The 66,749-nt window shown below is 36.6% G+C and overlaps 3 protein-coding genes across 4 annotated transcripts; 1 reads left to right on the top strand and 2 right to left on the bottom strand.

The window, feature by feature from the left end:
- Positions 1-17,275: 17,275 nt before the first annotated feature.
- LOC149828894 (proteasome subunit beta type-7-B-like) lies at positions 17,276-28,057 on the bottom strand. Of its 2 annotated transcripts, XM_090017787.1 has the most exons (11): positions 27,933-28,057; positions 26,155-26,187; positions 24,669-24,698; positions 23,732-23,890; positions 22,930-23,071; positions 22,651-22,747; positions 22,487-22,556; positions 22,278-22,382; positions 18,973-19,071; positions 18,355-18,445; positions 17,276-17,620 (listed from the first exon to the last, which is right to left on the bottom strand). In XM_090017787.1, exons 4-11 carry the CDS (start codon positions 23,873-23,875, stop codon positions 17,547-17,549), a joined length of 822 nt encoding a protein of 273 aa, XP_089873913.1. In that variant the 5' UTR covers positions 23,876-23,890; positions 24,669-24,698; positions 26,155-26,187; positions 27,933-28,057; the 3' UTR covers positions 17,276-17,546. The 2 variants fall into 2 exon arrangements, with proteins under 2 accessions (XP_089873913.1, XP_089873912.1); XM_090017786.1 differs by lacking the exon at positions 24,669-24,698.
- A 14,136-nt stretch (positions 28,058-42,193) lies between these two features.
- Positions 42,194-48,624, bottom strand: LOC149828893 (proteasome subunit beta type-7-B-like). The gene is made up of 9 exons (XM_090016995.1): positions 48,494-48,624; positions 47,555-47,713; positions 45,666-45,807; positions 45,397-45,493; positions 45,232-45,301; positions 45,024-45,128; positions 43,993-44,091; positions 43,396-43,486; positions 42,194-42,439 (listed from the first exon to the last, which is right to left on the bottom strand). Exons 2-9 carry the CDS (start codon positions 47,696-47,698, stop codon positions 42,366-42,368), a joined length of 822 nt encoding a protein of 273 aa, XP_089873121.1. The 5' UTR covers positions 47,699-47,713; positions 48,494-48,624; the 3' UTR covers positions 42,194-42,365.
- Positions 48,625-60,168: 11,544 nt separating this feature from the next.
- LOC149828892 (uncharacterized) lies at positions 60,169-60,552 on the top strand. Its single transcript, XM_090017165.1, has one exon. It carries the CDS (start codon positions 60,169-60,171, stop codon positions 60,550-60,552), a length of 384 nt encoding a protein of 127 aa, XP_089873291.1.
- Positions 60,553-66,749: the final 6,197 nt, after the last annotated feature.

Genomic DNA, 66,749 nt, shown 5'->3' with positions numbered 1-66,749 from the left:
ATTCATTATGTCATTTAATCCAAAATAAACCTACAAATATATTTACTCATGCAAGAGAGTATTATAGTATACATAAATTCAAAATGTTAGCAATGAAGCAAAATAACAATAATATGTGATAGTATCATAGTATGTCAACTACCCACCTAAGCCCTCAAAAGTGTACATCACCCCCAACACAAAAATACATCAAAATACTATAAAAAAGTAAAAAACTAAGAAGAGTAACATGACAAAAAAATGCAACATCTCCCTCGAACATCGTGTAATCTCTCCTTAGTGCACCTTCTGTTGCACCCACCTTGTCTTTACCATATACTCCTACAACCAGATATTAGCTTATTCAAAGCTGATGAATGATCCGTATACTGCTTCACTATATTTGAGAACTTGTGGTTGACATGTCTCCCAAGAGACGTAGATGCCTCTAGCCTTCGCCTTGAATAAAATATAATCTTTATGGTGAGACATCATCATTTCGACTCTTTACAAAATAATATAAGTTAAATATATATTGTTATCAATCAAGCATGCATAAAATACTTTTGCTAATCATTCAATTGTAATTATAAAACTTATGTAACAAGTAGTAAAGTTATTAAATATATTTCATGTGTGGTCGATCATTCTACATTTGAGTTGTTGTTGCATCTCTCAGATCCTTATTGCTACCACGATTAACTAGTGTGAAATTTTCTTCTTCGGATTCAGGTTCAAGTATGATATCCTTAGCATTGTCAACTATGAATTATTCAGCATTTGAGTCATTTTATAATATAAAATTATGTATTATACATATTGCATAAACAATTTTAACTTGAGTGAGAATTGGATATTTTACTTGGCACTTTAAAATTGAAAATTACGCTTTTAGCAAACCAAAAATACATTCTACTATTGTTCGCAATGAAGAGTGTTTATGGTTGTATAACCCTTATAGTTTCTTGATTAGTTTTGTACCAGGTCTTAAAGAATATAAACAATGTCCTAAGTGTTAAAAATTATAACGTATTTTTTAAGACCTACATCACGAGCATCTTGCAATAATTTACTTCTACAAAGGGCCTCACATAATGCTATGTATGTCTTTTTTCATGTGTAAAAGGTCAAAACAATTTCGTTGGTGACCCAACACACAATTATGCACTAAATCATTACCCCTATATATAGAATCATGAACTATTTTTTTATGTGGCCTTCTCAAACTACGTATGAAAATTATCAACACCACCATAGTGAGTAAGTAAACAAGTTCTTCTTGAGGAGTCATTATACTTTTGCATATACAAATATAATTATGCAATAAACATAAATAATATGCATAAAATTTAAAAATATATATAAGTAACATGCAATACTGTGATAACATGAATGCAAACACAATTATTGTAAAGTATATACTTTTGCATATACATATATAATCATGCAATAAACATGAATAACATTCACACAATCAAATAAGAATAACATAAATACAATAAACATGTATATTGAATATTTAATATTATGGTAACATACAACATTTAAACATTTAACACTGTTATAACATGCAATATTTCAATTGAGAAACATTTAATATGCACAAAAACAATATTGAACATTTAACACAATAATAACATTAAATAATCAACACAAGTGATTACTTGTATAAATGCATACCTAAACATTGAGAGATAATTTATAGTCTAACCATTCGACCTTATAATTTAGATCTATGCTCAGGAACATAGATATGTTATTAGTAAGTCTAATGCTTTCACACGCGTGAGAGTAGTAATTTGATTATTATCCATCATTTTTAAAATACAATATTATATTGTGTTGCCAATTTGTAGGGAGTTCATCGCTGATGATTTTCATATATGCAAAAATGTTGCCTAGCATATCCACGATTTGATCATCACTGTAAATGTTGCGCTTTTCTTGAATTGAATGCATGTTGAAAGATGAGAGCATGGTAGGTGGTGGGCTACTCATGGGTGTCTTACCACTTAGAGCTTGTGATGATGAGTTCAGTTCCTCTATGATGTATACGACAGGAAATGGTGGTGGTAATTCTGGATAGATGATCCTATAACTGCCTATAATAATTGATTCCCTACAAATCTCCACAATATCTTCATTTTTCTAGTTTCGAATATTTTTTTCTTGTGGAGTTTTTTTTTCACACATTTAACCCATATTTCAGTATCTACCAAAACATCTTTAGTTATAAGTCTCATACAAACCCCAAAGTATTCACAATTCAGTTTATTGTTGTTAATATGGCACACTTCAACTTGTTCTTGCTTTTTTCTAAGGTGAATTCAGCCCCAAACTTCTCCTTTATTAGAGTCTGCACCACCCTCATGACCTTGTCTTTCAAACCCACTGAACATTTCATTCCAAGCATTCTAGATAACTCTAACATGCAGTCAAATAACTAGTCTACCTATTATACTTTATTGCATTTTTTCAATCTGGCTAGGTTGTACTTCTTGTACTTCACTCATTATAACATTTGTCATTCTAATCAATTTGCATTCATAAGTATATTTTCGTCATAACACTAACAAAGATAATAGAATCATGATTACAAACTGTTATAGAGAATAACAAAAGAGTTGGTCTTAATCTAATTACAACTTGACTTAACAAACATACATATTCTTTCATTCAATTAATAGATCGCAAAGATTTCATTATGCAACCCTCATTCGATGTTTGATGCTTCATGTCCATATCATTAACCACATAGTATAAAAATTATAATGATTTTGAGTCTCTAAGGGTTTCCACTTTATATTTAAAATACAAAATCCTTAATATCTAAGCATATTAAAGATAATAATTTAGCATGCAATCACTAAAAAAATTACAAAAAATAATGATTAAAATACAATCCCACTAACATCTAAGTGTATCAGAAATAAAATAAATAGATTTGACATTCATTAAAAAAACATGCAAATCGCATATTTAAGATACATGCATAGAATGAATGCATGACCCTTAAGGATTTTGTTTCTTAAACCTTGTTTTTGTAAAAAATTTTAGTGACCGAATGTTAAATCTATTTATTTTGTTTTAGATATGCTTAGATGTTAGAGGTTTTGTATTCTAATCATTGTTTTTGCATTTTTTTTGTGAATGCATGCTAAATTAGTTTTTTTCTTTAATATGCTTAGATATTATCACATTATAATTTTATAACAAAAATTTACAACATAGTATTTAAAAGATGTTCACAAGTGATGGCACAATCATACTGCCTCAATAGGCTCACATATTGTACATCGATATGTCATGTATATATCTGGTTCACTTCTGAAACTCTCTCATATTCATCTGGTTTACTTTTGAAATCATGACATGCATTCAAATATAATTCTCTAATTTGGGACTGCTATATATTACCCAAACCTAAAATTTCAACTGAGCTTTGATGTTACCCGAGCCAGTGGTATTGTCATTGATATACATTTAACATTTAGCCTCCCAAGTCAGATGACATACAACTCGCTTTTAAAAAGAATGAGCACGAAAGAAAGTTGGTTAAATATCAAGATGAACATACTCAACCAAGTTAGTGATCATAAAAAAAACCCTAAAATAGATTATATATCAAGATGAACTTGCTCAACTAAGATGCACAAAAATATGATTTAAGATACAAAATCCAAAATCCCTAAAGATGAACATACCCAACCAAAATACATAAAAACAAGGTTTAAGATATAAAATCTAAAATATCTAAAACACGCTAGATATTAAGATGAACATACTCAACCAAGATACATAAAAACAAGGTTTAAGATATAAAATCCCTAAAATCTAAGCATACTAAAAATTGCGCTATTGAATTTACCATGCATTCATTCAATAGATTACAAAAATAGGGTTTAAAATGCAAAAAGCCCTAAGCATACTCAATAAAAACTTTGTCCCCAACAAACCCTAACCCTTAGGGTTAACCCTATCCATGAGAGAGAGAAAGAAAGGAAAAGCACCCTACAACAACATAGAGAAAGAGAGACATGCAGAGGAAGACCCGATTAGAGAGGATAGAGGACCTTTGAAGGTGGAGTTCGCAGTGAGAGGAATGGTGGTCATTGCTCGTCGAAGGAACAATGATAACAGTGCTGGAGAGTGGCTCACCAGAGGGATGATGATCATCACTCATCGAAGGGACGATAGCCGTCGCTCACCGGAGGTAGAGTTCCAAGCTCGAGGGAGAGAGGTAACAAAAGAAAAAAGCATTAGGGGGTAAATTCTTGACTTTTTTTTAAAATTTTGGTTCCCCCCATTCCTGTTCTTTTCGTAATAAGGGCAAAATGAAGAAATCTTGTTCCTAAGATGTAACTGATGCATGTTCAATACATCAGTCACATCCAATGTTTGTTTTTTGTTGGAATGATTTGAGATCATGCCGTCCTAAATCACGCCCATCATGACTAATCAAACATGCCCTTAACGAACATGACAAACAAGTCCCAACATGAACATCTCACTCATGTATTTACTATTTAGTTGTTCCTGATCTGACCCATTTGCATCCTTGCCTCTATGGTGCTTTCAAGATCATTTAGAGCTTAATCCCTAGAATATCAATTATGAGAAGAGACCAACAAAAAGAGAGAAAAATAAAACTTGGGGGAGACTTTTGTAATTTCATACATGATCATCTGACACTGAAAACTGAGGAGATGTGCCCCCACCTTGCCGACTTTTAGTGGGGCCCGTACCCACCACCCCACACCTTATTCCTTGTTGGCTTTTTTGGATCTTTTTATGAACAGGCCTCATATATTTATATATTTTCTACTTTTAAATTTTATATAATTTTTTCTCTTTTTCTCTTTTCTTTTTTTTTTGTTTCTTGCACAGGTATTCAAGATCAGACTTTCCACGCCGAAAGTGGGAACCCCCAAACGGGCCATCTTAATAGATGTCCAGGCCAGTTCTCATTTGATTACTCACAGCGAGTCAACACCGTCTATCTTTTTAAATTGATGGACGGTGGGTGGCCTGGAAAGGTGGGCCCCATCACTGTTCCAGTGTCTTAGTTGGAACTACTTAGATCCTTTTAAGCAGAACCAGAGGCCATAAACAACGTTCACCTACCCTACTTACCGACAAGGTCACTCCTTGTATGGTAGGAGCAGTTAGTGCACGTCACCTAGAGTTGTCAATTGGTCGGGTTTGATTCAGATCCAACCCGTACCAAAACTTATAAGGTTAAGGTTTGGTGACAAAGGAGTTTGATTAGAATCTAGGTCGCACTCAAAAGATCCTATTAATATATGGAGCCGGGTATGGTTTGTTAAATTTCACACCAAGAGACCCAAGTTCAGATTAACATGTACAAATTTTCAATGTTAAAAAAATATTATTTTATCGAGTATGGTATGGGTCTGGTTCATTCAATCCTTATAGGAGTCGGGTATTGTTTCTCTTATGGTGGGTATGACTAGATCTGGATCTAGACCTAGTACCAACACTTCAAATCAGATTCGGATTTGGTCTCACCTGGGTCCAAACCAGATCTGACCCGTTGACATCGTCACCATGTGATGGGATGTTGCAAGTTCAAATCCCACTGCTACGTAGGTGGTTGATTAACTGTTGTCAAAAGAGAGGGTCTTAATTCCCCTAGCTTTGTTATGAAAAAAGAAAAATCATCTACCCCATTTCTAACCATTGAAGGTGCAATATGTTATGCTAAATACCATCCGTGCATTTGTATCCGGTTTGAATTTGCTTAGTCCACTTACCTTAGATTTGAATTAGTGTTTTCAATTGAATCTATATTCATATTCAAATCAAATCCAAATCAATTTGCATTTTTTAATCTAACCAATTTGTTTTAGGGTTTTACCACAATCTAGTATTACCATGTATATTTTGAAAAATTGGATCCCAGCCACAACTTGTATTTAGTTCATGCATTTTAGATTTTTGTTTTAGAACTATCATGATCTGACTCATATCTAAGACACTGTTTGCACCTCCACAAACCATATAGGGTTTGATTCGAATCTAGGTCCAAGATAAAGGCTAAGTGATTCCCTTATGGTCCCAATTTAGGTGTTGTGGAAATTGAGGGTTAGTTTGGCTATGTAAAACATGACCAAGTTTATGATCCCAAAGTTGATGGGAAATCCATAGTTGCCAAAAACAAGTGAAGGCATTGGTATGGGTACAAGGTATTGTACTAGCACATGATGCTTTAAAAGTTTTCAAGTATTTTTTTATTTGAAACACATTGATTTGACCATAAAAGATTTTGATACACGTTTTTAATAATTACCCATACAGTTTCTAAACGAATTGGTACGAGTTTCTATAAATTTGATATGAAGTATACATTTTTTTAAAGATGTATATTAGTTAAAATAGTTGAACATGCATATTTAAAAGTCCCAACTAAAACAATGTCTTTGCAAGGAGGGTGTTGTTATTTGTATGCAAAAATGTTGACATAATCAAGCTTAATACACATTTATATAAGGCAATAAAAACATGTTTATGATAAAGTTGTTACAAGTTTTCAAGTAACTAGGAAGAGTTTTCTTTAAAAAAAAAGGTAACTAAGATATTTGTGCTCTCTCAAACGAGTTCTTTTGCTAGTATATGCTGCTGCTAGTGATTGAAGTCCAATGCAACTATAAGACACACTACATATGCTTATGTTATGGCCTGAAATTTATAAGATAATCCAAATCTAGTGTTCGAGATTCATATGCCACCTCCAGAGCTCCAGAAGGGTCGACCAGAAGTTTGTGAGTTCTAGGGTGATGTAACAACTAACATAGCTTTTCTAATTAAGGAATAAACTAATTGTTCAAAGTTTCAGTTAGAAAGAGGAGAAGTCGGGCATGTAACATCACTAGAAAGTAAGTTAATTTGACGAGTCGAGTGACATCTATGCATTGCAGATTGTATGTCTAAATTTCACGTGTGAAACCTCATACCATCATGCTACATACTTCTCGGGTATCTCTACCAACCTTCCTTAGCATTAGATTATCTTTCTTTGCATTCTTATAACTCGAAACTGCATCAGATCAAGTACTCGAAATGCTTGATTTTTCTAAACTAATAACCTATGTCTGTCAATAACCTTTTCCTGCATTTAGATCATATACTAGACCCTCATACATGACCCTAGGTGTCACTAGAACTCCTATACCAGAGCCTTTCAGTTTTGAATTGAAACTATACTCGAAATGCTTATTAGACCAAACTGCTTGTACCCGATTTATCTATTTTGTCATGTTTTTACTGTACCTCCCAAATCATTGAGATATATCACAATATAGATTATGAGGTTGCAGATAACAACTGTAACAAGTGGTATCAAAGTAAGATGTCGCTAAAGCGCATCATAACCCCGAATACAACAATTAACGTATTGTTAAAACTGTGCATGAACCTAATTACAATTATGGACCGAACACACATGACACGATTTGAGCCAAATTTAAAGATGTGTTTGGAGTTGAAAGTACTTGTCGTACGATTCTTGCGATGTGCTAAAGACTATGATGTAGTAAGAGCCAACATTGCATCGTATGTGACATACGTCAGTTCTTAGAATGCTTACAATAAAAATTGTGAGAAGAAATCCCTTGGATGAGTTTTGAATCACAATGATGTGTGTTTGAATAGTACATATCCGAATGGAGGCAAGTGATTGCAAATCTCCACACTCCTTATGGTGCAGTACCCTTGTAGGAATCAACCAATGCAACGACTGGGTATATACACATGAGTAACGCATACTCAACACAATTTCTACACACATAGCTCCATTGCAGACCACTTGCGATAATGGCCTTTAGAGAATCTTGTTTCTATATCATTATGTTCGAGAGTCGACTATCCCACCATCATAATACCTACTAGAGGTGATTCCTTTCTTGGTGTCGCTATCTCCAATGCCCCAACAACGCATCATAAACCAAGTGCATGTCCAACTAGGCTGGCAACTCAACCAACTTGTATCACATGACTACCACCCATGAGCATAAAGTGATGCAGAGTGAAGCTTATGTTATGTCCCAAAATTTAGAAGATGATTTAGATTCAGTATCCAGGATCCATACACCACCTCGAGAGTCCCAAGAGAGTCGACCAATAGTATGCAGGTCCCAGGGTGATGATGTGACATCTAATGTGGCTTTTTTAATTAAAAAAATAATTGTCCATAATCCCAATTGTAACACACGGATTTCTAAAACAAAGTTAAGTTAAATTTTCATGAATTTCCTTTTTTTTTCTTTGCAGCGGAACTTAGAAAAACTTTTAGCAGCGGAATCAGACGATAATGCGTCATCAGTTTTAGAAAACTCTGGGTAATTTATCAAAACACTTGTTTGTTACAAACATCATTGCTTGAAAAAGCAATATTGGTTCAATAAAAGAAAGCATTACAACATTGTCTAAAGAAACCCTAGAACTTGATGCCGCCTTGCTTCGCATATCGCAACGCAGGTCCAACACCTGAAATCCCTATTAAACAGGGTTAGAACCACTGATGGTCTGGTAAACAAGTAATCATGCATCCATTCAACTCAAGTAAATGCGTTGACCACTAAGGGTCATAATTTGCAATAACGACGCTCAAGTCTCCATGACTTGGTGTATATCGCAAGCGCCTCCTTAGGGCTATGAGTTGAACATTTGCTCAAGTCTTCATGACTTAGTGCAAACCTCTTCAGGGTTGTGATTTAAATCTCTCGCTCAAGTCTCCATGACTTAGCATTGACCTCTTCCGGGTCTCAAATGGGATGTCAAAGCTCAAGTCTTCATAATTGACACATTTGTATCTTACGAACCTAAGTCGCAAGCTCCTCGAGCTTCTCTTAGTTGTGCAGATACAATACGGGTCTTTGCCCTATCGGTCTATTAGTATACCGATCATGACACCTTCACTAAGGTTATGCACGACTTGACACAACAACATCCATTCACTCATATATTCAATATATCATTGAACCCAGATCTAATGCATTGTTTCAATATTATTTTTTTCTCCCTTGGTATACAAAAGAAGCTTTGTTCAAGTATCAATGCGATATTTTGAGGGGTTGATTATTTCATATATTTTAGATACCTCAGAGGCCTGTTGACCCTATCCATAGTAGTGCGACAGTCTCATACTGGGTGAACCCTACTAGACTCAATTCAGATGCATCATCTACTTGCAATAGTTGAGTTCAATCCTTAGATCTTAAGGATAACCAAGACCTTAAACCCCTTGAGTGTCTGAGGTCCCATTGAACTCTGTCAGGTTCATAATCAATTATGTCACTCAGGCTGTACCATCACTATCTGTCATAGTGAACGATAGTCATGAAGGGGTCTGACGGTCTTACCATTACTTATCGGATATGTGCATGTTGCTTGAGTAACCAGTGCCTCCTGCACTGAGGACATATGTATCCGACCCCATTTATTGTAATCCTCCCTAACATGATTCTTTCACCATAGGGTTCATCAGACTTTAAGTCTTATTCACATTCATGCTTAGCTGAGCTCTCAGCACTACGATCATCATGAGCACCTCACCTCCTTTGGGTGAACAATGTACTCTGGCACAACGACCCTTACGAGTCTAGTTGTATAACAATATCCATGAGCATGCATATGACTCGATCTCAACGGATCGGATGCTCGATATGAATCACCACAATGAGTAGTTGGCCTATTAAAGACGCAACAACTACTCTAGCTCTACGACCCTTACAAGCAATGGCCTAGTCAAGGCGCAACAACTACTCTGGCTCTGCGGCCCTTATAAGTAAAGTGCCCTTACAGGCGAAACATAGAAACAGGCCATTCTGGCAGCGTTCCAACAACAGGGCATCCTCATGTCATTCAACTGGTTCCGACAACTCTTTTGCCAACCATTTCGACAACACTTCTCTTGCTTCGACGACAGGAGTGAGTCAAACCTTTCTACATTATAGAAAGTACTTGACAGAATATGAACAGCACCTCCTCTGTATGATGGAGTAACATGTTATGCTCTTTCTGAGCTTTGTTGAGTTTCTTCAAAAATTTCTACAACACTCTCTCTCTTTATCTAAGGAAGCATGCGTTTCTTTTAAGCTCGGTGAGCATCTTTTCAGAATTTTCAGCAGCACTTACCCTATTTGATAAGGAAATTACTACGCTTTAACTTAGGAATGGATGTGCACCGTTGTGCGTACTTTGCATCCATCAAGGTTTATTAGAACCTTGGGCCATAGCCAGGTCATATGCAAATGATTTAGTCTTTACTAAAAAATGATTTTGCGCAAAAGTGAAGCCTTTCTAATAGGGGCTTCATTCGTCAAGCAAAATCTTGATCAAGGAGTGGTAATGAAATCGCATTGGCGATTTGGAGTTGATCTCCATTTGAACGCTCACTTACGCGTCATATATGTAATATAAGCAGAAGTGTGTGCTTTATATGGCAGCGGCGTAAAGGAGTGCATATACTTATTGTTCGGGGAGTGAAACAGAATGAAATATTCTACATATATAATTACAGAAAGCAGGGAAGCCTTAGCATCGTCCGACGTGCCGACAAAACAAAATGCATAATTTAAGTGCATAATCGAAAATTGCAGAAAGCAGAGAGCCTTGAAATCATACGATGCGATGACAAATCTTAAATTACATTTAAGTAAGAGCCTTGATGATATATAACGCGACGACAATCTCAAGACAATATATACAAAAATCGACATCCAACGATAGTTACAAGGTGAGCGCGTAAACACCGAAGTGTTCTAGAGGGTTCAACCAAGAACTAGGGTGAGGTACCATTTTTAAGAATGCATATACTGCGCATTTAAACATATATATATATATATATATATATATATATATATATATATATATATATATATATATCCGACGATAGTCACATGGCAAGCGCGTGAACACCAAAGTGTCCTAGAGGGCTCAACCAAGGACTAGGATCGGATACTACTTCAAAAAGTATATATCGTATACAAACAAGCAAATACTTGAGAGAGATGGATCAACGAAGCAAACTTACCCGTTGATTTGCAAAGAATGACTCAGAAATGTTTCTTCTGCTTCGAACGGAGTTTGAACCTTTGTTTGAGAAGTCAGATGAGGTCGACCTAGTTGAGAAAGAAGAAGAGCAGGTCATGCTGATGAACCCTAGTAGTTTGAACCAAACTGGGTTCGGTCCAAGTCAACTAGGTTCAGCAGGTTCAGACTTAGCCCAAGCTGACTGGGTATGGGTTCAGAAAATCAAACCAAGGTTTAGGACAAAAAATGACTTGGAATATGATTTCAAACCCAACTAGGTTCAAGTCAACTGGGTTTGGACCAGGTCAGGCAGGCTAAGACCCACTCAGGCAGGCTAGGCTAGGTAGGGGAGGTTTAGGAGAGAGAGAGAAGGTAAAAGTGGAAGGGGGCAATTTTTTTCTAAAGGGGGAACTTCTATTTATAACCAAGATTACTTGGCTTCTAAGTAATCCAAACTTGGGCTCCAAGTTTTCCTTTTACCCTTTTGCCCTTAACTTTTCAAAAATTCTAAGAGGTTTCTTTTCAAATGGAATATTTCATGGAATATCCTATGGGTCCCATTAGATATTTCCATGGGATATTTGTGGGTCCCATAAGATATTTTTTGAAGAATATTTTTTTAGGTCCCACCAACATTTTTATGGGTCCTGCAAAAATGTTGGTTTTCGACAATTTTTTTTCTGAAAAATTCTGAGTACGTCATTCCTTTCGTATTGACATAACTAAGAAAGTTGACTCGTACAAATCTCTTAATTTTATTCAAGGAGAAAATTATGACTCTCTGATGATTTGAGCATATATTTGTGATCATACACATATCCTAAATATATCTGGCTCACAGGAATCGATTTGATTCGCATTTTGGGTTCGGATGCTATTTTTACATGAAAATACCTCATGAATTTTATTCAGAAGTTGTCTGAAAAATTATGGGTCTTAAGCCAATGATGAAGAGGAGAAATCATACATGTGGCATCACCATAAAGCAAGTCAATTAGCATAAGGGCCCCCCACATGTGGGAGACGTGAATGTCTCCCCTTCTAAAAGATGATTTAGATAGATTTTAATTAAGAGTCTTGAATTAGTTCAGTTAATTAGTGTGGAGTTTTAATAGAGTAGGAGTCCTAACAAAGATGGGTTATTGACTTTTCTGAAATTGATTTTGAAGTCTCACATCTCTCTCTCTCTAGCCGTCAATCATCCCTCTCTATCTTTCCCTAACGTCCATCTCTCTTCTTTATTTAATCTCTTCTCACTACTCTTTCTCCTCTCTCATGACCCTGTAGTCTTCCCTGGACTCCTCTACATATCAGATCCCTTCTTTAATGTCCATGCTCCCCTAAACGCCTGAATCATGTATTTTGCTTTTTTAGTTATCTGAGTAACATCTACGCATTGCAAATTGTGTATCCAAGTTTTAGAACATATGGGACCTCATTGCAAATCATTTATCGAGCCTTCTACAGACCTCCCATGTAACACTACCAACCTTCCTTAGCCTTAGATTAGCTTTCTTTGTATTCCTATGACTTGAAACCTGAAAACGTAACTTGTTAAGTGCTCAAAATGCTTGATTTTCCTAAAATGATAACCTCTATTCGTCAACAATTTTTTCCTATGTTTAGACCACATACCATACCCTCACACACATCCCTAGGTGTTTTTAGAACCCTTGGACCAGAGCCTTTCAGTTCTAGACCGACACTACACATGAAATGCTTATCAGGCCCAAACTGCTCGTATTCAATTTAGTCATTTTATCATATTTTTTTTGTACCTCCCAAATTGTTGAGATGTACCGCATAGATCCTGGGGTTACAGGTAGTGATCACAAAAACTTATAAAGTTGGTAGATACTTTCATCAGAAAATAATTATATTGTATCAAACAAATTATGTGTTTTAAAAAATGCCCCACAACTTACCAAATTCGTCGAATGGACAATTCCATAGGTTCTCAATTTTTTCCTGAATGCATTTACCCCTCGTAGATGCAATTTTTTTATTTTCGCATGCCATGACACTAAAATAATATACCAATGAAACTCATCAACAAAATCAATATAAGGTTACGATATTTAAAAAAAGATTGCTAAATTTTAAAAGAATTGCAAAATTGCGGACAAGTATCGTGCGACCTCCTGCAAAAATCATAAAACTTATAGAAGTCCGATAATTTACGAAATTGTGAGTGAGTATCTCAAGGCACATTGCAAAAATTTGTTTTGTACGTACCTTACGAAATTATGAACTAGTATCACTTGAAGTATTGAAAAATTCTAAAATATTTGTGAAAGCTTGATATTGTAAAATTGTGATGAGTATCACACATCGTATTGTGAAGGTAAATACCTTCAAGTGTTGCAAAAGTCCATACTTTGTGAAATTTTGAAAGAGAAATGACAGTGTATTGCGAAATTATGAAAAATTTGTGAAAGTCTGATATTGCAAAAGTTTTATATTTGCAGAAGTCTGATATTTGCAATAGTAATGGCGTGTTTTATGATTTTTGCATGTGGTCGCGCGATACTCGTTCACAATTTCATAATTTTTTTTTGTAAATTTGCTATCTTTTTTGGAATATCACAACTTCAAATGTGATTTTATTGATGAGTTTTGTGGGTGGATTGCAAAAACCAAAAATTTGCATATGCAAAGGATAAAAACATTTAGAAAAAGTTGAGAACATGCAAAATTGTCCATTCAACGAATTTGGTAAATTACGAAGCATTTTTCAAAACTCATCATTTTTATTGTACATCACGGTCATTTTCGGTAGCGTGGATGCCAAACATATCAAAACTCATGTCTTTCACCTAAATTTCATTTTCTTATAATGTTGACTACATGAGCTTATACACTTGGTATATGGTTTCATCATTTGGCCAACAATTTAGGTGAATGATCTATATCGATTCTTAAGTAAATTGTTTTGAATCAACTAAAAAGTAATTTAAAAATATTTCATGTTAATCAAAATGTGACACATGTTAAAACTATTAAAATATTAATTTTAAATATTTTTATATTTATTAAAAAATAACCGTTAGTATCCTATCAATTTTCTGCCTATACGATACGGCCCATACTGGCAACATCTCATGGATGACAAACTGGGTGCACAACTATAAGTCTAGATCCCAGCAAAGGTCCTAGGGGCGAGTGTCCTAGCCACCAAGTTTTATCAATCTAAGATCTACGAGTTATTTATCAGGTTCGAGTTTATCCGTGTAACGAAAACGAAAAAGAAAAAGAAAAAGAAAAAAACTAAAAGTTTAGATCAGATTGCACATGGAAGTGGAATAAGGCCGAGACAGGATGAAGTCATGCAAGGACATATGCACACCTACCCAGGCTTGAGGCTTGTCCATGTAGGCATGCAGTCACGTGGACGCTCATTCCCATGTGAGAATGTGTCTCTCATGCAAGCCCTTGACAGGCAACATAAGCAATAGACGCCATCGTGTTCTGTTTTGCACAAGAGGACCTTTGCCTGAACTGTGTGATCTTAGGTGTTACAGTCCGAGATAAGATAGTATTGGGAAAACAAACAAACCTGACTGGAAGTCCTCATGTGTCTCTTACCAAACTGTACTGAACATAAATCTCTTAAAGGATTCTCTTGGGGCAGAACTAGTAATCTTGGGGAATGAACTGAACAGAGGGTATTCAAGTAGGGATGGCAGTGGATATGGGAAAAATGGGGGCCCGTCCTGCCTCGTCCTGTTTGGACCGGAGATGGAGGATATGAAACGAGAATGGAGGCGGGGATGGAGGATATGAAACGGAAATGGAGGCGGGGATGGAGGTTAAAATCAAAATCTGTGCGGGGATGGACTTATGCTTTCTCCTGCCCTGCCCCCTCCCCGATTCCTATTGTAAAATAACTAAAATACCTTTAGGGATGACAATGGATCGGGGAGAAATGAGGCCCCGCCTACCTCACTCCGTTTAGACCATAAATAGAGGATATGAAACTGGGATGAAAACCGGAATGAAGGTTAAAATCAAAACTCGTGCAGGGATGAAGGCGGGGATGGAGGGCAGAATTTTGAGACGGGGCGGGAGTGAAGACTTTGTCCCCTGCCTCTGCCCCGTTCCACTGCCGTCCCTTTATTCAAGCTCGATTGTTCATGGGCTGACCCAACATCGAGCTTATAGCGAGCCTCAATTAAATGAACTGAACTGAGATCAAACTGACTCATTTGTAAAAAAAAAGTCCTTTTTTTAAACTGAAAATAATATAATTTGGACTCAACTTGTTGTGCCAAGCTCAAACGCCCCATTTACAATGTTTCAAAATTGTAAGCAACAAATTTTAACCTCTTCTAGATTATGGCTTGCGAGCCAAAATCTCCAACATCAACACTCTATGATATATATATATCGTTAGATAAAGTGCTTGAATGAGCTAGTCGGAACCCAATACCCCATTGTTCATGTTTGGCTTGCTGAGCCTCTTTCATGAGTTTGAACCAGTTCTTTATGACACGTCTTTCTATGGTGGGACATTCAGGTTGTATCCAGAATAATAACTGGTGGGGTCTGCCAAAAAGAAATTACATTTAACATGTGTCCCTTGAATAGGCATGTGTTTTCAAATTATTGCTGATGTGACCGTCTGTATCACTTTTCTTGATAAAGTTACTGATTTAACCTTAACTGTACTACAATCACAACACATTCAATCACTTAGAAAAAGAAAGGATTAAAGTGTCATTTTAAAGAGTCATCGAAAGTTACTTATTTAGCTTTAACTATAACTATAGTGACATGGCCGGGCTCTAGAATATTTATGTCAAAATTCATATTATGAAAACAAAGAAAACCAATAACTAAAAAAAATAAAATAAATGGTTCTTTTATAGTCTGAAGCTAAAATATGCCCAACCAAACACCCATTTTATGCTTGAACCCATTTTTTTCAATCCCCTTTATATTCACACTCACAGTAACCTGAACTGATGCATACATGAACCACAGGGCTGTCAATGGTTCAGTTATGATTTGATTCTAAGAGGATTGGACATGATAGGATTTGGGTTCATACTTAATCATATAGGTCTAATTAGCTAATCGGGTCAGATTCATGGAAACCAAATGATATATAGATTTGGATCTGGTGTTTTGGTTTGTACTTATCTACAATGAACTAGCATCCAATTAGTTTTCAGGTTTGGATTCGGTTTTATATATAAAATTCTTTAGTCTCAAACCGGGAGTTTTGGTGCTTGTGTGATTATGGTTATCCATGAAATGACCAAGTGAGATGGCCATTATACAAATGATAAAACCATCTTGTTCTCCTTGAACATAAATACTTCTGAAAGCAGTTTCATATATTATAAAACCATCTTGTTCTCATTGTAGGAGGAAGCCTGTTCAGAACCTGCTGATGACTGTTTGCCGTTGGAGAAGTACAGATGTTCTCTTGCTGAAGATTGAGAAGCATGGTCTGTGTGAAGTTCATTCCCTAAATTCTTTATTCGACTTGTTCTTTTTGTTTCTCCAGAATCACCAAGTACAGTGGAGACATTGTGCAGAATTCTTTCGGGTCTCCTGATGATGAATTGGATCAGCAGTCTGCAGGCATGTCGGCGCGGTGGTCTGCTGTGAGCTGCGCTATCGTTCATCTGTTCTTTCGACTGTTGAAATAGAATCGACTTGATAAAGATTGTCGACGATCCTTTGTTGTTACCATAGGGGGTTGTATTGGGCTGAGCGGCCCATGGTGCAATCCAAACTATGATACAACACTACTTACAATACGTTCACCAGCACTCCCCTCAAACTGGACACCGCACTAAAACACCTTGCTCATGTTTGCCTTCGTTCAGAGATGAACCCCTTATCAAATTAGAAATGAAAGATGAGGCAAAGATACCTCAGAAACCAAAGGAGACCAAATTTGGCCCTACAATGAACGACTTAACAAATTCAAACCCTTCAATTACGCTGTTAGATCGATCGTTGACAACTGAAATTACACAGCAACTTTGCAAGAAAATAACCCATGGTGGGGTATATACCCTATGAGTGTCACACCCAGGCATCCCATGGGCTAGGCTCTCCCATGTCAGAAACATATGTAAAGGCTTTTATAAGCTCAATCCACAAGCATGAAGTGGGTTGTGCTGAAACTAGCACAGCATCAGCGATGGCACCTACAGGTGGTACCACTGACGGAAATCAGTGAAAATTAGCCCCAGCACCTCTTTTTTAGATAGAAGGAAATCAGTGCAAATTACCCCAACAAACTATACTCCACAATACATTATAAAAGTCTTGAAAAGTTGAAGGGTATAATTGGAAAAAGTGCACCAGGTCCTCCAACGTGAGAAGTATTAATTCAGCACAAATGAAAATATCATTAAAAGAGTAAGATCTATCAATCTAAATCTAATCACTAACAGCACAAAATCATAGAAAAACAAGGCTGGCCAAAGAATGGCAAAATATTGATATACTTGTAATCCAAACGTTTTGAATATCTCGAGGGCTGAATGATTATCATCTCATTCTTCCATTGCATCTCCTTCAATAACTTCCACCAACTCTTTCAATGGAGTCGTCTTTGCTGATAATACCACTGTAAACACAGCAAACAGACACGAACCAACTCAATCATAGTTTTATCAACAATACTTCCACATTCAAATAGCAACAAAAGTTAATAGTAAAGAAACATGAACAGGAACCTGTGGTGTCTCTCCATATATGCATGCAGGTGGGTAAATGCTGACATAAGCAGGCACATGCAGGACATTTATTCACACATGTATGCCCATGCATGTATGAGAGAGAGAGAGAGAGAGAGAGAGTACCGGCGCTTCCTCATGCTTATTGATAAAGAAACCATATCTTTTTATTGAAAAGAGAAAACTCAGTATGTAAACAAATGGGTTCAAATTTGAAGGTCATGTCAACATCCAAAACCAACATTGTCGTCTACATCTTTTAAAGCTCAAGTAGGGTCTCCTAAAACTCTTTCTCTGATAACCAAAAGAGCGCTCTCTCGCTCTCTCTTAACTAGAATTTTGAGAACGTTTTGAGAAACCAACAAGATTACCTTAAACAAAATTCGACTTGAACAAAATGTGAACCTTTCTAAATTTACTAGCAAATTGTTTTATGAATCCTACACTGAAACTATGTTGAAGAAAAACCCCTTTTTATTTTGATTCAGGACATCCATTTAGAGGGGGTGATTTTGCTAGTAGCAAGTAATATGCAACATGATTGCACACAAGCAGATGGGCAAAGATGTCAGTGTAGCAGATTTTGATAAGCAAATTTGCAGAAATTAGAAGAAAAATCACTGACCAGTGCGACCCTTCTCAAAAGAATAGCCTCTTGAACTGATATATGTACGGGGATTTGGCAATTGGTGATTCCTCAAGTACTCTTTATGGCCCTGCTCATCAATGAAAAAAGATAAACATTGCTTGAGTTATCAGCTTAGTTGATCTGCCTGTGTCCTGATTCCCGAGTCACCAATATAGTGACAGAACCAAATAGAGTAACTGTATCGACTACCTTAAGTACTAGCAATTTTAGGTTCAAGACAGGCCTGAGACCAAGTCAGGTCACTAAAGGTCTGACTGTTTTATGCAAATTTTCATGGAAAATTGCTGAGCTCAGCTAGTATCCCTTTCCCTTCCTTTCCCATCATGAGTGAAACAAACATCAAATCATCATGGTGGGAAAGGTACCATGCTGGCAGAAGTAGGACCCAGTTTTCCCTACCACTTACCACTTTTCATTTGCCCTTTCATACCTCCCCCCTATGAAGCATTCTCATGGGAAGGCTGAGCTGGCATTTTTTTTAGAAATTTGTTCTCATTTCCATGAATGGTGCTTCCCTTCCATGGGAATGAAACAAACGTTCCCTAATACTTCAAAAAATGAAAAACTGGATAGACAAAGGCAAAACTTTCAGACCTTAGTTATTACACAGACATCCACATTACTTCCACTTCCCAAGTCATTGAAGATACCAGAGCAGATTGCCTCACATACAAGTTTTATGCCTTCATCCCTCTGAAATGAAAGAAAAAGGGAAGCTTAGAATTGCAGTACAAATTGAACACCCAGTATTCAAAGCAAGAAAAGCTGGAAATTATACAGATGCTTGAACAAAAACAAATCCAACAGCTATTACCATGTTCAATTATATGTGGCAAATGACCACACACCTATGTCACAGGGATTCGGCCAGACAGGTACCGCACCCGCGTCGACACGACGCAATGCGGGTGCGGCACCCGGTGCGGTCAACCCGACCCTGGGTGCGGTCAACGCACCCAGGGTCATTTTGATCCATTTTTTTTTTTTTGAAATTTTGCCCTATGAAATGGTATAAGGGTGATTCTTTGGACAAAACAGAGGTGCCGGAAAAGAAGTACAAAGGGTGTTTTGGAAGGGGTGTTGTTTTAGAGTTGATACCTGGGGATTTGAAGGCAATAGGAAAAGGTTGCAGAGTCCTTGTTGCAGCAGCTCCTGCTGCAACTGCACCACCGGGGACATCGTATAAATCGCTCGACCTGCCCTCACTGTTATAAAAGGTGGGGCTGTTGTCCCAACGGGAGAAGGGAGGCATCCTAAAGGGGAATGCGTCGGTGCGAGACAGCTTTTGAGGCGCCGGACTAATACCTTCCCTCTCTTCACCACCAACTCCTCTCTCCCCGTCCTCAAAACCACCACCATCAACACCAACACGAACATTTCTTCTGTCTACCATCTCAAGAACACTACCACCCACCTCCATTAAAACCACCCAAAAAAGAAGAAAAATACTACTTTTTTCTTAAGGAAAATACACAAAAAAAACCTTGCTTTTCTTTTTATCAAAAGTCAGCAAACCAGACCACAAACGGAAAACAGCTCCTCTCTGAAGCCACCAACCTAAAGGGAATCATTCACAGCCATGGCTGCTGCTGCTGCGCCTGCAAAGCTCCCTGCTGTGCCTGCACTACTACTGCCCCGGTCTCTGAGGCGCAACCAATCTCCCCCTTTCATCCTTCGCTGCTTCCCATGCTTCCAACATTCGGCCTTTGGGACAAATTAGTAAAGCTAACACTGCTGTCCCTTACTACTTCAAATCACATCACACCCTACACGTTAAATTTCTATTGCAATAATAAAAAATTCAAAGCAAAAACCTCTCTCTCTCTCTAACCCTAAACACCAGTACATCTTTCACTCTCTCTCTGTATGGTTTGAGTCTTGACCTGTCTACATCCATCCGTGGCAGTCGCTTTCCCTCCACCGTCGTTATCCCTAACCCTTTACATGTCTCGAGTGTTGCACCCAACCAGAGTTGGGGACTCTAACCAAAGTTCCTTCACGTGTTGCACTAACTAATTGCCCCCAACTAGTCCCCCTCCACTTCCAGAAGGAAAAAGAGCAAAACACAAAATCTCCCAATATCTTATTATATGTCATAAAGAAATCTAAAAATGTAAAGGAAGAAAAGATGGCTGGAGGAGGTACGGTCACGGAAACAGAGGTCAAAACTAATAAGATATTGACTGGTGATTTTAAAGCCCAAGTAATTACATCCTGACCAAGGAGATACAATGATATTCTACTTAAATTAAACTAATGGGTCTTGGTTTGATCTTCTTTATAATCATTACAATAAAAAAAATGAGGTGAGCACTTGACCATTGATGGTGTGGTGAAATGAGGTTTGTGGGTTAGAGGGGAAAGGGCGGGCAGCTAAGGCCTTGTCCCGGCTAGTTAATTATTTTGCTAGAAAGTGCCGTGAGCGTAGTTGGTGGTGGTATTGATTAGGCCTTGCCCAGGACCCGCGTCGGGGGAACCTGGACCCCTTATATATATATATATATATATATATATATATATATATATATATATATATATATATATATATATATATATATTGCCGCACCCCCGCACCCAAGGTTTTTGAAAGTGATAAACCCCCGCACCCACACCCATGTGACTTAGCCACACACTCATATCTAGGTAAAGGAGCAACCATGCATGGCTTGGAGACCTCATGTTTTAGAGAATTTGGCAGACAAGAAACAACTTTATCTATCAGTCAGTTTAAAAGGATATCCATTGTTATTTGTAGGTAGCAAATAGGCAAAAGATGAGGCACGTAATAGGCTGCTAATCCGCCTTTTAGCCCACCTAACTAGATGCTTGAGATCAGCTGAAGCCTGCTCAAGAGCGACTAGAAACAAAATTTACAAAAAAATAATGATAAGGAGCATTTGGGAGGTTTTAGCTTGCAAAGACTAGGCCTGAACCTCCAGACCAACAGCCAATCCCTTGAGAAAGTATTAAACATTATGCATGGTAAAGTGTGTACGTCTCTTGAGCCAAAGGCTAAACAAATAAAAGCCCAGAACCTAAGTCACATGGACTCGGCTATAAGGTTGACACACCCGCGTCGACACGACACGACACGGGTGCAGACATGGGGCGGACACGGTCAACCAAGTGTCGGACTCGGTCAATGCACCGGGGCCAAGTCCGTCCACATTTTGGACTCGGTCAACTTTGACCGAGTCTATTTTTGTCCATTTTTAGGATAAAAAACATATAAAAACTAAAAAAAATCGATCTTTTTATATATTTTTTTAATATATATATATATAGCCGTGTCCCCTAATGAGCACTACTTTGACCGAGTCTTATTATTGTTATATATATATTTTAAAAAATGTATATATACATATATATAGCTCCGTGTCCAAAAATTTTGAAATTGCTCCGCACCCGTGTCGCACCTGTACCTGTACCCGCACCCATGTGACATAGCCCAGAACTAAGCTTCAGTACTACCACTCCCAAGTCTACTCCGAGCTTGAAAAAAGATGGCAAAGAAATACAAGCAGTACTGTTTATTTACAAAGTCCCCACCATATGGAAAGCAAAAACCTCAGTAGCCAGTTAAGACTGCTAAAACCCCAAGACGAAAAATTCCTTGGGTAATAACATAAGTCATGAAAATGGCAACTGAAGAACAACAGGTAAGATGGGCATTTCAAAGATTGTAATCTCTAGTTAGACATGCACACCGATCCCATTCCACCTACCAGAGATGCAACTATAGCGGATGTTAGAACATTATCTTTGTGTTCTATTTCTGATATTATTTTGTGTTTGAAAATAAAGAAGGTAATTTCAGGATTACAAAACCTATAGCTGCCACTTGCGCAAAATGAGTTAAGAAAATGCAGGGTACAACAAAAAATAAGCAATCAACTCACAGTCAGGCCCTCTCTGTATCTTGACTCAAACATTGCCATCGCTGCAAGTGACCCAGAACCCATTGTTGCATACGGAAGAGTGTCAGTTGAACCATGAGGGTATATCTGCAAGTTATTTCCAGTTCAGGTACGCTTCAACAAGTATCCACTTGATTGAAAAAATGAAAAAAGGAGATACACACAGCACCAAATTTTAGTAGTCAACTTACAGTGTGCAAATGTGGTCCCGTGACATCAACCCCACCAAGTACCAAAGCAGCACTAACATAACCTTGATAACTGGTGAAGTTTAAAAAATAGTCCTATCAATATACACTTAGATTGGATAGAAGCATTAAGAAAATGATTCTCAAGCATTATATCATAAATGTACCTGAACAAGTGAGATTTCAGAAGAGTAAGGGCAGTGACAACCCTGGATTCTCGACCAGTTGCATAACGATGCAAAGCTAGCTGGGAACTGACCATTTCTAAAAAATTTAAGAAAAAAATCAGTGACATATATCCTTCGAAATCAACAAAAATATAATCATGCATATTATAGCCGAAGCAAAAAGCCTCATATCACCAAATAGTGCAGTCAATTAAGACAACCATCTGAGAGAAAACAGCTAACCACACGCACACATGCACACACAAACAAGGATGGTACCTGTTACTGCCTCTGTATCAGCAGCAGTTCCCGCACCACAACAGTATATGTTGGGTGCCATATAATGGATTTTTTCACAATTCTTGTCACATACAATTGGCCCTTCTGTAGCCCTTGTATCTGCTCCAAGAATAACACCATCCTAGAGATATATGAAACAATAAAATAGTTACACAAGGATTGAATGCTGAATCGAACAAGATCCCTAACTTCAATCATGGACAAGAGATTCAACAATTAGGATAGTGCCAGCAGGCTGTTTGACAGGATGTGGACTGGTCAAACCTTACATCCAAGGGACAAAGTTCAAGCATGGGACTAAATCCTAGACATGGCCCACTGGTGAGGCACATGGGCTAGTAGGTCGATCTGGCCAAGTAACCATGTTTTGGACCAAATCATACACCTATCTAATGAAGGGAGTTGGTTTGTGACACTTTCTCCAAATGAGGAGCAATACAATACAAGCCTCCATAAGTACCATATTTGTGCAATTGAACCACTCTCAAATGTATACTCAAGAAGACTTTCCAGTGTACTAAACTTATTTGAAGACTAAAAACAATTTTAGTGCATAAACATGTACTCAGATATACCATTCTTATAAAACACATAACTTTTAAAGATGTAGGCATGAAAAGATAAAGTGGGGGGCTGAATGATGAACTTACATTGCAACACATATAGAAACGATAAATTAAAACAACAAAAAATATCATTCATAGCGTTGCAGCATTTTGGCAAAAATGGAAACAAAACTCATCACTGAAGTATGGAAATCCAACAAGCTCAGTCAAAATACCTGAAAAACTAAGCCAACAATTGTTGTTCCGGTTTTCCTAAAAGACGGTGGTTGAACACCTTTCTTCAATAGCATCTCGTTTCTTCGGCACAGGTCGAAGCTGAACCCACCCTTTGGGGGGAGATCTACTTCCGACTTAGCCATAATGCGATATTGTTCCTGCAGATAAGAATACATGTAAGCTGCCCCAATCAACAAATCATATTGGAACAAAAAGATGTGTGCATCTACCCGAACTTGATAGCTGGAAGATACACTATCTTGAGGTAGAGTGTTCAAATTGGATTGGGAGACATCCCTAAACGAAAAAGCCACAATAAATCCAATTAAACTACACCCTGGAGCCAACTCAACAGCCGATCTAGTTTCAGCCTAGCATTAACTAGTGAATCAGCAAATCGACCTAGGGATCCCTCCGCTTCAGCTTTTTTTGACATAAGAACGACATGAAATGATCAAACAACTATAAGAAAGAATAAAATTAGATAATGAAAGAACCTTAAACCAAAAATATGGTGACGAACAATGCCAAGCCTAAAAGTATTGGCATTTTACATAACAAATCCCACAATAAAGTTCCAATTTCACCCTGAAAAAAACAAAGTTCAGGCGGAACTCAGAAAATTTCTTTCTTTCTCCTTTCTCCAAACCAAAGAAAGCAACAAGCAGTTATTATTTCCAGCAGAAATCGGCCCGACCTGATCATGGAGAATGAAAGTTTTTGCCAATTTGAACTATAAAAAAAATTAAAAAATTCCCTACCCAGATAACAAAAGCCTCAGTCCTAAACAGGGAAGGGAAAGAACAAAAATCCCCAAAATCAGGGGTAACAAAACGGGAAAACCAAACCCTAGAATGCAAAATGCAGAGAAAAATCTCATAAATAACAGTTAAATTCGACACGGAAAAAAGTATAACAAATTAAACAAATGATTACCTTTTTTTTCTTACGACGGAGACGACTGATCTAGCGAAGAAGAGAAAGGAAAAAAATGAGGATGCATGAACAGACTGAGAATATGCACAGAATAAACAATGTTGGGCTTGGTGATGGTTAGCTAGAAGTCCAACAACCATTGGTTGGATTTTAGATAGGGTTAAAGAAAAAGTTTGCTCCAAAAGGGTTTTTTCTTAACCTCCGATAAGGAAAATGATAAAACCCAAAAATAAACCACTCATATGTCATTTCTAATTAGCATTTTTAGTTGTTAGATCTAAATACAAATCCAACAGCATAAAATAAGTTCTAGCTAATGACTTAGGGTCCCCAGTGCCATTCATAACAAAGAGCAAATACAGAACAGAGTGTCTACTTTATGGTTCATGCGTAAATAGAAGGGTATGAGAACCTGAAGTAGGGTGATCCCTTCAAAACTCTAGAGGAATCTTCTTTGATAACTTTTACCAATTCAAGGTCAAACGGACTCAAACCTTTTACCAGAAAAGTTGCAGTCTGAGGGAAATGCAAACATGTTGTACACATTTTCTGTACTTACAGACAGTCACAAAGATTGATGCTAATCAACTCATCATGAAAATTGATGCAATAGAAGCTACCATTGGTTAACCAAACAAGAAGACTTCTTGTGAAATACAAAAGAAAAAATAATAATAGTAAATGAATGGAAGGAATAAGTGCTTACCATTCAGCCCTTCACTGGAGATGTTAGAATATTGAAAAAGCTCATTGAAAGAGCAATTCAATAATAGATTTAGGATCTGATCGATATTGATATACCAAGAATTTATTTATAAGAAGTATTCCAATGATCTGAGTTTCTACTAATATTCACGCTCTTCTCTATCTAATGAATGGAAGATCTTGTTTTGAAATAGTCCACCTTGAGCCCATATAGTCAATCGTCAATTTATACGTTTTTACCACCACCACAACTTCTTACTTGAGACAACAAGCCACATTGACCTGAGCCTTCATGAGTTTGTCAAGCCATTACAAGGTTTATGCACTTAAAATAAAGGGAGTTTATCGCAAAACTTTAGTGACCTCCTTGGGATATGTTTGCCCAACTCATTAAGACAGAATCAAATTGTATACAAAATAAATGAAAGTTCAAATAAGTTTTCATGCAGCATGCAACATCACAGAATCATGCACAAGGTTTGACAAGATTCAGCAATCTTGCCTATGCAAGCTGAAATGACAAGGATAAACGAGCACTAAAAAACAGACATAAAAGTTGATTCAATAGAAAACACAAGTCACCATGCCAGTAACAAAATCAGTCTAATACCAATGATTCTTTTTCACCCACCCTAGATGCCGAATTGAAAATGGCACACCACAAGGAAAACAAGAACGAGGATCATTTCTTGAAGTCTAATTAAGCATTAGCAATATTTGCTTAGCAATCAAACACTTTTAATAAAAAGACTAGTAGAAAAAGAATATATGATGGACATACCTGCTGACACAATGGTAAAACAGGAGTGACTACCTGCATGAAAGACATAACCCTTGTCAAGAATAAACAATGGATTTCTCACAAACAGTTACGACCTGATCAATCAAAGTCAAGAACAGGTGGCCACTTGACCAGGTCAAGTAGTATGTAATTTGGTTAACCACTAATAGATGGGCTGAGCCAGACCACACTAATTTTCACCTATCAAAACCTTATCAAGCTCACAACATTACAGATTTTTCAAACGTATACAAGGATAAATGGTGGAACAATGTGATGAATAATGCTGTTAAAATGCAGCTAAGCACATAAACACATGCATGAAAATTAAAATAAATTATCAGTTATCAGCAACTTCTATGCAAGTAAATAATATAGTTAAAACTTTGATTCCATCCTATAAAAACAATTGAAGAGGAAAAACTAGCCGATTTGTCAAGGCATTATGGAAGATAGAATCACGCCCATCATTCACCATGAAAGGAACAAGACAAGTAGTAGGCTAATCCTATCAACCTGTATTCCAAATTGGTCAATAACATCCATAACCATTTTAATATATATATATATATATATATATATATATATATAAGATAAATGCAAAAAATTTACACTAGAGCCCACACATAATCTTGACAAGCTATGGGATCAATTCACACATAATAGGGAAAATGGTCCTAGAGAGCATAGGATTTCTGAACATATTATACTAAAGTAGGAGGATGAACACATACATACTGACCAACATGCGGATACAAGAAATGTTCTAAAAAAGAAATAGGCCCCTAAAGGTGAACTTGATCAAAGATTTACCCACAAAAGAAAGAGGCCTACCATTGAAGGACAAGCACGTCTAGAAGACGAAGTAATGACGGATAATACTGAGATTTTGACTATCAAAAAAATAAATTCAAAGAAAAGTACAACAATAGCATTTTAGCAATGGCAAAATATATCTCGAAATTTTGTTAAACTTCACATTGCATGCAGGCATCCATCTTGGCATTTCTTGAGATGGGTGCGGTTCATATTGAGAAATGCCAAGATGAACGGTCAGCAGTAGTGGAATTGCATAAAAATAATTACCTCTTTTCATTAAATATTTTTGAAATTTTATGTCTTTTCTGAAAAGGTTATGAAGAGAAATAAATTTTGTCATGACTACCTATAGCTCTCTTTTTTATGCCAATTATTTGCCATTGATTTTTATGATAAAAAGGGTTGAAAAAAAAAGGTTAGCCGATGGGATGAAAATATGCACCATCGAGACACTCATGGGCATGTGTATATGCGCAAAAACAGCAGAACAACCATCCGAATAGAAGAAATTGTAGCCACTGATGCGTAATATGCAGATATTATTCTATCAACCAACATGATAACAATCTTCCTGCAACCACACCGATCCATGGAAAAGGGACGCCCCCGAATCCGTTCTACGCGCCGATTTCACCAAAACAGCAATAAGACCAATTTTTCTCCCACAAGATTCATCCAAAACAAGATAAAAGAAGAAAATCCGCGGATTGGAAGCTGATAACAAAGAAAGGGCCCATGTATTTGTACACCGGACGATCTGATTGCAGTAAACCATTAAAAAAGGAAAAGAGGAGACGAAATTTCCGTAGATCAAGTGAGTCTGTTCAAACGAGATCTAGGGTTCACCATTTCTTTGCAAAGAGAGCGAGAGAGAGAGCAATCGGACCGTCCAAGTGAGTACAATCGGACGGTCCAAGAATTCTGCAACAGAACCAAGGAAGAGAGAGAGAGAGAGAGACCTGAGATCCCTCGCCGGAACCGATGCAAGTCGCCGCCGAAACCCACCGAGAGAGGAATGGGTTCGATGTGGGAAGGTAAGCAGGGAAGCGGGGGTAAGTTTAGGGCCTAAAACCTGGTTTTGTCGGGGAAAGGAAAATCATGAAATGTGGCTGCCAATCTTGGCCCTTTTGACGCCTGTCTTGTTAAATGACCAAAATACCCTCGTGAGGCAGCCAGTTTACCTGTTATAAGAAGCACCTGATTTCCATGAAAGCGAACAAATGTATAAGTTTATCATTGCAATTTGAAAAGTGCTATGATATTGCATACCATGGTTTCAATAAGTTGATAGATCAAATGTAAAAAGTAAACTTGCAAGCGTGTGCTACAAGTGCTAATATTATCAAATATGAACAAGAAACACATAAAAGGTTAGCCCAGTTATTGCAGCAAGGACCAATCACCTCAGAGATTGTTTGCTTAGGACATGTTTGACATTATTTTTTTTATTATGGGGTTTGAATTGTTCTCTTTTGTCAAATATGAACAAGAAACACAGAAAAGGTTAGCCCAGTTATTGCAGCAAGGACCAATCACCTCAGAGATTGTTTGCTTAGGACGTGTTTGACATTATTTTTTTTATTATGGGGTTTGAATTGTTCTCTTTTGTCAAGCCATTGTGGGGGTGGCAAACACATTTATAATTTTTTTATGTTGGATTTGTGGAAAAATTGTTAAAAATTTAGATATTAACTGTGCTGTCTTATTGATGTTAGGATTTATCTCATTGTATATATTTATTGTGATTGATGACATGCATTTTCCCATGATGGAGTTTGTATCCATATTTATAAATTCTTTATCATCGATAAATAGAGCTTCTTGACAGGGATTTATTGTATTTTTAACTTATTTTTTTGGCATGAATTACATTTTTTAGATGTGTTTCTTCACAGGAATTATATTTTTCAACCATGGAGCTTGCACCAGGTGGCATTATAACATGGAGCTTTGAGCGTGTCTAGTGTGCATGCTAACCAGATGGCTGAGTTCATATTATAGATTTGGTTTTTGAGTTTTCCTAGTGTGGCTAAATGAAAATAGTTCTAGCCATTGCAACTGGTATTCAGATAATAACGATGCTTTATTCAGTGGCCTAACAAGATTATATATATATATATATATATATATATATATATATATATATATATATATATATATATATATATATATATATATATATATATATATATATATATGTTTTTGAGTTTTTATTTGGGCATAGAATATAAAATAATTGGCTTTTTTTCATAACAATTTGATCTAATGCAAGTTCCACTATAAATTAGTCATAGTAAAAAAATGTCCATGATTCATATAACCAAATATCACCTCTAGATATGACTTTTTAAACTTGTCTTTTGTCTTTACCCTTTCATTTTGAACTCGTCTTTACCTTTTAGGCTTAAACTCTTCTATACCCTTTCAATTAGTTACATCTTTTATTGTGTGGCATGTAATTAAGGGCTTGTTTAGGGTTGGATGGACATAATACACATTTTGTTTGTTCGCTAACAACTGTATCAAGTCTAATGTTGCTTTGACTATACACTAACGTTGTATTTCAAATGTTCATTGTTTGATTACGATGTGCAAATAACTTGGACATGCAGACATGGATTATGGGTAAGATTACTTTATTTTAAATCATACTACTTGATATTCTCATTGTTATCCATGGATTTAAACCCTGCATATGGATCTTGAATTTGATTCAAATACGAAAAGAAATATGTAAAACAAATACATAAACCATATTTTTGATATACAAATATAAATTTTAATGTATTGGCTCTAATTATGAATATATGTCAAAAATCATAGATTTTTTCATCGAGTGTGGATCTCAAATTAGATTCGAATACAACAATAGTATAAAATTTATGTAAAAAAATACATAACCATTTTTTTCGATATCTCAATGTTGTAATTGGTATCATATTGGATCCCATTGTGAATGTAAGATTAAAATCATGAATTTTTATCCTAAATATGAAACTCAAATTGGATCCAAATACCAAAACAATATAAAACTTATGTAAAATAAATTTGCAACTGTTCAAAAATCAACTTGTTCATACATATGTTTATTTTATTTATCAAAAAATAAACATGCACATAAATAAATTTATTTTATTCATTCAAAAATCAATTTTTTCATACATACATTCATTTCATTCATTCAAGAATCAACCTACTCATACATACATTTATTTCATTGACTAAAAAATCAACTTGTTCATACATACATTCATTTTATTCTTTCAAGAATCAACATGTTCATACATATATTCATTTTATTCATTCAAAAAACAATGTACTCATATACACATTCATTTCATTGATTTAAAAATCAACTTGCTCATACATACATTCATTTAAAAATCAACTTGCTCATAAATACATTCATTTTATTTATTCAAAAATCAATCTACTAATACATATATTTATTTCATTCATTTAAAAATCAAGTTAATCATAAATACATTTATTTCATTCATTTAAAAATCAACTTTCTCATACATACATTCATCTCATTCATTAAAAAATCAACATGCTGATACATTCATTTTATTTATTCAAAAAATCAACTTGCTCACACATACATTCATTTTATTCATTTAAAAATTAACTTGTGCATACATAAATTTATTTTACTCATTTAAAAGTTTGTCTGCTCAAACATACATTCATTTCACTAATTCAAAAATCAATATGCTCATACATGCATTCATTCAATTCATTAAAAAATCAACATGCTTATAAATAATTCATTCTATTTATTTAAAAATCAGCATGCTCATACATGTATTCATTCAATTCATTCAAAAAACAACTTACAAGGGAATATAATGTATTCATTCATGTCATTCAATCCAAAATAAACCTGCAAATGTATCTACTCATACAAGAGAATATTATAGTATATATAAATCCAAAATGTTAGCAATGAAGCAAAATAATAATAGTATGTGAAAGTATCATATTATGTCAACCACCCGCCTAAGCCCCCAAAAGTGTACATCACCTCAATATGAAAATACATCAAGACACTATAAAAGAGTAAAAAACTAAGAAGAGTAACACAAAAAAAATGCAAGATCCCCCTCGAACATTGTGTAATCGCTCCTTATTGCACCTCCTACTGTACCCACCTTATCTTCGCCATGTACTCCTATAACCAGATATTAGCTTATTCAAAGTTGATGAATGATCTGTACACTGCTCCACTATATTTGAGAACTTATGGTTAACATGTCTCCCAAGAGTCGTAGATGCCTCCAGTCCTCACCTTGAATAAAGTGTTACATTTATGGTAAAACATCATCATTTTAACTCTTTAAAAAATAATATAAGTTAAATATATATTGTTATCAATGAAGCATGCATAAAATACTTTTGCTAATCATTCAATTGTAATTATGAAACTTATGTAACAAGTAATAAAGTCATCAAATATACTTCATGTGTGGTCCATCATTCTACATTTGAGTTGTTATTGCATCTCTTAGATCTGTATTGCTATCACGATTAACTAGTGTAAAATTTTCTTCTTCGGATTCAGGTTCAAGTATGATATCATTATTAGTGTCAAATATGAATTATTCGACATTTGAGTTTTTTTATAATATAAAATTATGTATTATGCATGTCACATAAACAATTTTAACTTGAGTGAGAATTGGATATTTTACTTAGAACTTTAAAATTGAAAATTGCGCTTTTAGCAAACCAAAAATATGTTCCACTATTGTCCGCAATGAGAAGTGTTTATGTATAATTCTTATAGTTTTTTGATTAGTTTTGCACCAGGTCGAAAAGAATATAGATAGTGTCCTAAGTATTAAAAATTATAACTTATTTTTTAAGACCTACATCACACGACCATCTTGCAATAATCTACTTCTATGAAGGGCCTCACATAACGCTATATATGCCTTTTTCTATGCATAAAAGTTTAAAATAATTTTGTTGGTGACCCAACATATTTTCCTATATGACATTCTCAAACTATGTATGAAAATGATCAACACCATCATAGTGAGTAAATAAATAAGTTCTTCTTAAGGAGTCATTATACTCCTGCATATACAAATTTAATTATGCAATAAACATAAATAAGATGTATAAAATATAAAAAGTATATATGAGTAATGATGGTAGTTGCTCATCGAAAGAACGGTGATAATAGTGTCAGAGAGAGGAGCATCATAGGGATGATGATCATCGCTCGTCGAAGGGACGATGGCCGTCACTCATCAGAGGGGGTAAATTCCTGAGTTTTTTTTTTTTTAATCTTGGTTCCCCCCATTACTATTCTTTTGGTAATAAGGGTGGAATGAAGAAATCTTGTTCCTAAGACGTAGCTGATGATGCACGTTCAACGCATCAGTCACATCCAACATTTGTTTCGATAGACATGATTTGCAGTAATGCCGTCCTAAATCACACCCATGACGACTAACCAAACATGCCCTGAACGAACACAACGGCCAAGTCTCAACATGAACACCTCTCTCATGTATTTACTATTTAGTTGTTCAAGATATGACCCATTTGCATCATTGCCTCCATGAGCTTTCAAGTTCATTTAGAACTTAATCCTTATAATATCAATTATGCGAAGATGCCAGCATAAGAGAGAAAAATAAAACTTGGGGGAGACTTTTGTAATTTCATACTGGATCATCTGACACTGAAAATGGAGGAGATGTGCCCCCACCTTGCCGACTTTTAGTGGGGCCCTCCCCCCAACGCCCCACCCAGTCACCCCTGACGACCTTATTCTTTGTTGGCTTTTTTTATGAACAGCCTCATATATTTATATATTTTTCAGTTTTAAATTTTTATATAAAATTTTTGCTTTTTCTCTTTTTCGCTTTTCTTTTTTTGTTCCTTGCACAGGTATTCAAGATTTGACCTTCCACGCCGAAAGTGGGAACCCCTAAACGGAACCTCTCAATAGATGTCTGGGCCAGTTCTCATTTGATTACTCACATCATCTCATGGTCCTCACAGCGAGTCAACACCGTCCATCTTTTTAAATCAATGGACGGTGGGTGGTCTGGGAAGGTAGGCCCCATCACTATTCCAGTGTCTTGGCTGGAACTGCTGAGATCCTTTTAAGCAGAACGGGAGGCCATAAGCAACGTTCATCTACACTACTTACCGACAAGGTCTCTTCTTGTATGGTAGGAGCATTTAGTGCACGTCATCTAGAGCTACCAATTGGTCGTGTTTGATTCAGATCCAACCCGTACCAAAACTTATAAGGTTAAGGTTTGGTGATAAGGGAGTTGAGTTTGATTAGAATCTAGGTCACACTCAAAAGATTCGATTAATATATGGAGCCGGGTATGGTTTGTTAAATTTCACACCAAGAGACCCAAGTTTTGATTAACATCCATCAATTTTCAATGTAAAAAATTTATTATTTTATCGAGTGTGGTATGGGTCTAATTCATTTAATCCTTATATGATTCGGGTATCGTTTCTCTTATGGTGGGTACGATTAGACCTGAATCTAGACTCAGTACCAACACTTCAAATCAGATCCGGATTCGGTCTCACCTGAGTCCAAACCAAATCTGACCCGTTGACATCATCACCATGTGATGGGATGTTCCAAGTTCAAACCCCACTGGTATGTAGGTGGTTGATTAATTGTTGTCAAAAAAGAGGGTCTTAATCCCCCTAGCTTTGTTATGGAAAAAGAAAGATCATATACCCCATTTCTAACCATTGAAGGTGCAATATGGTGTGCTAAATACCATCCGTGCATTTGTATTGGATTTGAATTTGCTTAGTCCACTTATCTTGGATTCGAATTAGTGTTTTCAATTGGATCTATATTCATATTCAAATCAAATTTAATCAATTTGCATTTTTTAATGCATCCAATTTGTTTTTAGGGTTTTACCACAATCTAGTATTACCATGTATATTTTGAAATTTTGGATCCCAACCACTTGTATTTAACTCACACATTTTAGATTTTGGTTTTAGAACTATCATGATCTGACTCATATCCAAGACATTGTTTGCACCTCCACAAACCATATAGGGTTTGATTTAAATCTAGGTCCAAGATAAAGGCCAAGTGATTCCTTTATGATCCCAATTTTGGACCTCACCCTTGTGGAAATAAAGGGTTAATTTGGATGTCATGTAAAACATGACCAGGTTTATGATCCCAAAGTTGATGGGAAATCCATAGTTGCCAAAAACAAGCGAAGGCATTGGGATGGGTACAAGGTATTGTACTAGCACATGATGGTTTAAAAGTTTTCAAGTATTTTTTTTATTTGAAACACACATTGATTTGACCACAAAAGATTTTGATACAAGTTTTTAATAATTATCCTTTCTAAACGAATTGGTACGAGTTTCTACAAATTTGATATGAAGTATATATTTTTCTAAAGATGTATATTAGTTAAAATAGTTGAACATGCATATTTGATCGTTATTATATTATAATTGTTCATGAGTCCAAGTGTTTAAAAGTCACAACTAAAACAATGTCTTTGCAACAAGGGTGTTGTTGTTATTTGTAGAAAAAAATGTTGACATAATAAAGGTTAATACACATTTATATAAGGTAATAAAAACATGTTTTTTATTGATACGAGTTTTCAAGTAACTAGAAAGAGTTTTCTTAAAAAAGAAAAAGTAATTAGGAAGAATTTCTTAAACGTTTGATGCTTCTATTCGTGCTCTGTCAAACAAGTTTCTTTGCTAGTATATGCTATCAATAAGCTTGATACCTGATTTGCTAGGGTATAGAGCTCCAAAAGGGTCGACCATGATGATGTGACAACTGAAGTATTAAGGGAAAAGCTAATTATTTAGAGTTCCAGTTATGAAGAGGAGAAGCCAGACATGTAACATCACCATAAAGTAAGTCAATTTGGCAAACCGTGTGACATCTCTGCATTGCAGAACATGTAAGATCTCATACCATCTTGCCATATACCTCCCAGGCACCTCTACCAACCTTCCTTAGCCTTAGCTTATATTTCTTTGCATTCTTTTAACTCGAAACCCGAAATTGCAACCTACTAAGTGCTCAAAACACTTGATTTTCCTAAACTAATAACCTGTGTCCTTCAACAACCTTTTTCTTGTATTTAGATCATATACCATACACTCACACACATCCTTAGGTATCCCTAGAACCCTTGTACCAGAGCCATTCAATTCTGAACCAAAACTACACCTGAAACACTTATCGGGCTCAAATCGCTCGTACTCGATTTACCTCTTTTGTCATGTTTTTATTATACCTCTCAAACCATTAAGATATACCACAATATAGATTATGGGGTTGCAGGTAATAGCTACAACAAGTTGTATCAAATCAGGGTGTCGCTAAAGCGTGTCGTAACCCTGAATACGATGATTAACATGTTAAAACTTTGCATGAACCTAACTGCAATTGTGAACCCAATGCACATGACACAATTTCAATAAAATTTAAAAATGTTTTTGGAGTTGAAAGCACTTGTCGCAAGATTTTTGCGATGTGGAAAAGACTGTGATGTAGTAAGAGTCAACATTGCCTGTGAACGATATGTATGTGACATGTGTTAGTTCTTGAAAAGCTTATAGTAAAAATTGTGATGAGAAATTCCTTGGATGGATTTTGAATCACAACTAGTGTATTCAAATGATATACATCCAAACAGAGTCGAGTGATTGCAAATCTCCACACTCCTTTCTATGGTGCAATACTCTTATAGGAGTCGACTGATGCAATGACTAGGTATATACGCATGAGCAATACATACTCAACAGAGTTCTTGCACACATAGCTCTATCACATGCTACCTGCGATAGTGGCCTTTGGAGAACCTTGTCTCTATATCACTGTGCTCAAGTGTCGACTATCCCACTAACATAATAGCTACCAGAGGTGATTCCTTTCTCAACATCGTCATCACCAATGCCCTAACAATGCATCATGGACTAGGTGGATGTCCAGCTAGGCTAGCAACTCAACCAATCTGTATCACATGGCTGCCACCCATGAGGAAAAAGTGGTGCGAAGCAGAGCTTATGTTATGACCCAAAATTTAGAAGATGATCTAGATTCAGTATCCAGGATCCATACGCCACCTGAAGAGCCCTAGAAGGGTTGACTAAGAGTGTGTGGGTCCCAAGGTGATGACATGACAACTGATGTAACATCTTCAATTAAAGAAAAAATAAATTGTTCAGAATCCCAATGATGAAAAGGAGAAACCGTACATGTGCCATCATAAAAAAGAAAGTCAATTAGCAACGGGTGCCTCACATATGGGGGGCGTGAATACAAAGAGTGACAAAGGATGTATCCCCTTCTAAAAGATGATTTAGATAGCTTTTAATTAAGAGTCTTTAATTAGTGTGGAGTTTTAATATAGTAGGAGTCCTAGCATAGATGAGTTATTGACTTTTTTGAAATTGATTTTGATTTCTCACATATCTCTCTCTAGCCATCAATCAACCCTTTCTCTCTATCTCTCTCTAACGCTTATATCTCTTTCTCATTTCATTTCTTATCTTTCTATTATTTCTCCTCTCTCATGACCTCCTAAACCCCTCTACATATCAGATCTCATCTTTAGAGCCCAAGCTCCCTCAAGTGCTTGAACCATGTGTTTTGCTTTTTCAATTAGTTGAGTGACATCTTTGCATTGCAGATCATGTATCCAAGTTTTAGAACTTGTGAGACTTCATTTCAAATTGTATATCCAGCCTGCTACCGTCCTCCAATGTACCACTACCAACCTTCCTTAGCCTTAGATTAGTTTTCTTTGCCTTCCTATAACTCGAAACCCGAAAATGTATCATGCTGGGTGCTCGAAATACCTAATTTCCTAAAATGATAACTCGGTCCGTCAATAGCCTTTCCCTATGTTTAAATCACATACTAAACCCCCACACATGTTCCCAAGTATCCTTAGAATCCCTGGATCAGAGCCTTTCAATTATGAACTAAAACTACACTTAGAATGCTTATCAGGCCCTAACCGCTCATACCTCCCAAACCACTGAGATGCACTACATAGATTCTGGGGTTGCGAGTAGTGACCACAACAACTTATAAACTTGGTAGATACTTTAAAAAATGACTGTACTGTATGAAAAAATGGCGTGTTTTCAAAAATGCCCCACAACTTACCAAATCCGCATAATAGATAATTCCGTAGGTTCCCAATTTATTCTGGATGCCTTTACCCCTCGTAGATGCTAATTTCTAATTTTCACGTGCCATGATGCTAAAGTATTGCACCAATAAAACTTGTCAATAAAATCACATAAAAATTCTAAAAAATTTGCAAAATTGCGGACAAGTATCATACAACCTCATGCGAAAATCATAAAATTTATAAAAGTCTAATAATTTGTGAAAATGTGGGTATCACAAGGCAGGTTGCAAACATCTGTTTTGCAATTGCAGAAGTCCGTACCTTATAAAATTATGAACTAGTATAACTTGAAGTATTGCAAAATTCTAAAATACTTGTGAAAGCCTGATATTGCAAAATTGCAATGAGTATCGTACATCGTATTGTGATAATACCTTTAAGTGTTGCAAAAGTTCATAATTTGTGAAATTTCAAAAGAGTAACAACAACGTATTGCAAAATTATGAAAAAATTGTGAAAGTCCGATACTGCAAAAGTTTTTATTTGCATTACACCGATATTGTAAAATTCTATTTTTGTGCGATACTCTTTCAGAATTTCTTAAATTATGGACTTCCACAACACTTGAAGGTATTTTCACAACATGCCTTGCGACACTCATTCGCAATTTTGTAATTATCGCACTTCTGCAAATTTTATGATTTTTGCATGTGGTCGCGCAAAAACTCGTCCATAATTTTATAATTTTTTTGGAATTTTGTTATCTTTTTTTAGAATATCGCAAATTCAAATGTGATTTTGTTGATGAGTTTCGTGGGTGGATTATTTTAGCGCCATGATGTGCGAAAATCAGAAATTAATTCACATATGTGAAGGCTAAAAGAGAGTTTAGAAAAAAATTGAAAACCTTGGAAATTGTTCATTCATCAAATTTAATAAATTATGGGGCATTTTTGAAAATTTGTTATTTTTACAATACAACACACGGTCATTTTCCGTAGCATGGATGCCAATCATATCAAAACTCATGTCCTTCACCTAAATTTCATTTTCTTATAATGCACACTACATGAGCTTATAAACTTGTTATATTGTTTCATGCAATATAGTCAGTATCAGCGTTGGCCCTATATCCTTTGGCCAACAATTCAGGTGAATCGCCCGATATCGATTCTCAAGTGAATCGTTCTGAATCGATTAAAAAATAATTTAAAAATATTTCATTTCAATCAAATTTAACACATGATAAAACCATTAAAGTAATATTGAAATATTAATTTTAAATATTTTTTATATTTATTAAAAAATAGTAGCCAATATCCTATCGATTTTCTGCAGATACGATACAGGCCGATATTGACAACATTTCATGGTTGCCAAACTAGATGCACAACTGGAAGTCTAGATCCCAGCAAAGGCGCTATGGGCGAGGGATCAGAACTGTAGATTGCACATGGAAGTGGAATAAGGCCGAGACAGGATGAGGTGCTGCAAGGACACATTGCACACCTACCCAGGCTTGAGGCTTGTCCATGTAGGCATGCAGTCACGTGGACCCTCATTCCCATGTGCCAATGTGTGTCTAATGCAAGCCTTTGCTAGGCAACATAAGCATAAGACGCCATCGTGTTCTGTTTTGCAAAAGAGGACCTTGGACTGAACTGTGTGATCTTATGTGTCACAGTCAGAGATGAGATGTATTGGGAAAACAAACAAACCCGACTCTAAGTCCTCATGTGTCTCTTACCAAACTGTAATGAACATAAATCTCTTAAAGAATTCTCTTGGGGCAGAACTAGTAATCTAGCGGAACTAACTAAACAGTGGATATTCAAGTAGGGATGGCAGTGGATCCGAGAAAGTACAGGGCGGAGGGCTCCGCCCTGCTTCGTCTTATTTGGACCGGAGATGGAAGATATGAAACAAGAATGGAGGCGGGGATGGAGGATATGAAACAAGAATGACGGCGGGGATGAAGGTTAAAATCAAAACCCGTGTAGGGATGGACTTACGCTTTCTCCTGCTCTTCCCCGATCCTCACTAGCAAAATAACTAAAATACCCTTAGAGATGACAATGGATCAAGGAGAAATGAGGCTCTGCCCACCTCGCCCCATTTGAATCGAGAATGGATGATATGAAACAGAGATGAAAATGAGAATGAAGATTAAAATCAAAACCCGTGCAGGGATGGAGGTCAAAATTTTGAGACGAGGTGAGAGTGGAGACCTTGCCCCCTCTCCCCCCCGATCCACTGCCATCCCTATATTCAAGCTTGCTTGTTCATGGGCTGACCCAACCTAGAGCTTATAGCGAATCTCAATTACATGAACTGAAATGAGATCAAACTGACTCATTTAAAAAAAAATCCTTTTTTTAAACTGAAAATAATATAATTTGGACTCAACTTGTTGTGCCAAGCTCAAACGTCCCATTTACAATGTTTCAAAATTGTAAGCAACAAATTTTAATCTCCAAACATTTGGACATCAACACTCTATGATATAAATATATTTATCGTTAGCTAAAGTGCTTGAATGAGCTAGTCGGAAACCAATACCCATCGTTCATGTTTGGCTTGCTCAGCCTATTTCATGAGTTTGAACCGGTTCTTTAGCTAAAGAAATTACATTTAACATGTGTTTTTTGAATAGGCACATGTGTTTTCACAATATTGCTGATGTGACCGTTTGTATCACTTTTCTTGATAAAGTTACTGATTTAACCTTAACTGTACTACAATAACAACACATTCAATCATTTAAAAAAAGAAAGATTAAAGTGTCATTTTGAAGAGTCATCTAAAGTTAGATATTTAGCTTTAACTATAACTAGAATGACATATGGCCGGACTCTAGAATATTTATGTCAAAATTCATATTATGAAAACAAAGAAAACTAATAACCAAAAAAAAAAAATGGTTCTTTATAGTCTGCACCTAAAATGAGCCCAACCAAACACCCATTTTATGCTTGAACCCATTTTTTTCAATCCCATTTATATTCACCCACACTCACAGTAACCTGAACTGATTCATACATGGCTGTCAATGGTTCAGTTATGATTTGATTCTAAGAGGATTGGACATGATAGGATTTGGGTTCATACTTAATCATATAGGTCTAATTAGCTAATCGGGTCAGATTCATGGAAACCAAATGATATATAGACTTGGATCTGGTGTTTTGGTTTGTACTTATCTACAATGAACTAGCATCCAATTAGTATTCAGGTTTGAATTCGGTTTTATATATAAAATTCTTTAGTTTCAAACCAGGAGTTTTGGGGTTTGTGTGATTATGGTTATCCATGAAATGACCAAGTGAGATGGCCATTATACAAATGATAAAACCATCTTGTTCTCCTTGAACATAAATAACTCTGAAAGCAGTTTCATATATTATAAAACCATCTTGTTCTCATTGTAAGAGGAAGTTTGTTCAGAACCTGCTGATGACTGTTTGCCGTTAGAGAAGTACAGATGCTCTCTTGCTGAAGATTGAGAAGCATGGTCTTTGTGAAGTTCATTCCCTAAATTCTTTATTCGACTTGTTCTTTTTGTTTCTCCAGAATCACCAAGTACAGTGGAGACATTGTGCAGAATTCTTTCGGGTCTCCTTATGATGAATTGTATCAGCAGTCTGCAGGCATGTCTGCGCTGTGGTCCGCCGTGAACTGCGCTATCTTTCATCTGTTCTTTCGACCATTGTAATAGAATCGACTTGATAAAGATTGTCGACGATTTTGAATTCTACTTGTGTGAAAAAAATCCGATGCACGTAATGAAAAGGCTGGAAGCTAATCAACAGAAAGCCACAAATGTTTTTGAAGGAACAAGAGACACTTAATTTGGGACATGTAGGTATCCTTAACATGTCTGAATCTTTTTGCCTTTTGTGAATTGTTGAAAAAACTATTCGGTTTTTGAGAGTGCCAGAGTGGTTGCGTTTAACAGTTTAAGAATTTATTCTTGAGGGTTACACTGCATTAGGTTGAGTTGGTCTGTGGAAATTGAAAGCAAGACGAGTTTTGGTCAGATTAAAGCTGATCCTGATCTTGGCTGATCATGCGCCATATGAATTAAACTTTAAGCTGCATCAGATGTTGGCAGTGCATTGCTAACGTTCCGATTCACTGCTACTGCTTCCAATTTTGTAACTTTGTATATATTGGATTCTGATCCAAGTCAAGTTCAGGTCCTTTCCTGCTCCATCTGAATTGCAAACCACTTTTCAATTGGCTTCCTAAAATAAGGAGAGATTTTAAAGTGCCGTGACTTTATAGAGATATCCTTTTGTATTTTGGATATAAAATCACGATATGTTCATAATGACTGTCTTGTTCTAAATGGATGTAATATGAATAAACCAGAAAACAATTCAAACCCCAATCAATTCATGGGACGATTTGAATATGCACAGACCCTTTGATGTTACAATTAGTATTGGGCTGAGCGGCCCATGGCGAAATCCAAACTATGATACAACACCACCTACAATACATACGCCCACCAGCACTCACCTCAAGCTGGACACCGCACTAAAACACCTTGCTCACGTTTGCCTTCATTCAGAGATAAACCGCTTATAAAATTAGAAATGAAAGATGAGGCAAAGATACCTCAGAAACCAAAGGAGACCAAATTTGATCCTACAATGAACCACTTAACAAATTCAAACCCTTCAATTATGCCGTTAGATCGATTGTTGACAACTGAAATTACACAGCAACTTTGCAAGAAAATAACCCATGGTGGTATACCCTATGAGTGTCACACCCAGGCATCCCATGGGCTAGGTTCTCCCATGTCAGAAACATATGTAAAGGCTTTTATAAGCTCATTCCACAAGCATGAAATGGGCTGTGCTGAAACTAGCACAGCATCAGCAATGGCACCTACAGATGGTACCACTGACGGAAATCAGTGCAAATTAGCCCCAACACCTCTTTTTTAGATAGAAGGAAACCAGTGCAAATTACCCCAACAAACTATACTTCACGATACATTATAAAAATCTTAAAAAGTTGAAGGGTATAATTGGAAAAAGTGCACCAGGTAGGTAAGGCATTCCTCTGAAAAGTATTAATTCAGCACAAATGAAAATATCATTAAAGAGTAAGATCTATCAATCTAAATCTAGTCACTAACATCACAAAAGCATAGAAAAACAAGGCTGGCCAAAGAATGCCAAAATATTGATTACTTGTAATCGAAATAGTCTTTGTTTTGAATATCTCGAGGGCTGAATGATTATCATCTCATTCTTCCATTGCATCTCCTTCAATAACTTCCACCAACTCTTTCAATGGAGTCGTCTTTGTTGATAATACCACTGTAAACACAACAAACAGACACAAACCAACTCAATCACAGTTTATCAACACTACTTCCACATTCAAATAGCAACAAAAGTTAGTAGTAAAGAAACATAAACAGGAATTTGTGGTGTCTCTCCATATATGCATCCAGGTGAGTATTCATGTATGGGTAAATGCTGACATAAGCAGGCACATGCAGGACATTTGAGAGAGAGAGAGAGAGTACCGGTTCTTTCCCATGCTTATTGATAAAGAAACCATATCTTTTTATTGAAAAGAAGAAACTCAGTATGTAAACAAATGGGTTGAAATTTGAATGCCATGTCAACATCCAAAACCAACATTGTCGTCTAACATCTTTTAAAGCTCAAGTAGGGGCTGTTTGGTATAAAGTAGATTTGCTTTATAAGAATTAAAGAAAAAAGTGATATAACCTTTTTGGTTATAGAATCTTTTTTCTGGTCTGCAAAAAGTTGATTTGCTTTGCAAGAATTTCGAAAAAAGAAAACGAAAAGACAATGCCTTTTTAGCTATAGCATCCTCCTTTCTTTTTCAATACAGGTGCTTGTAACAAATGCAACCTTCATTGCACTGGTCACGTACTGGGAGTGAGACAGAGATCTCCTAAAACTCTTTCTCTGATAACCAAAAGAGCTCTCTCTTTCTCTCTCTCTCAACTAGAATTTTGAGAAGTTTTGAGAAACCAACAAGATTACCTTAAACCAAATCCGACTTGAACTAAAGGTGAACCTTTCTAAATTTACTAGCAAATTGTTTTATGAATCCTACACTAAAACTATGTTGAAGAAAAGCCCCTTTTTATTTTGATTTAGGACATTCATTTAGAGGGGGTGATTTTGCTAGTAGCAAGTAATATGCAACATGATTGCACACAAGCAGATGGGCAAAGGTGTCAGTGTAGCAGATTTTGATTAGCAAATTTGCAGAAATTAGAAGACAAACCACTGACCAGTGCGACCCTTCTCAAAAGAATAGCCTCTTGAACTGATATATGTACGGGGATTTGGCAATTGGTGGTTCCTCAAGTATTCTTTATGGCCCTGCTTATCAATGAAAAAAGACAAACATTGATTGAGTTATCAGCTTAGTCGATCCGTCTGTGTCCTGATTCCCGAGTCACCAATATAGTGACAGAACCAAATAGAGTAACTGCATCGACTACCTTAAGCACTAGCAATTTTAGGTTCAAGACAGGCCTGAGACCAAGTCAGGTCACTAAGGGTCTGACTGTTTCTTGCAATTTTTCATGGAAAATTGCTGAGCTCAGCTGGTATCCCTTTCCCTTCATTCCACATCATGAGTGAAACAAACATCAAATCATCATGGTGGGAAAAGTGCCATGCTGGCACAAGTAGGCCCCAGTTTTCCCTACCACCTACCACTTTTCATTTGCCCTTTCATACCTTCCCCCTATGAAGCATTCTCATGGGAAGGCTGAGCTGGCAGTTTTTTTTAGAAATTTGTTCTCATTTCCATGAAGGAAACAAACGTTCCCTAATACTTCAAAAAATGAAAAACTGGATAGACAAAGGCAAAACTTTCAGACCTTAGTTATTACACAGACATCCACATTACTTCCACTTCCCAAGTCATTGAAGATACCAGAGCAGATTGCCTCGCATACAAGTTTTATGCCTTCATCCCTCTGAAATGAAAGAAAAAGGGAAGATTAGAATTGCAGTACACATTGAACACCCAGTATTCAAAGCAAGAAAAGCTGGAAATTATACAGATGCTTGAACAAAAACAAATCCAACGGAGCAATCATGCATGGCTTGGAGACCTCATGTTTTAGAGAATTTGGCAGACAAGAAACAACTTTATCTATTGGTCAGTTTAAAAGATATCCATTTTTATTTGTAGGTAGCAAATAGGCAAAAGATGAGGCATGTGATAGGCAGCTAATCCTCCTTTTAGCCCACCTAACTAGATGCTTGAGATCAGCTGATGCCTGCTCAAGAGAGACTAGAAACAAAATTTACAAAAAAAATAATGATGCATTTGGGAGGTTTTAGCTTGCAAAGACCAGGCCTGAAGCTCCAGAACAACAGCCAATCCCTTGAGAACATTAAACATTATGCATGGTAAAGTGTGTACGTCTCTTGAGCCAAAGGATAAACAAATAAAAGCCCATAACTAAGCTTCAGCACCACTCCAAGTCTACCCCGAGCTTGGAAAAAGACAGCAAGGAAATACTAGCACTACTGTTTATTTACAAAGTCCCCACCATATGGAAATCAAAAACCTCAGTAGCCAGTTAAGACCGTTAAAACCCCAAGACAAAAAATTGCTTGAGTTATAACATAAGTAATGAAAATGGCAAATGAAGAACAGCATGCAATATGGGCATTTCAAAGATTGTAATCTCTAGTTAGACATGCACACTGATCCCATTCCACCTACCAGAGATGCAACTATAGCGGATGTTAGAACATTATCTTTGTGTTCTATTTCTGATATTATTTTGTGTTTGAAAATAAAGAAGGTAATTTCAGGATTCCAAAACCTATAGCTGCCACTTGTGCAAAATGAGTTAAGAAAATGCAGGGCACAACAAAAAATAAGCAATCAACTCACAGTCAGGCCCTCTCTGTATCTTGACTCAAACATTGCCATCGCTGCAAGTGACCCAGAACCCATTGTTGCATACGGAAGAGTGTCAGTTGAACCATGAGGGTATATCTGCAAGTTATTTCCAGTTCAGGTAAGCTTCAACAAGCATCCACTTGATTGAAAAAATGAAAAAGGAGATGCACACAGCACCAAATTTTAGTAGTCAACTTACAGTGTGCAAGTGTGGTCCCGTGACATCAACACCACCAAGTACCAAAGCAGCACTAACATAACCTTGATAACTGGTGAAGTTTAAAAAAATAGTCCTATCAATATACACTTAGATTGGATAGAATCATTAAGAAAATGATTCTCAAACATTATATCATAAATTTACCTGAACAAGTGAGATTTCAGAAGAGTAAGGGCAGTGACAACCCTGGATTCTCGACCAGTTGCATAACGATGCAAAGCTAGCTGGGAACTGACCATTTCTAAAAAAAATAAGAAAAAAATCAGTTACATATATGCTTCGAAATCAACAAAAATATAATCATGCATGTTATAGCCGAAGCAAAAAGCCTCATATCACCTAATAGTGCAGTCAACTAAGACAACCATCTGAGAGAAAACAGCTAACTACACACACACAAACAAGGATGGTACCTGTTACGGACTCTGTATCAGCAGCAGTTCCCGCTCCACAACAGTATATGTTGGGTGCCATATAATGGATTTTTTCACAATTCTTGTCACATACAATTGGCCCTTCTGTAGCCCTTGTATCTGCTCCAAGAATAACACCATCCTAGAGATATATGAAACAATAAAATAGTAAGGTAAGGAATGAATGCTGATTCTAACAAGATCCCTAACTTCAATCATGGACAAGAGATTCAGCAATTAGGATAGTCAAACAACTGGCCAAGCCAGCAGGCTGTTTGACAGGATGTGGACTGGTCAAACCTTATATCCAAAGGACACAGTTCAAACATCAGACTAAATCCTAGACATGGGCTAGTAGGTCGATCTGGCCAAGTAACCATGTTTTGGACCAAATCATACACCCAGTGTTATAAAAAATGCGCCTTGAGGCGCAAAAAGCGCGTCTCGCCTTGAGGCGCAGCCCTCTGTGCCTCAAGGCGCAAGCCTGAGGCATAATTTTTTTTTCTTTTTCTTTTTTACAACAAAGCTTATAGTTTCCAGTTCAGTCTGGGACAGAACTTGACAAGTAGATAGATAGAGGCAGATCCGACCCGACCCCTTAACCATGTGTTTTTGTAAAGTGGAAGGAAAGAGAGTACTCCAAGGTGTATAGTAACCTATGTCACATTGGTGTGGGTGTGGGTGCGGTGCAGCGATGCTTCACTCTAAAAAAACTTGGGTGTGGGGAGGGTATATATATACTGTAACAGTTTTAAGTCAGCATTACTAATGAAAAAAATAATTATCATATCATAAAACAATTATTGTATCATCAATTTATTATGCATAAATTCATGCAATAAATCAAATTAACTACGAGTAACGAAGTACAAGTCAAGTCAAGCAGAATGCATACCAATCAAACAAGTCAAGCAGAAAATAAAAAAATTATACTAAGAAAAGAAGCAAACAATGCATAATTGCATACCGAAAGTATATCATACACAATGTATATCATGATAAGGTAATGACCCTAACAATTTTCTTCTTCATCAATTTCATCATCAAAAGGTAGAATTGGCTCAACTAAGTCCATGTTTGTGGTGTTGGTTAATCTCATATATTTTTCAGTTATGTAATCAGTTTTTTAGTTACTTTTATATGTTAATCTCATATTTTTTAGAATAATCTCATGTATTTTAACTTTTGTAGGTTAATCTCATATATTTTAACTTTTGTACGCTAATCTCATATATTTTTCAGTTATGTAATAAGTTTTTAGTTACTTTTATATGTCAATCTTATATTTTTTAGTACTTATTTGAGATTTTCTATTTCTTATTGGTTGTTATTTTATCAATAAAGTATTTTTTTTATTTATTTGTATTTTTAGATATTTTTTTATAATTAATTTTTTTTGAGGCTTACGCTTTACGCCTCGAGGCTTACGCCCCGCCTCGGTTTTTGGTGGAGCGCCTCGCTACGCCCCAACGCTTTTCACAACACTGCATACACCTATCTAATGAAGGGAGTTGGTTTGCGATACTTTCTCCAAATGAGGAGCAATACAATACAAGCTTCCACAAATACCATATTTGTGCAATTGAACCACTCTCTATTGTATACTCAGAGAAGACTTTCCAGTGTACTAAACTTATTTGAAGCCTAAAAACAATTTTAGGAACATAAACATGCACTCAGATATACCATTCTAATAAAAAATATAACTTTTAAATATGAAGGCATGAAAAGATAAAGTGGGGGGCTGAATGAACTTACATTGCAACACATATAGAAAGGATAAATTAAAAGAACAAAAAATATCATTCATAGTGTTGCAGCATTTTGGCAAAAATGGAAACAAAACTCATCACCGAAGTATGGAAATCCAACAAGCTTAGCCAAATTACCTGAAAAACTAAGCCAACAATTGTTGTTCCAGTTTTCCTAAAAGATGGTGGTTGAACACCTTTCTTCAATAGCATCTCGTTTCTTCGGCACAGGTCGAAGCTGAACCCACCCTTTGGGGGGAGATCTACTTCCGACTTAGCCATAATGCGATATTGTTCCTGCAGATAAGAATACATGTAAGCTGCCCCAATCAACAAGTCATATTGGAACAAAAAGATGTGTGCATCTATCCGAACTTCATAGCTGGAAGAGTCACACTATCTTGAGGTATAGTGTTCAAATTGGATTAGAAGAGTTCCCTAAAGGAAAAAGCCACAATAAATCCAATTAAACTACACCCTGGAGACAACTCCATAGCCGATCTAGTTTCAGCCCAGCATTAACTAGTGAATCAGCAAATCGACCTAGTGATCCCTCCGCTTCAGCTTTTTTTTTGACATAAGAACGACATGAAATGATCAAACAACTATAATAAAGAATAAAATTAGATAATGAAAGAACCTTAAACCAAAAATATGGTGACGATCAATGCCAAGCCTAAAATTATTGGCATTTTACATCACAAATCCCACAATAAAGTTCGAATTTCACACTGAAAAAACCAAAGTTCAAGCGGAACTCAGAAAATTTCTTTCTTTCTCCCTTCTCCGAACCAAAGAAAGCAACAAGCAGTTATTATTTCCAGCAGAAATCGGCCGATCCGATCATGGAGAACGAAAGTTTTTGCCAATTTGAACTATAAAAAAAAGAAAAAATTCCCTACCCAGATAACAAAAGCCTCAGTCCTAAACAGGGAAGGCAAAGAACAAAAAACCCCAAAATCAGGGGTAACAAATGGGGAAAACCAAACCCTAGAATGCAAAATGCAGAGAAAAATCTCATAAATAACAGTTAAATTCGACACGGAAAAAAATATAACAAATTAAACAAATGATTACCTTTTTTAGCCTACGACGGAGACGACTGATCTAGCAAAGAAGAGGAAGGGAAAAAATGAGATTGAAGGGTCTGGGCCGTCTGGCGATGGCTTCCCTCGCTTTATATACTGTGACCCCTTCCGCAAGCAAGCAGAGTCGGATCCGGGTGTATATTTCTCCGGCATAGATATTCGATCCGAGGTCCGGGACCAGGTGTGCTTCTGCTTCCCTGTGATTGTGATCCGACCAGGATTACGAACTTGAGATCTCCAGTACCAGGGGTGTCAACGGGTCGGACCCCGTTAAAAATGGGTCCGATTCAGAATAAATAGTGCAAATGATTGACATCCAAAACAAAAATGTACGAGGCAATCGTTGATAGACAAAGTAATACAAAGTTTGGATTTACGGGTCAAATGGAGCTTTTGAAGAGGATGGGGTTTATAGAATCCTTAATAACAAAGAGAAAACTGAAGTATTCCTAACACTTCAGAGCAATGAAAGTAGATTTGTATGGTTGAAGGATGAATACCCTATAAAATAATATTTTATATATTTTTTACTTTGAAAATTTGTGGATCTTAATTTGGGTTTGATGTGAAATTTCATAGTAATCTCCATAGACCTTATGAGCACATTTGGAAGTGAAAAAGATTAAAAAAAAGTGATACTAGGTGGGAAAACCGTACTTTCCTATTAAAAGAGTTTTTCTAAAAATACATTTTTTTGATAGAAAACATTCTTGTGTCCGAAAATAGGTATAGCCCAATGTTTTCTACCAAAGAAAAATTGAAGTATCCTTGTGATATAAGTGATATAAGGCTGTCAACAAGATATCATCACGTACCCAAACCCCACTCAAATGACATGCAGTTGGAATCAAGTAAAAAAAAAATGAAGCTCAAATCCAACTCACACAATTCAAAATACATTTAAAAAATGTAATATAATTTAATAAAACATACCAAATAGTCAAGTCATGTTGAGTGAGATATCCAAAGCTCAAACCCAATCTGCATATTATATTAATATTGGCTGAGTTAGAGTCTACCAAAGTAATATCAGGACAGCATTTCTACGGCCCTATAAGGGCTGTTTGATTACTTGTCTAAGTTTGGACAGAACACATGTTCTATCTATAACAAGAATAATTGTACTTGTTCATCGTTTGCTTTGATTGGACAAGGACGTGTTTCTTGTGTCCGATGTTTGATTTGCACTATGTGGATAGTACGAACACTTAGAAAATGGGCAGTATGATGATCCACCTCACCATTTCAGTGCATGAACATGTTTGGATTGGATTTTAGCCTTGGATATGAATTTTAAAATGTGAGTAATTTGAGAGAATCATATTTTTTTTATATATACAAATGCTTTAACAAGTATCATATCGTATTTAATTATGAAAATATGTAAAACAAATTATGTATTTTTATTAGGTTTTTATTGGCAAAAATTTGAAAAATTAAAAATAAATAAATAAATTATCAACAAAATCTTGAAAATTTTTAAACACAAGAAAATTGTAATCAAATCAAACCCTAATTCAAGACCCCTAATCAAATCAAATCCTAATTCAAAAGCCCTATTCAATCAAATCCTAATCAATCAAACCCTAATTCAAATGGCCTAATTCAAAAGCTCTAATCAAATAAAACACTAATCAAATCAAATCCTAATTCAAAAACCCTAATCAATCAAAACTTAATCCAAAATCCTTAATCAAACAAACATAATTCAAAAGCCCCAATCAATCAAATCCTAACCAACCACATATATAGAGAGAGAAGAAGAAGAGAGGGGGGGGGGGGGAAGGGAGGACATGGCAAGCACACATTTTGCGTGTACGCTGCATCGCACATTTGCCTATGAGCGCATCCTTTGCAACGCTCGGGCATCCTTTGCTACGCATGTGACACACAATCAAATAGGCCCATAAGGGACACCAGGGCCAGAATAGGTCGATTGTGAAACTAACCCAACTCATTGCCAGACCTAATTGTGCATTAGCCTTAGTAATGCAAATAAGTGCCAGTTCCAACCCTTATTATTGAATTCAAGAAGCATATATCCAAATCCAATGAGTTGAGAACATGTGGACATAGTCAGTTTAATCAGGAATCGAAACCAGCTTGGGATTTTGGGTATGTTTTATCTTTTTCACATGAAATCAATAGACATAGGGGCTCAGGACATAATTGGATCTAAAACTCTAGGTCAAGATAGGGTTGGACATTGAGTCTCACCTAATAAGTAATTGGGTCAGCCTTGCGCATTCGGGTCAAACTGAGTTAAGCTCTAATTTTCTAATTTATTTTCTTTTTTTGTTCCCACTTTGAAGTAATTTTTACAGGTGAATGAGGTTTGTTCCCACCTTGAGGTATTTCTTAGAGGTGAATGAGGTTTGTTCCCACCTTGAGGTAATTTTTATAGGTGAATGAGGCTTAGGAAAGGTTTAGAGATTGAATCCAAGTCAACCCAACCATAGGGTCTCTCTCTCTATCTATGTGTGTGTGCAATTTTTATTTTGGTTTAATAGTGATGCTTTAAGGCTTGTGTTGTTTATTCATCTCAGTGAGGATGAATGGAAGAAGTATAGACTTACTCAATTAGAGGAGGAATGATAGAGTGAATTTGACCATAGGTGTTCTCTTGTTTTTTTCTTTCATTTTTTTATTTATTTTGTATTGATTTTTAGGAGTTATTTTACTTTTCTTTTTCGTCTTTTGGTTTCAGTAAGAGTGAAAATGGTTTACAAAGAGTTAGTTAAAAAGGTTTCACAGGCTAAATCCAACTATAAAGGTGCTGATATGGAGAGTGATGCCACTAGGTTGGTGACCTCTAGAAGACGGGATTCTCAAGGGGGGTTTTCTCTGGTGTGTATGAAATTCTCATTTTCAATCATCTTGTTCTCATATCAATCAAAAGAATATTATTGACATATGAAGAGAAAATAACAAATTGACTCCTACTTTTTCATATATAAAGTCTATTTGCTATATATCTAAGTATACAATTTTTCTTATAGAATGTTAAATACCATTAACGTGGTGATTGCTAAAGTACATATAAAGATTTTTTCAACCTATACATTATTTTTTGGCCTTCAACAATATAACTTTTAGATTGTTCTATGAAAATGATTTTTTTGAGATCACCATTTAATAATGCAGTTTTTATATCCATTTGATGTAAATTTAAATTATAATACACTACAATCACCAAGATATTATTATTGAGACAAATTTTGCAACGGATAAATATGTATCAACATAGTCCAATCATTCTCTTTGAAAATTTTCTTTGGCCATTAGTCTAGCTTTAATCTTGTCTATACTATCATCAAACTTGTATTTCTTTCTTAATACTCATTTTCACCTAATGTATTTTCTACCCTTAGGTAGATCTATTAATTCTCAAACTTAGTTTTTTTCAGTGGACTCAATTTCTTTGTCCATGACTATTATTTAGTCTGTTGATTCATGTGAGTCAATTGCCTCATTATAGAACAAGTTATCTACATTGTCATCAAGATCTACAGAGTAACATAACTCCTCCACTAAATAAACATAATAATCATCCAAGTATAAAAGTGCAACTTATAACCTTTTATGATCAACTAGTAACTGATGTGAAGAAGAAGGATCACTAGCAGTTGGTTCATGATTACTCAGACTCATCAGACTCATGGGTGAGACTAAATGGTTCATCTTAGGAAAAGTCTGAATCCATACTCTGTTCTTCTAAGAATTAAAAATCTCTATTTTCAATCAAACCCTTATCTAAATGATGAAACTTATAACCTTTGGATTATTTTTGATATCCAATAAAAATACATCATATAGATCTAATTCAATTTGTCTCTTGATCGATCCATTATTTTCACATGAGCTATAAAACTTTATCTACAAGGACAACTTAGACCTAATTTTCTTCTAGTTCATAATTCATAAGATTTAGATACGATAGCTTTACATGAAACTCTATTTAAAATATAAGTAGTTGTATAGACAACTTCTTCCCAAAATACCTTGGGTAAAAAAGCATATGTGATGCAACGAGTTTCACTGTCTTGATTCATGAGCCAAAGCTGAGGCATTTGAAGATTGATTTTTGACTTTGTTTAGGATTTTAATTTTAATTTTTTAATTTTGTTATTTTTATTATATTTTGACTCCAAACAAAGCTGGACCCTCCCCTTCCTCTTGGGTGGTTTGGATCCAACTAGACCCCCTTTGGGACCGTCTAGCCTTTGGGCCCAATGGACCTGCCCCATTGGTTTATCTTGGGTAAAGGCCATAAATCCCAAGGAAAAAATGTTGGTCTCTCCTCCAACATCTTTCCAAGCCTTTTAATAAGTAGGTGTTACCATTAGGTTAATTGTTTTAAATTTATTTAATGCTTAAATGTTAGTATGAAGTAGGGTAGAAAATAGGTATTTTTAAAATGAAAGTGGGTAGACATTGGGCGCTTCCAACGTCTTTCCCTTTTCTTCTTAATTTTTAAAACCCATGTAATCAAGCAAAAATCAGAATGAGTTTTCTAATGAAAATAGAAAATTTTGGAATTCATTTTCTTGCACATTTTCTTTGAGAGACACTAGAGAAAGAAAGAGAATGGGTTGCTGTTGATTGTGGGCTTATGCGCTGAAAACAAACCGGTTCACATGCACCATCACGTGCTATCGTGTTCATGTCTTGGACGACCCATGCTGGAGCCATTTTATTGCAAATCCCTTGTTCGGTCCCTCTCCATCCAGACGCTAATAAGTTGTTGTTGAACCTATTGATCGAAATCATTGACAAAGGTTTGCTTTTGGCATCGATCGTGTTATGACCAACATGGACATATTGTGTACTCTAACCCTGCCCATTGTAGATCCTGACATCTCTATCAAGTGCTATCAAAGCATATGTCATCGAGCTTTCTGATTCGACACGATCTATACAACATGATGCATGTTACAGTCCAACCCACATCGGATGCACATGGAGGGTTCGACCTCGGAGGTGCTACCTTGTTTGTGTGCTTTAAAGACAAAGCAAAGTGAACATCGAAAGTTTGATGCAATGAGTTTCACTACCTCAATTTGTGAGCCAAAACCAGGAAATTTTTTGCATTTTGTTATTTTTATTATCTTTCGGCTCTAGACCAAGTTGCACCCTCCCCTTCCTCTTGGGCGGGTTTGGATCCAGCTAGGCACCCTTTGGTACCGTCTAGCCTTTGGGAATGGACCCACCCCATTGGATCCTCTTGGGCAGTGGCCATAAATTCCAAGGAGAGAGAGATGTCGATCTCTCCAACGCCTTTCCAAGCCTTTTTAAAAGGTAGGTGTTATCATTAGGCTAGTTGTTTTTAATTTATTAGTAGTAAGTAGGTATTTTTTTGAAATGAAAGTGGGTAGACATTGGGCGCTTCCAACATATTTTCTTTTCTTCTTCTTTTTTAAACCCCATGTGTAACGCTCCAACTTTTTATAGTAAAATTTTGATTTTTTTTTTGAAATAACGGAAGTGAGAAAACAAGGGTTGGGTGCATTACAGATGAGACATAGAGAAATGCTGAATAAATCCATTCATCCATTCAAATATCCATGACATCAAATAAAAGTAACTATACTGATCAAAGTCTAACATAATCAAAATACTAAATAAAGGAGATCTCTTGACTTAATCCAGAATGACGCCCCGATGCTCCAATTTACTCGCTACCTAAAAAATATTTAACGCAGAAGGGTCAGGCTCCCCTATCTGTGTAAGAAGCATTATATTTATATGTGGTGCTCAGTGTCCTGTGTACAAATATGTGCAAATGTTTAAGGTCATAGCTAGCATGTAATTTGCACTATTCTAAGAAAACAACCATGCTTTCTACTTCATGATACAATATAAGAGATAACTAGACTATAGGTAAATCTGTTCATACTAGCATGAATCTTAGTTCTACAAGTTCTACAGATTTCATATCAATAGTTTATAATACCTCAGGAATAAGTTTTCAACCAATTTAATTATTTTAATGTTTATCTTACTCTTACCCTGTGGGTACACACATGCATAGACCTCGTAGCGGATCGAGACCATACGGGGGTCTACTATTTGATAACCCGTATGCCTAGTCATACGGATATCCCAAGGGAACGGTCCGTGACCGAGAGAGAACTCCCCAGAGACTAGAACAAGAATTAGGATGCACCCTTGACACTTTTGCAGAATACTCAGATCTACCACCTAGGACGCTTTGGTAGTTCTGGCTCCCAACTTCGTGGACTGGAGACCGGGGGAGACGCATAGCTCTCACAAAAAACTCGAATGTTCACGAAACTTGTACCACCTACCCTCTCCAAGGTAGACCATGGGTCCAGTAACATACATCATCTTTCAGGTGTACCCAGAGCCCAGAATTTTCGTTAACATACATTATTTTTTAGGTGTACCCAAAATCTCGAAGGTTTTATGTTTATGTTTTCATTTAACCTTTTCTTTAAAATCACGTACGAGCTATCATACCATGAGGGGTCTGGTAACATACACCGTTTTCCAAGTATACCCAGAACCTTGCGAACTTCATGTTTTTGCATACTTTTTTTTTCTCAATTAAATTTTCTTGTGCAAGCCATCGCACCACTGGGGATTCCCAAAATCTTGAATCCGACTTGGGGTTCATACACCTTGTATGCATTATAGAGTCAGAGTGCCATAAGCACCATCAAAGTAACATTTCTCAGAACATGGCTCGACTCGAAGCCCACATTTTTTTTTTGTAGTCGTGCCACCACTCGATAAGAGGAAGTCCATTGGGCCAAGACGATCCTAGTGGTTTCACCTTACATCGGCTTGTCATTTTACTATGTGGCAAATTCGCTGGCCCGAGATGCGGTAACTCGATGCACACCACTCGACATTGGCGGCCAACGAGGATGATCAACAACCCGACTTATATCGTCTGGTGCTCTCACCCGCACTTCCAATCGTGATAGAGGAACCACAACTCTGACCGAGGTTGGTATTTTCCGTCAGGTCCTCTTTCTGAGTCCGATTTACGTACCATGAATGCCCAACCCACCCTGGGTCGGTTAGCACCGCTGTTATAACAACAATGACCTATGTATGTATACATGTTTGACTAGCATTCATTTAACCCCTGCGGTTTTGAAGTGTCTACATTAATACCCCTAGTGTTTAGATGGTTATTTTCCACTAAGTTTGTAGTATATGCTTCTCCTACGTACATTAGTAACTCAGATGCATATCAACAAAAGTTTTTTCTTTGAACCTAGTGAGTCTGCAATTAACCTAAATTAGGTGAGTATAGTTTACAATCTCCATTGTCCAGTATGAAAATAAAAAAAAGAAACATCATACCTACGAGGAAATGAATTTCATCCATATATGCTCACAGTATAGATTTCTTTTTGTTTTCTACGTTCTTGCAGGAATATATCATGTAGTTCAACATCAACATTTTTTTTTCTTTTTGACAGAAGTACACAAACTACTATGTAATGGCACAATACAAAATATTTCAGTATTCCAACATCCCTATGAACAACGTGCTGTGTTAAAGATATGTATAAAGGCTCATGCCTTTGAGTTCGAGTGTGCAGAAGTATACCAATTCCTAGTCCTCCACGGGCCTGCTTGACCCGACGCATGTAGTCATGCTACAATCATTTCCGACCCAGGCATAATTCTATTTTTTTTCTTTCTGTTTACATAGTACCATGGTTCAAAAGTCATGGCCCACCCTCATAGTAACAACATATACCAGTTCACCACATTGTTGAACCTGTATACATTTATACTCACCGTTGGGAGAGAGAGAGGACCAGCATAGGCCCTAGGGGTGACAACGGTCCAAACACTACGAGGGAAACATAGTTTCTCTAGGGCTCTCGCTAACCATGGTTTCAACACATGGCTAAATGCGTGCCCACCAAATATGAGCCAGACGGTCACCCAACTCTATGTGCCTCACAACAAGGGGCGTGTCATCACGACCCCATGCTGAGAGGAGCGCTTAGGAAGGTGCATCACCCATTTTGTGTAATAGGTCGTTGAACACCGATGCCTAGGTCCAAAACCCTTACTTGGTTTTATTAAGTGTAGGGACCCAATACTTGCATATGCTTCCCTCATGATGGCGAACACCCAGCTCGTGCTGGAGGTATCGTCAAGAGGGAAGACATATGGTATTATCTTTGCCACAAAACACTGATCACACGCATACGAATAAAACACCCCTTACCTTTTTTTTTTAAGTTCGAGACGGCAACAATTGCACCTTCCCCTATTCGTTGGAGCGACACACCACCATGAGCTGGAAGGTCCTCACGATCAAGCAATGGAGGCTGATCACCACAAAGAGAGAGAGAGAGAGAGAGAGAGAGAGAGAGAGAGAGAGAGAGAGAGAGAGAGAGAGAGAGAGAGAGAGAGAGAGAGAGACGTCCAAAGTAGGTTGTAGTCTCCCACTTGAGTCCCTATTTTAACTCCCCCTACTTAGGGGAGTTTTCAATTTTTAAACTCAAACCCCCACCTCAACCCATGATTTTTTTTGTGGGTGTTCTTCCATTTCCACAAATAACCCTCTCCCTACTTGACTACAATATCTCCAACTTCCATTTTTTTTTTTGCTTTATTGGTACCCTTCATCCCATTTTGGTGAGATTCCCCTCAATCTTTGGTAAAGTGAGAGAAGTAGCAACTTCTCTCACGTTTTTGGTGGAGAAAAAGCCAAAAAAATAGGCTTGGCCTTGAGCTCACATTTTTACCATTCCAACAAGGTAAAAACGTGACTTTTTGTACAAAAAGGCATTTTGCGCACAAGGGATTTTAAACCGTGGTCTTCCACCAAAGGGGCAACGAACCCCACCACTTGTGTTATCATTCATTTCATTGCAAAGAGTGTCAACTTTATTGTATTTATCCCTTTTGTGCCATTCCAGATTCTATGTAAAAAGAAACATTTTTCCTTTCTACATAGTCGCACAATGGATTTTGAACTAGGGTTGTGGCTGCACACAATCGTGCGTCCTACAACACCACCACTTGTTTAATTTCGCAAGGAAATTTCCTTTATGTCTTCTTGGGACATTTTTTCCTAGTTGGTGGCTTTTCTCATTTCAACATGGTTTTTTTTTTCTCACGTTTATCCCATCTTCACACTATCTTACGTTTAATATGCTTCAGATCTTACGTTATTATCCTAGAATAATTGGATTCCTCAATTTCTCCTCTCCTCTCAAACCGGGTTGGATCATCAGATCTCGCTAAAGTCTGGATCCAAGTACCCTTTCTAGTATTCGTTACTCGGTTCGCTCTACTAACCCTCAAGCATCAAAATCACATTGAATATTACACAAATTCTATTATCTCACATAAATTCCTATTTTTATTCACAAAAAATTCTTTAAAATTCACGGATTTTACACCATGTAACAAAGCAAAAATCAGAATGAGTTTTCTAATGAAAATAGAAATTTTCAGAATTCCTTTTCTTGCATATTTTCTTTGTGAGATACGCTAGAGAGAGAAAGATAGTGGGTTGTTGTTAACCATGGGCTTATGCATAGAAGCAAGTCGGTTCACATGCACCACCACGTGCTATCGTGTTCGTAATCATGTCTTGGCCAACCCATGCTGGTGCCATTCCGTTGTGGATCCCTTGGTCAATCCTCCTTTATTCGAGCACTAGTAGGTTGCTGCTGAACTTATTGGTCAAAAAATCGCTGACGAAGGTTTGCTTTTGACTTTGATTGTGTTATGGCCAGCATGGACATGTTGTGTGTGCTAACCCTGCCCACTGTGGATCCCGATCATCTCCATCAATGTGACAACATGAATTTTACATTGTCTAAGAGAGTTCTATTGTATCTTTCTGCCACACCATTTTGTTGAGGTGTTTCAGGCAATGTTGTTTGTGGACTAATTTTCTGCACTTTATAATATTCATAGAATTCATTTGAAGTATATTTACCTCATTGATCAAATCTCAAAACTTTGATACTTTTGCCAAGTTGATTTTTAACTTCTTATCAACATTCCTTGAATTTTTCTAATGCCTTAAACTTATGTGATACAAGATATATAATTATATCTTAAGAAATCATCAACAAAAGTTTATGAAGTATTGCATGCCTCTATGAGTTTGAAACTTAAAAGGTTCACAAATACTAGAATAGATGATCCCTAATAATTTAGATGCTCTAATTATTTCAATTGAAAATGATTTTCTTATCATTTTGCCATGAATGCATGGTTCACATCTATAAAATGATGTTTCTTCAAAATATGATAGTAAACCTAGTTTAACAAGTTTATTCATTTTATCCAAACAAATGTTCCCTAATATTTGGTGCCAAACATTCACATCAACAATAAGAACACTATCAATATGAGCAGAAGATAAAAACAACTTTATTGATGTTAAAAATATAAAGTTTGAAAAGTCTATGGTCTTGGTCAAAAAGACCTTCAAATTTGACCCAACCATGCTTGCCAACAACCACTTTACCTAGAAGGAACCTAATTTCAAATCTTTTATTAAGCAAGATAGGGACATACACCAAGTTTCATCTCATGGATGACACAAACAATACATCAGGGAGCAAAACATTGATATTGAAACATCAAGTCAATATGTACCAACACATATAACATCAGAGTAAGTGTTATTTCTCATGTACACATGATATTCTCCATGTTTATATTCTTTCATCTTTACTACCCCTTCTTTGTTCTTGGCAATATGGCATGTTGCTTCTAAGTCTACCCACCATCTAGAAAACTCTTGGTCCGCAAATAAGCACTTTGATATCAATAAGATTATATCACACCTCTTTTTTTTTCTTCAATTTTTGTTGTTCCTATTGTTGTTGTTTTGGAGACTCCGACAATCTCTTTTGAAATACCCAAGTTTCCCACACTTGAATCATTTTATTTGAGAGGTGACTTAGGAAATATTGGACTCTTTTTCTTGTCAAAGTTTTTAAATAGCTTTTCCTTAAATTGTGGGTGCCAAACCAGTCTATGACTATCACTAGGAGCATCTCTAGCAACGAGCAATTCAATTTTTTTTATCTTGTTTCATATGTCTTTGCTCTATGTTTAATTAAGCAGGTAACTCTTCTAAGGTCAAATTCTTAAAATTTAGCAGCATTGACAATCTTTTAAGAAGTTGGTAAGCTATTCATAATGGTTGAGATTTGTATACAATTTGGGATCACATTACAAGCAATTGCCAAGTCTTTGGCCATTACAGACATTTTTTCACATGATAATGTTGCCACTATCTTGCATTTTACATGAATTGTATTGCTCCAATAGCAGTTGAATGTGTGTTTCAGAGGTGGTGTCATATTTAGATGTTATGACTTCATACATTGCCTTAGCACTAAGGTAGTCCTTGAACACCCTAATCAAATAATCTTCCATGTATCTGAGCATGATAAGATATTGTGTTTATAAGTTATGCCTTAGCTTATATGAATGTTTCCTTCCCTTTTCCTATTCTAGATGGCCTGGCAAGGATGATGCAATACTATCATGGACACTCCTAAAAACCTTGCGGAGGTTGTTGGCCGATAAGGGGAGACAATGCGCACCATGGGTGATAACCTTCAACAGGTCGCTCAGGGGCGTGAGACTCCTACCCCAACGCCAGCCACTGCAGTGCCATAGAAACCATTTATGAGCATGAACCCAACGTCCTTCATTGGGAAGTCCACTCCAGAGGCGGCGGAGAACTGGATTCGAGAGCTAGAGCGCATATGCCACATACTTCAGGTGGGAGAAAAACAGAAAGTGGATTTTGGAACTTATCGACTTCGAGAAGATGCTAAGAGGTGGTGGGCTACCACCTTGGAAGTTAAATTCATGAACGGATCAGTTACGTGGGAGCAGTTCATCGAAGTATTATACTCTGCATACTTTCTGAAGCATGAACAGAGTCGAAAGATGCAAGAATTTCTCGACCTTCAGCAAGGAAGCGCTACCCTGGCCGAGTACATCACAAAGTTTAGAAGTCTGAAACATTATTGCCCTAATGTTTACACAACAGAGGATGAACGAGCAATGTAGTTTGCTCATGGTTTGAAGCCGTTATTAAGAACGAAGGTGTACATTTGTGGCCCCAAGACACTAGACGAGGCCTTGGAGGTGGCCACTCTCTTGGACCAAGATTGGTCAGAATTGCAGAAGATGTGATTGTTCTATGGAAGCAAGCAATCAAGACAAAAGAGGTGGCCTAAAAAGTGATCTTTTCAAAAGAATTCTGGGGGGGAAGAAGTTTACTCCCCCAGGAAAGAAGAAACAAACTCAAGGCAACCCCAAGCATCAACAACAGAACCTGCCAACGGCAACTTCTGGATGTCCAAAGTGCTCTGCTGATCATCCTGACAAGCTGTGTCCTCGTGACACAAGTGGATATTTGTATTGTGGTAAGATGGACCACTATATCAGAGATTGTCGAAAGAAGCAGGCAGACGATGCCAGAAAGAACAACCTCGGACCTTCGCAACCTTCTCATCAGCAGCAACAACCTCAACAACATAAGGTTAGCAGTCAGAAGACAGTGGAAAGACGAGCATATGCGGCCATGGTGGAACAAGTGACCAAAGGAGAGTTGGTCCAAGGTACTGTATTAGTCACTGGACATACAACTTTTACTTTATTTGATTATGGAGCTTCCCATTCATTTATCTCTAATGCTAGAACATTGCCTATTACTATTGAACCTTTGAACTACTCATTGGAGGTTCGTACTCCGACTGGTGAGCATTTTTTATGTGTTGCTTATATTCCAAGCATTGAGGTATCGTTGGTGGGTCAGAACTTACCAGCCGATGTAATCCTGCTAGACATGACTGAGTTTGACATCATTCTAGACATGGATTGGTTATTTGAGTATCACGCTCAAGTCTTGTGTAGAGAAGGCAAGGTGGTGCTATCGCAACCCGATTGTCCGATTTTAAAAATCAGACTCTCTCAACTATACAGGATAGTCGGTTGATTTCTTTATTCAAGGCTCAAAAGTATTTAAAGAGTGGAGGCACTATATTTTAAACCAGTCTTGCCCCTGTTGAATCCGAGATAGCCTCCATAGAGGACTTAGATGTAGTTCAGGAGTTTCTTGATGTGTTCCCTGAGAGACTGTCTGGATTACCTCCTCAGCGAGAGATTGAGTTTTGCATTGAGTTATTACCTAAAACCACTATGATTTCCAAGGCACCGTATCACATGGCTTTAGCAGAACTTGAAGAACTAAAGCATCAGTTGCAAGAATTGATGGAGCAAGGTTTCATCATACCTAGTACCTCTCCATGGGGTGCACCTGTTTTGTTTGTGAAGAAGAATGACAGATCTTTGAGGTTGTGCATCAACTACAGAATGCTCAACGAGGCGATGATCAAGAACAAATATCTGTTACCGAAGATTAAAGACCTCTTCGACTAGTTGTAGAAAGCGAAGATATTCTCAAAGATTGACCTCAGATCAGGTTATCATCAACACCAGATCAAGGAGGAAGATGTTGCGAAGACAACTTTTTTGCACTATATATGGATTGTATGAGTTCGTGGTGATGCCATTCGGACTCACTAACGCACCGACAACATTCATGGATTTGATAAACCAGATTTTTCGTCCATTTGTGGACACTTTCGTGATTATATTTATTGATGAGTATCCATTAGCAACAACATGATAAAGGTTCTGGTTGTAATCTTTAGAGGTGGCGCGTTAATGGCCATGCGCCCAAATCCTGTTTCATGAGTGACTTCAAGAATAATACAATTCCATAAACTGCGGCCACATAGTCACACTCACATAGGTGGGTTTCTCTAGAGATGCACTGCTAACATCTCGCCTTGAAGGCTTTGAACTCATTTAGAGTTTTCACTCTTCTTTAACTTGCAGCTTCAACACCTTTTTAGAGTAATCAAGGAAAAAGGCATAGATACATAGTATCACATTAAGAAGGTGTTATCCAGTTCACCCTACAGTTTGTTATTACAACATTGAACCTACATTGTGGGATCTCCACTCTTATTGGTTGGGTTGCCACTGTAGATTAACTATTGATGGGTTTCAGTCTTATCCCCTCTCTGGATTTCAGGACTAATGACTTATCTAGTCCTTTCGTTAATGAATCAACTGTGTTCTCTTTGGATCCAACATAGTTCACATCAATCACTAACTGAGACACCAGTTCCCTTACAAATTTTATTCTAACTTAGATGTATCTTCTTTATTTTCTATTATATTTTGTGTTTTTAATCTTTGTAATTGTAGCCATATTTTTTCAATGCATAGATATTGCAGGAATTGGTTTGCTCATTAAAGAAAGTTTCTGTAGAAATCCCTTTAACCATTCAACTTTCATTCCTGTGATATCTAAAGCACAGAGCTCAGCCTCAAAAGTAGACTGCGACAAGATGGTCTGCTTTACTGACCTCCAGGCGACTGCGTCGCAAGCCAAGGTAAACATATACCCTGATACGCCATAACTTTCAGAGTTCATGGCTACCCAGCTTGCATCACTATATCCCTCAAGTACGGCAGGGAATCTTTTGTAATGCAAACTCAAGAAAATAATTCCTTTCAGGTACCTAAGTACCATATCCAATGCCTTCTAATAAGTGCAAATTTGACAACTTGTGTATATACTTAATTTTGTCACTAAGAATGAAATATCTGATCTCGTGAAATTTGTAAAATACATCAAACTTCCAATAATCTGAGAATACCTTAATTGAGACATAGGAACACCAGTCGTATTCTTATGAAGAACAGTAGAAGGGTCATGTAGAGTTGCTACAGATCTTCCTTTGTTATAACCAAATTTCTCAAGTACTTTCTCAATATAATGAGATTGAGAAATAGCTATTCCATCAACTGATCAAATCAGCTTTAAGCCTAAGATCATATTTGCAATACCCATATCCTTCATCTCAAATTTACTACTAAGAAATGACTTTGTCTCATTTATAATTCTCATATTGAAACCAAACAATAGAATATCATCTACATACAGACATAAAATGATACATCCATCACTTTTAACTTTGCAATAAATACATTTATCAGATTCATTGACAACAAAGCCAAATGATAAGATAACATTATTAAATTTCTCATGCCATTGTTTAGGGGCTTGTTTTAGTCCATATAATGACTTAACAAGTCTACAAACTTTATTTTCACTACCAGGAGCCACAAAACCCTCAGATTGATCCATATAGATCTCTTCTTCAACCTCATCATGCAAGAAGGCGGACTTTACGTCCATTTGATGAACCGAGAGATCATAAATAGAAGTCAGTGCAATAAGCACCCTCATTGTGGTTATCCGAGTAACTGGAGAATAGGTGTCAAAATAATCTATTTCTTCCATTTGTTTGAACCCCTTGGCAACCAGTCTAACCTTGTACTTATCAATGGATTCATCTGGTTTTAACTTCTTAAAGATCCATTTGCACCCAATAGTGAAACTACTATGAGGGAGGTCAACCAATTCCCAAGTATCATTAGAGACAATAGAGTCCATTTTACTCTTAATGGATTCTTTCCAATGCTTTGCTTCAGGTGAAGCCATTGCATCTCAAAAAGTGGGAGGATCATCCTCGATAAGGTAAGTGATGAAGTCACTTCCCAAATCCTTGGTAATCTGTGGTCTCTTGCTCCTTCTTGGTTCAACAACATCCTAAGACTCATTTGGTCCAGAGTGAGAATAAAATGGCTCAACCCCCACAACTGTCCTTCTTTCCACATGTTCGGGAATGAAACCAGAAGTTGAAGGTACATCTGAAGAAGAAAGATTATGAGATACATCAACTTTCATGGGAAATACATCCGCAAATAATGTAGCTTCTCAATGCTCAACTATAGAGTTTACATCTATGTCAGGTATCTCCGACTTAATTACTAAAAACTTATAGGCATAGTTGTTCTCTACATAACCCAAAAAAACAGTATCTACTGTTTTAGGACCTAGTTTATTCTTGTTGTACTCTGGGACAAGTACCTTTGCAAGGCACCCCCACACTTTGAGGTATTTTAAGCTAGATTTCCTATTTCTCCAAAGTTTAAATGGACTATTATCCTTATGCTTCTAGAGAACTCTATTTAGAATATGGCAAGCCGTATTCAGAGCATCTTCCCACATATAGTTAGGCAATCTAGAACTCCCAAGTAGAGCATTTATCATCTCAGTTAGGGTTTTATTCTTTCTTTTTGCAATCCCATTAGATTGAGGCAAATATGGAGCGGTAAACTCATGAACTATAGCAACGGATTGACAATATTCATCAAGTTTGTTAGACATATATTCTCCTCCTCTATCAGACCTCAATCTTTTAAGTTTTTCACCAGTTTGTGTTTTTGCTTCATTTTTAAAAATAAAAACTTATCAAAAGCTTCATCTTTTGATTTTAACAGATACACATAACAGTATTTAGAGCAATCATTTATAAAAGTGATAAAGTACTTTTTTATGATTTCTAGTTAACACTCCATTAAACTCACAGATATCTGTGTGCGCCAAATCCAATATTTCAAAATCTCTAACAATCGTATGAAATGGTTTCCTATATTGTTTTGCTTGCACACAAATTTCATATTTTTTAGTTTTATCTATGAAATGTTCAGGAATCATCTTCAAGTTCATCATGCGTTTTACAGAATTAAAATTCACATGACCCAATCTATTATGTCATAAATCAGATGGTTCTATATTGCAAATAACATTAGACAATGAATCAAAAGAAATATCATTCTCTAATTTATTACTGCAAACATGTTCAACACGAAGTTTAAACAAACCATCATCTAAATATCCCTTGCCTATAAATGTTTCAGAATGCAAAATAACAACTTTATTACATTTAAAGTTAAACTCATAACCTTCTCTAACTAGACATGAACCACTTAAAATATTCTTTCTAACTGTAGGCACATAGTGCACTTTGTGTAGAAATAGAACTCGTCATGAAGGAAACTTCAGGTCCACGCGCCCAATCCAAATACCTTTGCAAACGTGGAGTTGCCCATAGTCACGAATCTATCCTCAACAGCCTGGTAAGAGACAAAGACAAACCTTTTAGCACAAACATGCACATTGGCCCCAGTATCAACCAGCCACTCAGTTTGCTCATAGACAAGATAGATTTGAGGATTAACAGAAACATACCCAGTGCTGGTCCCAACGTCTTCAGTCACCATTTTGACTTGAGAAGTATCATCTGTGATCCCATGAGCTTTGGTTTTTTTGGAAGGACATTCCTTAGCTCAGTGCTCAACTTGGCCATGGTTTCAGCAAGGTTTGTTCTTTGCCTTTTTTTGGATTTTGGCCTTGGGTTTGAATTGGTTTTTCATTGCAGGTTTAGCTTTATGACCCTTGCCTTTAAATGGTCTGGTCATCATATTCACTTTAGGTTGTTCTGTAGGCATCACAACTTGTTTCTGATTTTTATGCTCTTTCTCAATGGCTATAGCTACCATAAGGTCATCTAGGGAAATCTTTCTTCTACGGTGCTTGAGAGACATGCCAAAGTCTACCCAAGACTTGAGAAATTTTTCCACGATGGTCATGACTTGAAACTTCTCAGAAAACTTCATATCTCCCTCAGCCAAACTATGAAGCAACAACAAAAACTCATGTGCCTGTTCAGTAACCAACTTGCCCTCAGTCATCTGATATTTCAAAAACTTGGCAACAGAGTACTTCTTAAGACCTTGGTCTTCAGTATTGTACTTTTTGTCAAGTTGATCCCATAGGGTTTTAGCAGTGGTAGAAAAGAAATTGTATACGTTGAACAAAGTATTGGACAGAGCCAACAGAATGCATCCACGACATATACTATCTTTCTCTTTCCACTCTACAGCCACAGATACAGAGGCGAGATCAGAATCAGTGTCATAAACCTTAGGGCATTCGACCTCTAGAATGGAAAGCAAGCCTATAGTCGTGAACCAGATTTTCATTCATTGTTGCTAATGCTTAAAATTCTGACCGACAAATTTTTCAGGCATCCCTGACATATCTACTTTCGGTATAAAACTAGACGAAGTAAACATGTTTAGAATCTTCTCTAAGACTGTTGGAAACATTCATTTCAAAATTAACATTTTAATGTAAATCAAATTATAGATTAACATAATAATTATGATTAATAGTTGATTAAAACCAAAACAGGGTATATGCATGTCGAGTTCCATATTATACCACAATCTAGAAATAGACAACAGAATAAACAAATGCATAGAACAGAATAACAACA

This window comes from Nuphar pumila, chromosome 9 (assembly GCF_984573655.1).
Source record: "Nuphar pumila chromosome 9, dmNupPumi1.hap1.1, whole genome shotgun sequence".
Taxonomy (NCBI): Eukaryota; Viridiplantae; Streptophyta; class Magnoliopsida; order Nymphaeales; family Nymphaeaceae; genus Nuphar; species Nuphar pumila.
The sequence above is the reverse complement of the archived record's forward strand: the minus strand, read 5'-3'. Positions and strand labels throughout refer to the sequence as shown.

Excerpts from the sequence above, each read along its gene's own strand:
- LOC149828894 (XM_090017787.1), bottom strand. The coding sequence starts at position 23,875 with ATGGCTAAGTCGGAAGTAGATCTCCCCCCAAAGGGTGGGTTCAGCTTC. Across the intron at positions 22,383-22,486 it reads CGGGACCACATTTGCACACT|ATATACCCTCATGGTTCAAC; the intron begins GTAAGTTGACTA and ends AATAACTTGCAG. Across the intron at positions 18,446-18,972 it reads ATGTCTGTGTAATAACTAAG|GGCCATAAAGAGTACTTGAG; the intron begins GTCTGAAAGTTT and ends ATTGATGAGCAG.
- LOC149828893 (XM_090016995.1), bottom strand. The coding sequence starts at position 47,698 with ATGGCTAAGTCGGAAGTAGATCTCCCCCCAAAGGGTGGGTTCAGCTTC. Across the intron at positions 45,494-45,665 it reads TGATACAGAGTCCGTAACAG|AAATGGTCAGTTCCCAGCTA; the intron begins GTACCATCCTTG and ends TATTTTTTTTAG. Across the intron at positions 43,487-43,992 it reads ATGTCTGTGTAATAACTAAG|GGCCATAAAGAATACTTGAG; the intron begins GTCTGAAAGTTT and ends ATTGATAAGCAG.
- LOC149828892 (XM_090017165.1), top strand. The coding sequence starts at position 60,169 with ATGAACCCAACGTCCTTCATTGGGAAGTCCACTCCAGAGGCGGCGGAG.